The sequence below is a fragment of the Anomaloglossus baeobatrachus genome, chromosome 9, assembly GCF_048569485.1.
Source record: "Anomaloglossus baeobatrachus isolate aAnoBae1 chromosome 9, aAnoBae1.hap1, whole genome shotgun sequence".
NCBI classification, from domain to species: domain Eukaryota; kingdom Metazoa; phylum Chordata; class Amphibia; order Anura; family Aromobatidae; genus Anomaloglossus; species Anomaloglossus baeobatrachus.
The window spans coordinates 16,564,610-16,636,698 of NC_134361.1; the positions used below are offsets into that span (position 1 = coordinate 16,564,610).

General features: G+C 46.3%; 1 protein-coding gene across 2 annotated transcripts; it reads right to left on the reverse strand.

The window, feature by feature from the left end:
• Positions 1-18,978: 18,978 nt before the first annotated feature.
• Positions 18,979-54,335, reverse strand: TBX22 (T-box transcription factor 22). Of its 2 annotated transcripts, none has more exons than XM_075322384.1 (8): positions 54,230-54,335; positions 46,909-47,056; positions 45,588-45,689; positions 45,167-45,341; positions 32,491-32,655; positions 32,208-32,272; positions 28,000-28,082; positions 18,979-19,753 (listed from the first exon to the last, which is right to left on the reverse strand). In XM_075322384.1, exons 1-8 carry the CDS (start codon positions 54,333-54,335, stop codon positions 19,179-19,181), a joined length of 1,419 nt encoding a protein of 472 aa, XP_075178499.1. In that variant the 3' UTR covers positions 18,979-19,178. The 2 variants fall into 2 exon arrangements, with proteins under 2 accessions (XP_075178499.1, XP_075178498.1); XM_075322383.1 differs by having other exon boundaries at positions 54,224-54,335.
• Positions 54,336-72,089: the final 17,754 nt, after the last annotated feature.

A 72,089-nucleotide genomic window follows, 5' to 3' on the forward strand; every position in this document is an offset into this window, starting at 1 on the left:
AATCTGAGGGGTGATCCCAAATATCACCAGCGGAAAGGGTTAACGGCACTGTCTGGGATTCTGGTATCATGTGACCCCGAGTCCCCAAATTTCATACTCTGCCCTGACTCGTCTGTGGCCAAGGAATTAGCTCTTCATCCTGTAGATGGCGATGTATCATCAGTGTAAACACAGCCCCCCAGCGCCCACCACACACAGCCATACAGTGCCCCCCACACACAGCCCACCAGAGCCCCCCACACACAGCCTTACAGCGCCCCCACACACAGCCATACAGCGCCCCCCACACACAGCCCCCCAGCGCCCACCACACACAGCCATACAGCGCCCCCCACACACAACCATACAGTGCCCCCCACACACAACCATACAGTGCCCCCCACACACAGCCCACCAGAGCCCCCCACACACAGCCTTACAGCGCCCCCACACACAGCCATACAGCGCCCCCCACACACAGCCCCCCAGCGCCCACCACACACAACCATACAGTGCCCCCCACACACAACCATACAGTGCCCCCCACACACAACCATACAGTGCCCCCCACACACAGCCCACCAGCGCCCCCCACACACAGCCTTACAGCGCCCCCACACACAGCCATACAGCGCCCCCCACACACAGCCCTACAGCGCCCCCCACACACAGCCCTACAGCGCCCCCCACACACAGCCCCCCAGCGCCCACCACACACAGCCATACAGTGCCCCCCACACACAGCCCACCAGAGCCCCCCACACACAGCCTTACAGCGCCCCCACACACAGCCATACAGCGCCCCCCACACACAGCCCTACAGCGCCCCCCACACACAGCCCTACAGCGCCCCCCACACACAGCCTTACAGCGCCCCCACACATAGCCATACAGTGCCCCCCACACACAACCATACAGTGTCCCCCACACAAAACCATACAGTGCCCCCCACACACAGCCCACCAGCGCCCCCCACACACAGCCTTACAGCGCCCCCCACACACAGCCTTACAGCGCCCCCCACACACAGCCCCCCAGCGCCCACCACACACAGCCATACAGTGCCCCCCACACACAGCCCACCAGAGCCCCCCACACACAGCCTTACAGCGCCCCCCACACACAGCCATACAGCACCCCCCACACACAGCCCTACAGCGCCCCCACACACAGCCCTACAGCGCCCCCCACACACAGCCCTACAGCGCCCCCCACACACAGCCTTACAGCGCCCCCACACATAGCCATACAGCGCCCTCCACACACAACCATACAGTGCCCCCCACACACAGCCTTATAGCGCCCCCACACACAGCCATACAGCTCCCCCCACACACAACCATACAGTGCCCCCCACACACAACCATACAGTGCCCCCCACACACAGCCCACCAGCGCCCCCCACACATAGCCTTACAGCGCCCCCCACACACAGCCTTACAGCGCCCCCCACACATAGCCTTACAGCGCCCCCCACACACAGCCTTACAGCGCCCCCCACACACAGCCATACAGCGCCCCCCGCAGCGTCCCCCCCACACAGCCTTACAGTGCCCCCCACACACAGCCTTACAGCGCCCCCCACACATAGCCTTACAGCGCCCACCACACACAGCCATACAGTGCCCCCCACACACAGCCCACCAGAGCCCCCCACACACAGCCTTACAGCGCCCCCACACACAGCCATACAGCGCCCCCCACACACAGCCCTACAGCGCCCCCCACACACAGCCCACCAGAGCCCCCTACACACAGCCTTACAGCGCCCCCACACACAGCCATACAGTGCCCCCCACACACAGCCTTACAGCGCCCCCACACACAGCCATACAGTGCCCCCCACACACAGCCCACCAGAGCCCCCCACACACAGCCCTACAGCGCCCCCACACACAGCCATACAGCGCCCCCCACACACAGCCCTACAGCGCCCCCCACACACAGCCCTACAGCGCCCCCCACACACAGCCTTACAGCGCCCCCCACACACAGCCCACCAGAGCCCCCCACACACAGCCCTACAGCGCCCCCACACACAGCCATACAGCGCCCCCCACACACAGCCCTACAGCGCCCCCCACACACAGCCCTACAGCGCCCCCCACACACAGCCATACAGCGCCCCCCACACACAGCCCACCAGAGCCCCCCACACACAGCCCTACAGCGCCCCCACACACAGCCATACAGCGCCCCCCACACACAGCCCTACAGCGCCCCCCACACACAGCCCTACAGCGCCCCCCACACACAGCCTTACAGCGCCCCCCACACACAGCCATACAGCACCCCCCACACACAGCCCTACAGCGCCCCCCACACACAGCCCTACAGCGCCCCCCACACACAGCCCTACAGCGCCCCCCACACACAGCCCTACAGCGCCCCCCACACACAGCCCTACAGCGCCCCCCACACACAGCCTTACAGCGCCCCCACACATAGCCATACAGCGCCCCCCACACACAACCATACAGTGCCCCCCACACACAACCATACAGTGCCCCCCACACACAGCCCACCAGCGCCCCCCACACATAGCCTTACAGCGCCCCCCACACACAGCCTTACAGCGCCCCCCACACACAGCCTTACAGCGCCCCCCACACATAGCCTTACAGCGCCCCCCACACACAGCCTTACAGCGCCCCACACACACAGCCTTACAGCGCCCCCACAGTCCACCACACATAGCCATACAGTGCCCCCACACACAGCCCACCAGCACCCCCCACACACAGCCCACCAGCGCCCCCCACACACAGCCTTACAGCGCCCCCCACACACATCCTTACAGCGCCCCCCACACATAGCCTTACAGCGCCCCACACACACAGCCATACAGCGCCCCCCAGCGTCCCCCACACAGAGCCTTACAGCGCCCCCTACACACAGCCTTACAGCGCCCCCCACACATAGCCTTACAGCACCCCCCACACACAGCCATACAGCGCCCCCCAGCGTCCCCCACACAGAGCCTTACAGCGCCCCCTACACACAGCCTTACAGCGCCCCCCACACATAGCCTTACAGCGCCCCCCACACACAGCCTTACAGCGCCCCCACAGTCCACCACACATAGCCTTACAGCGCCCCCCCACAGTCCACCACACATAGCCTTACAGCGCCCCCCACAGTCCACCACACAGCCTTACAGCGCCCCCCCACAGTCCACCACACACAGCCTTACAGCGCCCCCCCACAGTCCACCACACATAGCCTTACAGCGCCCCCCACACACACACACTGCCATACAGCGCCCCTCACAGCCCACCACACAGCCATACACAGCCATTCAGCACTCTCCACAGTCCACCACACAGCCTTACAGTGCCCCCCACAGTCCACCACACTCGTGATGGCTGCAGATGGAATTTTATCATGTATCTCTGTACACAGGGAGCTCCCCCTAGTGATGGCTGCAAACAGGATCTTATCATGTATCTCTGTATACAGGGAGCTCCCCCTAGTGATGGCTGCAAACAGGATCTTATCATGTATCTCTGTATACAGTGAGCTCCCCCTAGTGGTGACTGCAGACAGGATCTGATCATGTATCTCTGTATACAGGGAGCTCCCCCTAGTGGTGACTGCAGACAGGATCTTATCCTGTATCTCTGTATACAGGGAGCTCCCCCTAGTGGTGGCTGCAGACAGGATCTTATCATGTGTCTCTGTATACAGGGAGCTCCCCCTAGTGATGGCTGCAAACAGGATCTTATCATGTATCTCTGTATACAGGGAGCTCCCCCTAGTGGTGGCTGCAGACAGGATCTTATCATGTATCTCTGTATACAGGGAGCTCCCCCTAGTGATGGCTGCAAACAGGATCTTATCATGTATCTCTGTATACAGGGAGCTCCCCCTAGTGATGGCTGCAAACAGGATCTTATCCTGTATCTCTGTATACAGGGAGCTCCCCCTAGTGGTGGCTGCAGACAGGATCTTATCATGTGTCTCTGTATACAGGGAGCTCCCCCTAGTGGTGACTGCAGACAGGATCTTATCCTGTATCTCTGTATACAGGGAGCTCCCCCTAGTGGTGGCTGCAGACAGGATCTTATCATGTGTCTCTGTATACAGGGAGCTCCCCCTAGTGGTGACTGCAGACAGGATCTGATCATGTATCTCTGTATACAGGGAGCTCCCCCTAGTGATGGCTGCAAACAGGATCTTATCATGTATCTCTGTATACAGGGAGCTCCCCCTAGTGATGGCTGCAAACAGGATCTTATCATGTATCTCTGTATACAGTGAGCTCCCCCTAGTGGTGACTGCAGACAGGATCTGATCATGTATCTCTGTATACAGGGAGCTCCCCCTAGTGGTGACTGCAGACAGGATCTTATCATGTATCTCTGTATACAGGGAGCTCCCCCTAGTGGTGACTGCAGACAGGATCTGATCATGTATCTCTGTATACAGGGAGCTCCCCCTAGTGGTGACTGCAGACAGGATCTTATCATGTATCTCTGTATACAGTGAGCTCCCCCTAGTGGTGACTGCAGACAGGATCTGATCATGTATATCTGTATACAGGGAGCTCCCCCTAGTGGTGACTGCAGACAGGATCTTATCATGTATCTCTGTATACAGGGAGCTCCCCCTAGTGGTGACTGCAGACAGGATCTGATCATGTATCTCTGTATACAGGGAGCTCCCCCTAGTGGTGGCTGCAGCTGGAATTTTATCATGTATCTCTGTATACAGGGAGCTCCCCCTAGTGGTGGCTGCAGACAGGATCTTATCATGTATCTCTGTACACAGGGAGCTCCCCCTAGTGATGGCTGCAAACAGGATATTATCATGTATCTCTGTATACAGGGAGCTCCCCCTAGTGATGGCTGCAAACAGGCTCTTATCATGTATCTCTGTATACAGGGAGCTCCCCTTAGTGATGGCTGCAAACAGGATCTTATCATGTATCTCTGTATACAGGGAGCTCCCCCTAGTGGTGACTGCAGACAGGATCTTATCATGTATCTCTGTATACAGTGAGCTCCCCCTAGTGGTGACTGCAGACAGGATCTGATCATGTATCTCTGTATACAGGGAGCTCCCCCTAGTGGTGGCTGCAGACAGGATCTTATCACGTATCTCTGTATACAGGGAGCTCCCCCTAGTGGTGGCTGCAGACAGAATCTTATCATGTATCTCTGTATACAGGGAGCTCCACCTAGTGATGGCTGCAAACAGGATCTTATCATGTATCTCTGTATACAGGGAGCTCCCCCTAGTGGTGGCTGCAGATGGAATTTTATCATGTATCTCTGTACACAGGGAGCTCCCCCTAGTGATGGCTGCAAACAGGCTCTTATCATGTATCTCTGTATACAGGGAGCTCCCCCTAGTGGTGGCTGCAGACAGGATCTTATCATGTATCTCTGTATACAGGGAGCTCCCCTTAGTGATGGCTGCAAACAGGATCTTATCATGTATCTCTGTATACAGGGAGCTCCCCCTAGTGGTGACTGCAGACAGGATCTTATCATGTATCTCTGTATACAGTGAGCTCCCCCTAGTGGTGACTGCAGACAGGATCTGATCATGTATCTCTGTATACAGGGAGCTCCCCCTAGTGGTGGCTGCAGACAGGATCTTATCACGTATCTCTGTATACAGGGAGCTCCCCCTAGTGGAGGCTGCAGACAGAATCTTATCATGTATCTCTGTATACAGGGAGCGCCCCCTAGTGGTGGCTGCAGACAGCATCTTATCATGTATCTCTGTATACAGGGAGCTCCCCCTAGTGGTAGCTGCAGACAGGATCTTATCATGTATCTCTGTATACAGGGAGCTCCCCCTAGTGGTGGCTGCAGACAGTATATTATCATGTATCTCTGTATACAGGGAGCTCCCCCTAGTGGTGGCTGCAGACAGGATCTTATCATGTATCTCTGTATACAGGGAGCTCCCCCTAGTGGTGGCTGCAGACAGGATCTTATCATGTATCTCTGTATGCAGGGAGCTCCCCCTAGTGGTGGCTGTAGACAGGATCTTATCATGTATCTCTGTATACAAGGAGCTCCCCCTAGTGGTGGCTGCAGACAGGATCTTATCATGTATCTCTGTATACAGGGAGATCCCCCTAGTGGTGGCTGCAGACAGGATCTTATCATGTATCTCTGTATACAGGGAGCTCCCCCTAGTGGTGGCTGCAGACAGAATCTTATCATGTATCTCTGTATACAAGGAGCTCCCCCTAGTGGTGGCTGCAGACAGGATCTTATCATGTATCTCTGTATACAGGGAGCTCCCCCTAGTGGTGGCTGCAGACAGAATCTTATCATGTATCTCTGTATACAGGGAGCTCCCCCTAGTGGTGGCTGCAGACAGAATCTTATCATGTATCTCTGTATACAGGGAGCTCCCCCTAGTGGTGGCTGCAGACAGCATCTTATCATGTATCTCTGTATACAGGGAGCTCCCCCTAGTGGTGACTGCAGACAGAATATTATCATGTATCTCTGTATACAGGGAGCTCCCCCTAGTGGTGGCTGCAGACAGGATCTTATCATATATCTCTGTATACAGGGAGCTCCCCCTAGTGGTGGCTGCAGACAGGATCTTATCATGTATCCTATATACAGGGAGCTCCCCCTAGTGGTGGCTGCAGACAGGATCTTATCATGTATCCTATATACAGGGAGCTCCCCCTAGTGGTGCGAAACTTGATAAACTGATTTGTCATATTTCGGTGTCTCCTATCAGTGTATCTATGTATCTAATCCTTTAATGTGTGATACTTTCTATTCCATTTTTTGTGGATTTTCAGTACATCGCAGTTTCTGTAGCACTTTTTGCTCTGTGCGTCTTCTGCGCTCCACATATAAGGGATGCATTATAGTGGGGGGTTTGGTTGGTGTCTGGTCCATGGTGCCCCCTCCTCCCGTCGTCTGCCTCGTCTTGCGCCCGTCTCGCAGGTGAGCTGCGCTGATTAGCTGCTAAGTGTTTGCAGGTATCCGGGAAATTATGAGGAAATTGTTTGCATGAGGATGATGATTGGGGGAGGTCTGTGTCATCACCCGGAGGATGCGACCCCCGACCATCGAGAGCGCAGAAAAACCCTGTCAATCACCAGAACGCAGCACTAATAATGAGCTCCCAGGAGATAAATGGTTAATGCTTGTGAGGTAAATCCGGAGATATGACGATAAATCATGATATTCAAGTCATGTCAGGAAGCCTTCTCCTGGTGTCACCCCCCCCCCTTCCCTTCACACAACTGGTTTAGCAACAAATCCATGGCCATGTCCTGTGATATGGAAATGAGGTGGCTTAGGGACAATGGACACAGGATGACTCCCTGCCGTCACCCTGTAGTGGGGGCTGCTAGCTAGTTAGCAAGGCTATGGAAATAGCCAGACAGAACGACTCCAGTAAAAAATGGTTCATATCTCGCAAGCCATATTTCCGATAAATATGGCAACCATAAAAATGGTGTCTCCGCATGTGGACGATGCCGGCACACCCTTTTTATGGGAGCAGGACATTGGGAAATGCCCCAGGCGTGATATCAGCCAATGGGGAACTGGCAGACAGGTCATGAGTCCCCTCGTTCTGTAGCTAAATTCATAACTGTCACAATGAGAGCATTGGCGTCCGCCTACGACGCTCCCAGGCAAAGTTATGGCCAATATCCCCTTGGCTGGATAATTCTGATCCATGCAGGGGGAGTGGCAGTGCTTCCCTGTGAGGTCACTAAGGTAGGAGGGGACCTGGATCTGCCCAGGTTGATAACCCTACTTCGGCCATTTTCCAGCGTTCTTCTGCTCGGGGGCCTGGTTGGGAAAGACCTGTGAGAGAGTTCCTAGAAACCTGGTCTACAGCGCCCCCCTGTGGCCAGACGCACAAGGTAACTGATTGAACTGTGTGTGCCTGTTTGTAACCCATGCTTTGATTGTAACTGTACTCTGACATATGTATATTCTGTAGATTCCCTATTGTATATATTGTAGTTTCTAGTGTGCTTTAGGCGATTAAATTATATAATTAATCTTGGGCTGTTCTGTTATCTCGATCTTGAATCCCACGTCTGTGTGTTCGGCTAATAGTTACCGTGAAGCGGTTGGTGGCAGCGAGTTGTGCCAAGGATTATTGTGGGGAGGCCAGTGAGATTCGGGAAGATATTATATATTCCGCCCGCGGAGGTCGGGGGAATATATACCCTACTCTCACCGGGGACCCTTCAATAATCGGCATAAGTAGTATAGCGGCCTCCTTGCTTATTGTCGGGCAATTCCATAATTGGCCTGACTATAAGAGGGGCGCTAGAGAGCGCGTCACGTGCTCTGTCTGTCGGTCGGGAGGTATAGAGTAGGGGTGACCCCCACTTGTTACCCCCCGATTGTGACGTACTGGTAGCCAGCGCGGGGGATTTCTGAGTGACCCCCCCGGTGGTTTGTGACATATTGGTGGCATAGCGGTGGGATCGAGATAATAGTGTGTGTGAGTGTGAGACCCATACTCCCAGACACTAAAGACTGCCTGCAGCAGCTGTGGCTGCTGGGGTCTTCAGACCAGCTCAACACTAGAGTGTCAGAGTGCAGATACTGTAAGGTGTGTGGAGGCATCAGGTGTCAGTTCTGTGTCAGTGACCAAAGTCTGCAACAATGGCTGATAGCACCAGGAGCAAAGCCAAAGGAATGGCCGATGCTCAGGCCAGAGACGATGAGGAGGTTGCCCACGAGTCCTCCAGGAGCTCGACGCCAGAAAACCGTTCTGCAGAGGACAGCGCACAAGCTGGCAATTATGGACAAGATGAGGAGGAGCTCGCCCAAGGTTCCTCAACGAGCCAGATGCCAGCCCTCCGCTCTGCAATGGACAGTGAAGCACCAGGCTCCGCAGCGGGCCGCAGATCACCACGTGCCATTCCACCGAGCCTGGGAGGCTCGGATAGCCTTCTTCAAATGGCTATGGCCCTACTCCAGGCTGGAGACCGGGAGGGCTACAAGGAACTCATGGCCGAGCGTGAGCGGCAAGCAGCGCGTGAAGAGCGCCAGGCAGAGCGTAACTACCAGCTGCAGCTAGCTCAGCTCCGGCCCTCATCAGCCGCACGTGACCTTCAAGACACCAAACTTCCAAAGGTCCGTGTTGAGGACTTCCCAGTGCTGGAGAAGGATGGAGACTTGGACTCTTTCTTGACTGCTTTTGAACGGACTTGCTTGCAGCACCATCTGAACAAGGACCAGTGGGCCAAATACCTGACCCCCCGTTTAAGGGGTAAGGCCCTGGATATCCTTGGGGACTTGCCTGCTGAGGCGGATCAGGGCTACGACACCATCAAGCGGGCCCTGATCCAACAGTACAACCTCACCCCGGAGTCCTACCGCAAGAAGTTCCGGACGCTGCAGAAGGGACCAAAGGACTCCTGGGCTGACCACCGGCGGGCACTTGCCCGAGCTGCCGACCACTGGACCCAAGGCCTGCAGCTTTCCACCGGACCGGAGATCCTGGACTTGTTCATCACGGAGCAACTCTTGTGGAACTGCCCTGAGGATCTCCGCCAGTTCATCCGAGACCAGAAGCCAAAGGGGTCCACGGCTACAGCTGCCCTGGCAGATGACTACACCAACAATCGGGCTCCTGAAGCCAGGAGAGCAGCCACCAGCAGCACCTGGAGAGGGGGTAAGATGAACTCTGCGACTGCCCCACCTGCCCCTAGACTGCAGGGGGTGTCCCCCTCATCTCCCCTCTCCAGGCCCGTGGCAGAACCAAGACGGTGCCACCAGTGCAACCTACCTGGACACTTCAAGGCCATGTGCCCTCAGCGTCCCAAGGCCCCGGCTCCGTCCCCGTCCCAAGGGCCGCCCAAGGTGTATTGTGTGGGTGGGGGTGGTGGTAGGTCCCTGGACAGCTTCCAACCTGTCACCGTCGGCCGGTCTGTGACCATAGGACTGCGAGACAGCGCCTCGGAGGTGACTCTGGTGCGGCCTGAGATGGTGTCCCCCCAAGACTTGATCCCTGGAAAAACCCTCGCTGTCTCCGGGATTGGAGGCACTGACCCGGCGCTGCCTGTTGCTGACATTTATGTGGACTGGGGCGCAGGGCGAGGGGTGAGGGAGGTGGGGGTAACTGATCGGATCCCTGCAAACGTGCTACTTGGGACAGATTTGGGGCAAATAACCTCCCAGTTTGGCCCCGCCCCAAAGGCTGAACCTTCAGCCAGTGCTGACGTGCCTCCGGACAATGTTAATGTGTTATCTATGAATGATGTAAGGGAGGAGGGAGTGAACTCTGATATTTCTGCTTGCACAGACACCATAGACACACACACAGCTGCAGCTGTGACAGGGGAGGGGGTCAGAGAAAGGTGTGACAATGCCTCTGCAAGTAACCAGCCTGTGAGCTGGGATCTGCTGCCCTCTGCAGGGATAAGCAGAGAGCAGGGTGCTGCAGGGGGAGGACCAGTGTGTGGGGTGGGGGCTACCACAGCAAATGTGGGGTCCCCAGAGATTTCACAGCGGGGTTCTGTTGCTGCAGGAGGGGAACAGGCAGGTGAGATTGGGGCCGGTCCAGGAGCGGAAGTGCTCCCAGGTAAGATCTCGGTGCATGGTTCCCCCACAACCGGGGTGTCAGGAAGCCAGGTAGGTCTGCCTGAACCGGCGACTTGGTCAGGAACGGAGGAGGAGCAGGCACGACCCACGGTCGCAGCGGCTGTGGCCGCTGTCACCCGCAGTGGGAGTGCTGGAAGCCAAGGGGCCTCCCGGAGGTCCGATAGCTCTTCCCCTTCTGACCAAGTGGCAGCCGAGTCAGGTGGAGGCCAGGACACAGGTCCCGGGGTACTGACGGAAGATGTGACAGTCTCGTCGATTCTGGCCACATCTAGTCAGGGGTTTCAGGCAGCGTTAGAAGCTGACGACAGCCTGAAAGCTCTAAAGGAGCAGGCGGCCCAGCCTCCCTCGGACTCGGACCCGGAGCGAGTGGTCTGGGACCAAGGACGGCTGTACCGGGCCACGGTCCAGCAGGGTTCACCGGAGGCGTGGCCCAGGGACCGACAGTTGGTGGTACCCTATCCGTTCCGGACGGAGTTGTTGCGGATCGCACATGAGATTCCGATGGCCGGACACCTAGGGATCGCTAAGACCAAGGCCAGGTTAAACCAGCATTTCTACTGGCCAAAAATGGGGGCCGATGTGGCTGCCTACTGCCGTTCGTGTGAAACCTGTCAGAGAGTGGGGAAGGCGGGGCCACGCCCCAAAGCCCCACTGGTATCTCTGCCCATCATCGATGAGCCTTTCAGGAGGGTGGCTGTGGATCTGGTCGGCCCGCTGGCCATCCCCAGCGGCTCCGGGAAACGCTTCATACTGACGGTAGTTGACTATGCCACCCGGTACCCAGAAGCAGTGGCCTTGTCGTCCATTCGGGCTGACAAGGTGGCCACCGCATTGCTGGAGATTTTCTCCCGAGTGGGTTTTCCCCAGGAAATGCTCACTGACCGGGGGACCCAATTCATGTCCCAGCTGATGGAGGCCCTCTGTAAGCAAGTCCAGGTGCGACATCTGGTGGCCAGCCCGTACCATCCACAGACTAATGGCCTGTGCGAGCGGTTCAATGGCACCTTAAAGCAGATGCTTAAGATGTTGGTCGACTCCCATGGGCGTGACTGGGAGCGGTATCTCCCACACCTGTTATTTGCTTACCGGGAGGTTCCACAGGCCTCAACAGGATTCTCACCGTTTGAGCTCCTGTACGGGCGACGTGTGCGGGGCCCCCTGGCTCTGGTGAAAGAGGCTTGGGAAGGGGATTTGGCCACCCCTGGAGTGTCGGTTATCGAGTATGTCATGCGCTTCCGGGACAAAATGCAGGCCTTGACGCAACTGGTACACGACAATATGGCTCAAGCCCAGGCCGATCAGAAGCGTTGGTACGACCAGAACGCTTGTGAGAGGACCTACCAAGTGGGTCAAGAGGTGTGGGTACTGGTCCCCGTACCACAGGACAAGCTTCAGGCAGCCTGGGAAGGCCCATACCTCGTGTACCAGCAGCTCAACCCTGTGACGTACCTGGTCACCCTGGACCCTGCCCGTGGAAGGCGGAAGCCCTTCCATGTGAACATGATGAAGGCACATCATGAGCGGGAGGCATGTGCGCTCCCCGTGTGCAACCTGCCCGAGGAGGGAGAAGCGGAAACCCTCTTGGATATGCTAGCCCAGGTTAGGGCAGGCGGATCCATTGAGGATGTGGAGGTAGGCCACCAGCTCTTGGAAGACCAACGGTCCCAGCTGTGGGCCACCCTCCTCCCCTTCCGGGGGTTGTTTACCAACCAGCCCGGAAGGACTGACTTGGCTGTCCATCACGTGGACACTGGGGATCATCCCCCGATCCGGCGTTCAGCATATCGGGTCTCCCTGGAGGTGCAGCAACACATGCGCCAGGAGATTGACGAGATGCTGAAGCTGGGGGTGATCCAGGCATCCAACAGCGCTTGGGCCTCGCCTGTAGTCCTCGTCCCTAAGAAGGACCGAACCACTCGGTTCTGCGTGGACTACCGGGGGCTCAATGCTGTCACGGTCGCCGATGCGTACCCAATGCCACGCATCGATGACCTGCTCGATCAGTTGGCCGGGGCTCAGTACCTGACCATCATGGACCTGAGCCGGGGATATTGGCAGATCCCCCTGACTCCCAAGGCCAGGGAACGCTCTGCCTTTATTACCCCATTTGGACTGTACGAGTCCACGGTGATGCCATTCGGGATGAGGAATGCCCCTGCCACTTTCCAGCGGATGGTCAACACCCTGCTCAAGGGACTTGAAGGGTACGCGGCCGCGTACCTGGATGACATTGCCGTCTTCAGTCCCACCTGGGAGGACCACCTAGAGCATCTAGCACAGGTGCTCAGGCGGATCCACCGGGCAGGTTTGACCATCAAGCCGGGAAAGTGTCAGCTGGCCATGAGCGAGGTCCAGTACCTCGGTCACCGGGTAGGTGGGGGAACGCTGAAGCCCGAGCCTGAGAAAGTGGAGGCCATCGCATCCTGGCCCACCCCCAGGACCAAGAAGCAGGTGATGTCCTTCTTGGGGACCGCTGGGTACTATAGGAGGTTTGTTCCATGCTATAGTAGCCTGGCAAAGCCCTTGACGGACCTCACCAAGAAGAAGCTGCCCTCTGCAGTCGATTGGACAGTGGACTGCGAGACAGCCTTCCGGGCCCTAAAGGACGCCCTGTCCAGCCCGCCCGTGCTACAGGCAGCCGACTTCACGTGGCCGTTTGTAGTACAGACCGACGCCAGTGACTTCGGCCTCGGTGCGGTGCTCAGCCAGGTGGACTCTGGAAGCCAAGAGCACCCAGTCTTGTACCTGAGCAGGAAGCTGTTACCAAGGGAAGTGGCCTATTCTACAATGGAGAAGGAGTGCCTGGCCATAGTGTGGGCCCTGCAGCGTCTGCAACCCTATCTATACGGGCGCCACTTCATCGTGGAGACGGACCACAATCCCCTCAGCTGGTTGCACACCGTCTCTGGGACGAATGGGCGATTGTTGCGATGGAGCCTTGCGCTCCAGCAATACGACTTCACCATTCGCCACAAAAGGGGCCGTGACCACGGTAACGCAGACGGGCTGTCCCGACAAGGAGAGGTCGCGGACGGGCGCACGGGGGAACACCGGAGTGTGCTGCCCCCTAGCGCCCTCAAAAGGGGGGAGGTGTGAGGTAAATCCGGAGATATGACGATAAATCATGATATTCAAGTCATGTCAGGAAGCCTTCTCCTGGTGTCACCCCCCCCCCTTCCCTTCACACAACTGGTTTAGCAACAAATCCATGGCCATGTCCTGTGATATGGAAATGAGGTGGCTTAGGGACAATGGACACAGGATGACTCCCTGCCGTCACCCTGTAGTGGGGGCTGCTAGCTAGTTAGCAAGGCTATGGAAATAGCCAGACAGAACGACTCCAGTAAAAAATGGTTCATATCTCGCAAGCCATATTTCCGATAAATATGGCAACCATAAAAATGGTGTCTCCGCATGTGGACGATGCCGGCACACCCTTTTTATGGGAGCAGGACATTGGGAAATGCCCCAGGCGTGATATCAGCCAATGGGGAACTGGCAGACAGGTCATGAGTCCCCTCGTTCTGTAGCTAAATTCATAACTGTCACAATGAGAGCATTGGCGTCCGCCTACGACGCTCCCAGGCAAAGTTATGGCCAATATCCCCTTGGCTGGATAATTCTGATCCATGCAGGGGGAGTGGCAGTGCTTCCCTGTGAGGTCACTAAGGTAGGAGGGGACCTGGATCTGCCCAGGTTGATAACCCTACTTCGGCCATTTTCCAGCGTTCTTCTGCTCGGGGGCCTGGTTGGGAAAGACCTGTGAGAGAGTTCCTAGAAACCTGGTCTACAGCGCCCCCCTGTGGCCAGACGCACAAGGTAACTGATTGAACTGTGTGTGCCTGTTTGTAACCCATGCTTTGATTGTAACTGTACTCTGACATATGTATATTCTGTAGATTCCCTATTGTATATATTGTAGTTTCTAGTGTGCTTTAGGCGATTAAATTATATAATTAATCTTGGGCTGTTCTGTTATCTCGATCTTGAATCCCACGTCTGTGTGTTCGGCTAATAGTTACCGTGAAGCGGTTGGTGGCAGCGAGTTGTGCCAAGGATTATTGTGGGGAGGCCAGTGAGATTCGGGAAGATATTATATATTCCGCCCGCGGAGGTCGGGGGAATATATACCCTACTCTCACCGGGGACCCTTCAATAATCGGCATAAGTAGTATAGCGGCCTCCTTGCTTATTGTCGGGCAATTCCATAATTGGCCTGACTATAAGAGGGGCGCTAGAGAGCGCGTCACGTGCTCTGTCTGTCGGTCGGGAGGTATAGAGTAGGGGTGACCCCCACTTGTTACCCCCCGATTGTGACGTACTGGTAGCCAGCGCGGGGGATTTCTGAGTGACCCCCCCGGTGGTTTGTGACAATGCTTTCCTCTGTTTTTATGAAAAGGAAAGAATAAGTCAGCGGACCGGAGGAGTATCAGAGCCTCCTGCCCGGAGGAGTATCAGAGCCTCCTGCCCGGAGGAGTATCAGAGCCTCCTGCCCGGAGGAGTATCAGAGCCTCCTGTCCGGAGGAGTATCAGAGCCTCCTGCCCGGAGGAGTATCAGAGCCTCCTGCCCGGAGGAGCAGCCGAGGAGCGATGACATCACTTGCTCTGTCATCCTGTGTTATTGGGGTCATATATTTACTACTCGTGGCCTCCGCACCTAGGAACCAATTCATTGACCCAATATGGAACCAAAAAGTAAATCTTTGTGGACGCGTTTCTGTTTTGGGGCCATTTTTTAAATCTATTGATGAAAGTTGTAGAATTCTCTGTATTAATGTTTCTGACTCTTCATGTCTCACATAGGATGATGGGGGTGCGCATCCTAGAGCTGGAATGCCACGGACCTGACAGGCGGAACATCACAGACCCGAGAACCGGAACATCACAGACCCGAGAACCGGAACATCATGGACCCGAGAACCGGAATGTCACAGACCCGAGAGCTGGACTGTCACAGACCCAAGAACCGGAACATCACAGACCCAAGAACCGGAACATCACAGACCCAAGAACCGGAACATCATGGACCCAAGAACCGGATCGCCACGTACCCAAGAGCCGAAATGTCACAGACCCGAGAACCGGAATATCACAGACCCGAGAACCGGAATATCACAGACCCGAGAGCCAGACCACCACTTACCCAAGAGCCGAAACGTCACCTGAGAACCGGAATGCCACATATCCGAGATCTAAAACGTAGAGTCAGAATGTCACGGATCCAACAGCTGGAACATCATGGATCTGAGAGCTGAAATGCCACAGACCCAAGAGACAAAACATCACAGACCAGAGAGCTAGAAACATCACGTACCTCAGAGCCGAAATTTCAAAGACTTAAGAGTCACAAAGTTACGGACCCAAGATCTGGAACATCACAGACTCGAGAGCCGGAACGTCACAGACTCGAGAGCCAGAATGTCACATACCCAAGAGCTGGAACGTCACAGACTCGAGAGCCAGAATGTCACATACCCAAGAGCTGGAACGTCAAGGACTCGAGAGCCACAATGTCAAGGACCCGAGATCTGGAACATCACAGACCAGAGAGCTGGAAAATTACAGGCCCTGGAGCCAGAATGTCACAGACGAAAGAGCTGTAACGTCACAGACCCGAGAGTCGGAAGGTCACAGACCCGAGAGTCGGAAGGTCACAGACCCGAGAGCCGGAAGGTCACAGACCCGAGAGCCGGAAGGTCACAGACCCGAGAGCCGGAAGGTCACAGACCCGAGAGCCGGATCGTCACAGACCCGAGAGCCGGATCGTCACAGACCCCAGAGCCGGAAGGTCACAGACCCCAGAGCCGGAAGGTCACAGACCCCAGAGCCGGAAGGTCACAGACCCCAGAGCCGGAAGGTCACAGACCCCAGAGCTGGAACGTCACAGACCCCAGAGCTGGAACGTCACAGACCCCAGAGCCGGAACGTCACAGACCCCAGAGCCGGAACGTCACAGACCCCAGAGCCGGAACGTCACAGACCCCAGAGCCGGAACGTCAATTCTGCATATTGTCCTTAAACCGCTCAAAAAGGGGACAAACAGTGCCGGCTCTTTGCCACTGAAAGTATCACCCGGCAGCTGCCATTTGTAAACATTCACGGTGGAAAGTTCAGCAGGAGATCAGACATCGGACGCTTTCCCTCACTGACCTTTATTACAACAACATGTTTCTGTAAGTGACGATGAAAGATTCCGGAACATTCCGCCATAATGTCCTCGGCTAATTAGTGGCTGCAGGAGTTTTTCTGAATTTGAGGTTTGAGAATTTTGTGGTTTCTGAGAAAAAGGAGTTTTCTGCTCCTTGACTGACAGACGCGTGTGATACCGGACACATATTCCCCACCCAAAGGTGTCCAGGCCCAAAACCAGGATAAATAAGCTCCTGGACTGCAAGGAATTGCCCCAAAATGCCAAGAGCCCAACAAAAAATCCCACGTCTACCAATTGCCTTAATTGTTGGTAAAGATTGTACTAACTGTAGTGGGTATATAAGGTGTATCTACCCCAAATATACCCAATACAGGGTGTATCAACCCCAAATATACCCAATACAGGGTGTATCTAGCCCAAATATACCCAATACAAGGTGTATCTACCCCAAATATACCCAATACAGGGTGTATCTACCCCAAATATACCCAATACAGGGTGTATCTAGCCCAAATATACCCAATACAGGGTGTATCTACCCGAAATATACCCAATACAAGGTGTATCTACCCCAAATATACCCAATACAGGGTGTATCTAGCCCAAATATACCCAATACAGGGTGTATCTACCCGAAATATACCCAATACAAGGTGTATCTACCCCAAATATACCCAATACAGGGTGTATCTACCCCAAATATACCCAATACAGGGTGTATCTACCCCAAATATACCCAATATAGGGTGTCTCTACCCCAAATATACCCAATACAGGGTGTATCTACCCCAAATATACCCAATACAGGGTGTATCTACCCCAAATATACCCAATATAGGGTGTATCTACCCCAAATATACCCAATACAGGGTGTATCTACCCCAAATATACCCAATACAGGGTGTACAGCCCATCCTAGGTGATGTTTGGGCAGAGGCGGATACAATGCGGGTTATGACACCCTGTATATAGCGGTACATTATACTCATGGATGCAGCTGATCCTCCCATCATATTCAGCATTATGTGCTGCAGCCACGGGTCCAGTGTATGTGGAGCCCCCGTCAGCTCTTCAGCTCTGTATTATGGAGGGGGATGGGCTCCATGTGCTGCCATATGGTGCTCTGCAGTGTGCCACAAAGGAAGAACATCTCACAATATCGCAGCCAATGAAGCAAGCCTAAATGCAAAACCAGAGTTATAGGAGGTAGAGAGGGAACTCACAGAAGTCTGGAGCTGCTCTAGTACAGCTAAATACACCTTGGAAGTCATACAGGACCATACTACCGCCAAGTATACGAGGCCCTAATACTACCACATTCATAAGGCCATAATATTGCCATGTGCCATATGTATGACGCCATAATACCGCCATGTGCATGAGGCTATAATACCGCCATGTGCATGACGCTATCATACTGCCAATGCATGATGCTATCATATCGCTATGTGCTGGAGGCTACAATACTGTAATTTGTTTGACGCCATAATACCGCCATGTGCATGAGGCCATAGTACTGCCATATGCATGAGGTCATAATACTGCCATATGCATGAGGCCAGCCATTATATCGCCATATGCATGAGACCATTATACCGTCATGTGCATGAGGCCATAATACCGCCATGTGCATGAGGCTATAATACCGCCATGTGCATGAGGCCATAATACCGCCATGTGCATGAGGCTATAATACCGTCATGTGCATGAGGATATAATACCGTCATGTGCATGAGGATATAATACTGCCATGTGCATGAGTCTATAATACCGTCATGTGCATGAGGATATAATACCGCCATGTGCATGAGGATATAATACCGCCATGTGCATGAGGCCATAATACCGCCATGTGCATGAGGATATAATACCGCCATGTGCATGAGGCCATAATACCGCCATGTGCAGTGAAGTTTTCGCTGTGGCAGGATTTCTTTATCTGGTCCATGAATACAGAGCTGTAGCTGTCATACTGTCCTGTGTGTGTGACCCGGGCTCAGAAAACCACAGAATATTCTGGATTGGGGGCAGCACGGGGGTCCGAGGTCACTAATGATACATTACAATCAGATCCAGGCGGCACTGGAGCACTGGGACTGATTATCCCAGTCCGGATGTTGGGCCGGACATGCCGCTGCCGCTGATGTTGCGCACAGGAGGTGGTGGACGGGTTCTTGTATCTGGCGAGTCACCATTTATTACTTTCAGCTGAGAGCGAAAATTCAGAGAATCCAGAATAACGAAACGGACGAAGCAAGAATAATCATATAAACTGCAGAAGTCTGCACGTCTGTCCGGCGGGGCGGTGGAGCGGGGCGGTGGAGCGGGGCGGTGGAGCGGGGCGGCGGAGCGGGGCGGCGGAGCGGGGCGGCACTGAGCAGAACGCCTGACGTCCCCGGACTGCTCCTCGCGAGGGTCCTGGCATCGTCCAGCTCCTTATCTGACATTAAATAATTATCCACATTCTCATCATCCCCCGCGAGCGGCCATTACAGGCAATGATTGACAGATGAGGGCGTCCAGCGCGAGGCTCCGGCCCGGACGTCTCGGAAGGAGCTGGGACAAGTGTCAGTCATCTTTATGTTCCCGGCCGCGGTGATGAGATGTGACGGCACCGAGAAGTTGTAGCCGTAGAGGCCGTAGGGCGGGTGCAAGGAGCAGTTCAGGGCTTCCTGGGCGAGAGGGAAAATGGTCCCAGATGTGGGAATCCCGTACAACATGGGGCTGGAGGCCGCCGCTCCGGGGGCGCTGGGGCCCTTCAACGTTTCCAGTTTATTGTGTCTGGAGATACCAAATGTAGACAAGAAAGGCACGTCCACCATGAGAGGAGAAAGTATGTGCCCCCCCGGAGCCGCCGCAGGCTTATCCAGCAAAGATCGGGGTCTGAGGAAGCCGCTGGGGCAGATTCTGTAGCAGAAGGGGGCGCCCATGTTGTGGAGATAGGTGTCCGAGCAGTGGAGGCTCCCGGCGGGAAGGTGAAACGCAGGAGGAGAACAAGATGGCGACAGGAGAGGGGACGGAGCGCCCCCGCTGGATGTGAGCGGAGAAGAACCGGAGCTTCCTCCTGTACAGAGAGAGGACAAACATCAATCAGCAATCATCAATAATCATCAATAATCAATAATCAACAATAATCAGCAATAATCAGCAATAATCAATAACAGCAATCATCGATAATCAGCAATAATCATCTATAATCAGCAATAATCAATAACAGCAATCATCGATAATCAGCAATAATCATCTATAATCAGCAATAATCAATTACAGGAATAATCAATAATCATTAATAATCAATAACAGGAATGATCAATAACAGGAATTATCAGAAGTCATCAATAATCACCAATAACAGAAATCATCAGATATCCTCAATAATCATCAGTAACTATATCAATCATTACTGATATCTGTAGCAATCATGCTCCTCATCGTCATCATCAATATTCATTATGTGATTACAGCTTAACCCCCCCCCCCAAAAAAAGGCCAAAACGATCCCCCTGTGTTCCGCCGTTTGTGCCGTCCATGTCATCAGACAAATGGAGTCCTGTGATTGGCTGCAGTGGTCCTGTGATTGGCTGCAGTGGTCCTGTGATTGGCTGCAGGGGTCACGAGCGCTTTAATCGTAATGTCACCAATGCAAACCCTTACAAAGTCTGGAGCCGCGGCGGAGTCCGGAGTCGGGGGCAAAGATGACTGTATTAATGCTATGTAGATCAGCTGATGGGGTTAAAAACTGCATTCATGGAAAACCCCTAAGGGCACTGTTCCTGTTTATCTGCGGCAGCACAATCAGTTTTCTTGTTCCTCGTCTGATGTCAATTCGGTTTCTGTTCTCATCGCTGTACGTTGGAGTACGGTGCTGTAATTTTCTGTATGGTGGAGTACGGTGCTGTATGGTGGAGTACGGTGCTGTATGGTGGAGTACGGTGCTGTATGGTGGAGTACGGTGCTGTATGGTGGAGTACGGTGCTGTATGGTGGAGTACGGTGCTGTATGGTGGAGTATGGTGTTGTATGGTGGAGTACGGTGCTGTACGGTGGAATACGGTGCTGTACGGTGCTGTATGGTGGAGTACGGTGCTGTATGGTGGAGTACGGTGCTGTATGGTGGAGTACGGTGCTGTACATTGGAGTACGGTGCTGTACATTGGAGTACCGTGCTGTACATTGGAGTACGGTGCTGTACATTGGAGTACCGTGCTGTACATTGGAGTACGGTGCTGTACATTGGAGTACGGTGCTGTACATTGGAGTACAGTGTTGTACGGTGGAGTACAGTGCTGTATGGTGGCGTACGGTGCTTTATGGTGGAGTACGGTGCTGTGCAGTGCTGTATGATGGAGTACGGTGCTGTATGGTGCTGTATGGTGCTGTATGGTGGAGTACGGTGCTGTACATTGGAGTACGGTGCTGTATGGTGGAGTACGGTGCTGTATGGTGCTGTATGGTGCTGTACGGTGCTGTACATTGGAGTACGGTGCTGTATGGTGGAGTACGGTGCTGTACGGTACTGTATGGTGGAGTATGGTGCTGTATGGTGCTGTATGGTGGAGTACGGTGCTGTATGGTGCTGTATGGTGGAGTACGGTGCTGTATGGTGGAGTATGGTGGAGTATGGTGCTGTATGGTGGAGTACGGTGCTGTATGGTGGAGTACGGTGCTGTATGGTGGAGTACGGTGCTGTACGGTACTGTATGGTGGAGTATGGTGCTGTATGGTGCTGTATGGTGGAGTATGGTGCTGTATGGTGCTGTATGGTGGAGTATGGTGCTGTACGGTACTGTATGGTGGAGTATGGTGCTGTATGGTGGAGTACGGTGCTGTATGGTGGAGTATGGTGCTGTATGATGGAGTACGGTGCTGTATGGTGGAGTACCGTGCTGTATGGTGGAGTACGGTGCTGTATGGTGGAGTATGGTGCTGTATGGTGGAGTACGGTGCTGTATGATGGAGTACGGTGCTGTATGGTGGAGTACGGTGCTGTACGGTGCTGTATGGTGGAGTACGGTGCTGTATGGTGGAGTACGGTGCTGTATGATGGAGTATGGTACTGTATGGTGGAGTACGGTGCTGTATGGTGGAGTACGGTGCTGTATGGTGGAGTATGGTACTGTATGGTGGAGTACGGTGCTGTATGGTGGAGTATGGTGCTGTATGGTGGAGTACGGTGCTGTATGGTGGAGTATGGTGCTGTATGGTGGAGTACGGTGCTGTATGGTGGAGTATGGTGCTGTACGGTGGAGTACGGTTGTTCTCATCCAACGTTTTCTACTGCAAAATGGCGACTGATAGAAAAATGCAACCTGACAAATCCAGATCCGGCTCCATAAAGAGACCGATGTGATGAATGGGATCCACCCCGCAGAAAACAACGGGATCGGGTCTGGATTATCAGTGGCGGAGAAGAGGAAACGACGAGCAGTAACAACTCCTGAATATTTATATAGACATAAGTGCAGAAAATCCACCAAAAGTAACCGGCACACTCCACCGTACAGGACCATACTGCACCGTACTCCACCGTACTCCACCATACTCCACCATACAGCACCATACTCCACCATACAGTACCATACAGCACCATACTCCACCATACAGCACTATACTCCACCATACAGCACTATACTCCACCATACAGCACCATACAGCACCATACAGCACCATACTCCACCATACAGCACCATACTCCACCATACAGCACCATACAGCACCATACTCCACCATACAGCACTATACTCCACCATACAGCACCATACAGCACCATACAGCACCATACTCCACCATACAGCACTATACTCCACCATACAGCACCATACAGCACCATACAGCACCATACTCCACCATACAGCACCATACAGCACCATACAGCACCATACTCCACCATACAGCACTATACTCCACCATACAGCACCATACAGCACCATACAGCACCATACTCCACCATACAGCACCATACAGCACCATACAGCACTATACTCCACCATACAGCACCATACAGCACCATACTCCACCATACAGCACCATACTCCACCATACTCCACCATACAGCACCATACAGCACCATACTCCACCATACAGCACCATACTCCACCATACAGCACCATACTCCACCATACAGCACCATACTCCACCATACAGCACCATACTCCACCATACTCCACCATACAGCACCATACAGCACCATACAGCACCATACTCCACCATACAGCACCATACTCCACCATACAGTACCATACTCCACCATACTCCACCATACAGCACCATACAGCACCATACAGCACCGTACTCCACCATACAGCACCATACTCCACCATACAGCACCATACTGCACCATACTCCACCATACTCCACCATACAGCACCATACTCCACCATACTCCACCATACAGCACCATACTCCACCATACAGCACCATACTCCACCATACAGCACTATACTCCACCATACAGCATCGTACTCCACCATACTCCACCATACAGCACCATACTCCACCATACAGCACCATACTCCACCATACAGCACCATACTCCACCATACTCCACCATACAGCACCATACTCCACCATACAGCACCATACTCCACCATACAGCACCATACTCCACCACACAGCACCGTACTCCACCATACAGCACCATACTCCACCATACAGCACCGTACTCCACCATACAGCACTATACTCCACCATACAGCACCGTACTCCACCATACTCCACCATACAGCACCATACTCCACCACACAGCACCGTACTCCACCATACAGCACCATACTCCACCATACAGCACCATACTCCACCACACAGCACCGTACTCCACCATACAGCACCATACTCCACCATACTCCACCATACAGCACCATACTCCACCACACAGCACCGTACTCCACCATACAGCACCATACTCCACCATACAGCACCATACTCCACCATACAGCACCATACAGCACCATACTCCACCATACAGCACCATACTCCACCATACTCCACCATACAGCACCATACAGCACCATACAGCACCATACTCCACCATACAGCACCATACTCCACCACACAGCACCGTACTCCACCATACAGCACCATACTCCACCATACAGCACCATACAGCACCATACTCCACCATACTCCACCATACAGCACCATACTCCACCATACAGCACCATACAGCACCATACTCCACCATACAGCACCATACTCCACCACACAGCACCGTACTCCACCATACAGCACCATACTCCACCATACAGCACCATACAGCACCATACTCCACCATACTCCACCATACAGCACCATACTCCACCATACAGCACCATACAGCACCATACTCCACCATACAGCACCATACAGCACCATACTCCACCATACAGCACCGTACTCCACCATACAGCACCATACTCCACCATACAGCACCATACTCCACCATACAGCACCATACAGCACCATACTCCACCATACAGCACCGTACTCCACCATACAGCACCATACTCCACCATACTCCACCATACAGCACCATACTCCACCATACAGCACCATACTCCACCATACAGCACCATACAGCACCGTACTCCACCATACAGCACCATACTCCACCATACAGCACCATACAGCACCGTACTCCACCATACAGCACCGTACTCCACCATACAGCACCGTACTCCACCATACTCCACCATACAGCACCATACTCCACCATACAGCACCATACTCCACCATACAGCACTGTACTCCACCATACAGCACCAAACTCCACCATACAGCACCGTACTCCACCATACAGCACCATACAGCACCATACAGCACCATACTCCACCATACAGCACCGTACTCCACCATACAGCACCATACTCCACCATACAGCACCATACTCCACCATACAGCACCGTACTCCACCATACAGCACCATACAGCACCATACTCCACCATACAGCACCGTACTCCACCATACAGCACCATACTCCACCATACAGCACCATACTCCACCATACAGCACCATACAGCACCATACAGCACCATACTCCACCATACAGCACCATACTCCACCATACAGCACCATACTCCACCATACAGCACCATACTCCACCATACTCCACCATACTCCACCATACAGCACCATACTCCACCATACAGCACCATACTCCACCATACAGCACCATACTCCACCATACAGCACCATACTCCACCATACAGCACCATACTCAACCATACTCCACCATACTCCACCATACAGCACCATACTCCACCATACAGCACCATACTCCACCATACAGCACCATACTCCACCATACAGCACCATACTCCACCATACTCCACCATACAGCACCATACTCCACCATACAGCACCATACTCCACCATACAGCACCGTACTCCACCATACTCCACCATACTCCACCATACTCCACCGTACTCCACCATACAGCACCGTACTCCACCATACTCCACCATACAGCACCATACTCCACCATACAGCACCATACTCCACCATACAGCACCATACTCCACCATACTCCACCATACTCCACCATACTCCACCATACTCCACCGTACTCCACCATACAGCACCGTACTCCACCATACAGCACCGTACTCCACCATACAGCACCGTACTCCACCATACTCCACCATACAGCACCATACTCCACCATACAGCATCATACTCCACCATACAGCACCATACTCCACCATACTCCACCATACAGCACCATACTCCACCATACTCCACCATACAGCACCATACAGCACCATACTCCACCATACAGCACCATACTCCACCATACTCCACCATACAGCACCATACTCCACCATACTCCACCATACTCCACCATACAGCACCATACTCCACCATACTCCACCATACTCCACCATACAGCACCATACTCCACCATACAGCACCATACTCCACCATACTCCACCATACAGCACCATACTCCACCATACAGCACCATACTCCACCATACAGCACCATACTCCACCATACTCCACCATACAGCACCATACTCCACCATACTCCACCATACTCCACCATACAGCACCATACTCCACCATACTCCACCATACAGCACCATACTCCACCATACTCCACCATACTCCACCATACAGCACCATACTCCACCATCCTCCACCATACAGCACCATACTCCACCATACTCCACCATACAGCACCATACTCCACCATACTCCACCATACTCCACCATACAGCACCATACTCCACCATACTCCACCATACTCCACCATACAGCACCATACTCCACCATACTCCACCATACAGCACCATACTCCACCATACTCCACCATACTCCACCATACAGCACCATACTCCACCATACAGCACCATACTCCACCATACTCCACCATACTCCACCATACAGCACCATACTCCACCATACTCCACCATACTCCACCATACAGCACCATACTCCACCATACAGCACCATACTCCACCATACTCCACCATACAGCACCATACTCCACCATACTCCACCATACAGCACCATACTCCACCATACTCCACCATACAGCACCATACTCCACCATACTCCACCATACAGCACCATACTCCACCATACTCCACCATACAGCACCATACTCCACCATACTCCACCATACAGCACCATACTCCACCATACTCCACCATACTCCACCGTACAGCACCATACTCCACCATACAGCACCATACTCCACCATACAGCACCATACTCCACCATACTCCACCATATTCCACCATACAGCACCATACTCCACCATACAGCACCATACTCCACCATACTCCACCATATTCCACCATACAGCACCATACTCCACCATACAGCACCATACTCCACCATACTCCACCATACTCCACCATACAGCACCATACTCCACCATACTCCACCATACTCCACCATACAGCACCATACTCCACCATACAGCACCATACTCCACCATACAGCACCATACTCCACCATACTCCACCATACAGCACCATACTCCACCATACTCCACCATACTCTACCGTACAGCACCATACTCCACCATACAGCACCATACTCCACCATACAGCACCATACTCCACCATACTCCACCATATTCCACCATACAGCACCATACTCCACCATACTCCACCATACAGCACCATACTCCACCATACAGCACCATACAGCACCATACTCCACCATACAGCACCATACTCCACCATACAGCACCATACTCCACCATACTCCACCATACAGCACCATACTCCACCATACTCCACCATACAGCACCATACTCCACCATACAGCACCATACAGCACCATACTCCACCATACAGCACCATACTCCACCATACAGCACCATACTCCACCATACTCCACCATACAGCACCATACTCCACCATACAGCACCATACTCCACCATACAGTACCATACTCCACCATACAGCACCATACTCCACCATACAGCACCATACAGCACCATACTCCACCATACAGCACCATACAGCACCATACTCCACCATACAGCACCGTACAGCACCATACAGCACCATACTCCACCATACAGCACCGTACTCCACCATACTCCACCATACTCCACCATACTCCACCATACAGCACCGTACAGCACCATACAGCACCATACTCCACCATACAGCACCATACAGCACCATACTCCACCATATTCCACCATACTCCACCATACTCCACCATACTCCACCATATTCCACCATACAGCACCATACTCCACCATACTCCACCATACTCCACCATACAGCACCATACTCTACCATACTCCACCATATTCCACCATACAGCACCATACTCCACCATACTCCACCATACTCCACCATACTCCACCATACAGCACCATACTCTACCATACTCCACCATACTCCACCATACTCCACCATACAGCACCATACTCCACCATACTCCACCGTACAGCACCATACTCCACCATACTCCACCATACAGCACCATACTGCACCATACTCCACCACGACTGACATTGCGCATATGGTAACATCAGTGCAGGGTAAATGTGTTGTGTCGAGCTCTTAAATGGCTAAATAGCTCTTTTATGATTGCGCCTCTTTAGGCTGATTGTATTAGAGTGTGCACGTGTCGGAATCAGTGGATGTGACCGGCCTCGGTGCCTCGGTGCCTCCCGCGCGTCTGCCATGCTGCAGAGGTAACGCTGTCTCTCCTGTCCGCACTAGAGAGAGCTCAGGACAGAGCCACGATCGTCAGCAACTGATGTCTGACAAATCCCCGAGCAGCGGCCATAATACACAATCCATGTTCCCCAAATCACTGACACCTCATAACGTGACCTCAGCGAGAACCTGCAAAACCTCTCACCAGCTGTGTCCGCACCAAACGCCTTACACTCCAGAGAAAGAGATCTCCAGGGGTAGTTCTCAAGAAGCCCATCCAGAACGCCCCTAAAACACAGAGGTCACATCATCAGCGAAGGCCACGACACGTCTGGGAAGATGAGGGCAGTGTTATAGTAGTTATATTCTTGTACATAGGGGCAGTATTATAGTTGTTATATTCTTGTACATAGGGACGGTATTATAGTAGTTATATTCTTGTACATAGGGGCAATATTATAGTAGTTATATTCTTGTATATAGGGGCAGTATTATAGTAGTTATATTCTTGTACATAGGGGGCAGTATTATAGTAGTTATATTCTTGTACATAGGGGGCAGTATTATAGTAGTTATATTCTTGTACATAGGGGGCAGTATTATAGTAGTTATATTCTTGTACATAGGGGGCAGTATTATAGTAGTTATATTCTTGTACATAGGAGCAGTATTATAGTAGTTATAGTCTTGTACATAGCGGCAGTATTATAGTAGTTATATTCTTGTACATAGGAGCAGTATTATAGTAGTTATATTCTTGTACATAGGGGCAGTATTATAGTAATTATATTCTTGTACATAGGGGGCAGTATTATAGTAATTATATTCTTGTACATAGGGGGCAGTATTATAGTAGTTATATTCTTGTACATGGGGGGCAGTATTATAGTAGTTATATTCTTGTACATAGGAGCAGTATTATAGTAGTTATATTCTTGTACATTGGAGCAGTATTATAGTAGTTATATTCTTGTACATAGGGGCAGTATTATAGTAGTTATATTCTTGTACATAGGAGCAGTATTATAGTAGTTACATTCTTGTACATAGGGGCAGTATTATAGTAGTTATATTCCTGTACATAGGGGGCAGTAATATAGTAGTTATATTCTTGTACATAGGAGCAGTATTATAGTAGTTATATTCTTGTGCATAGGGGCAGTGTTATAGTAGCTGTATTCTTGTACATTGGGGCAGTATTATAGTAGTTATATTCTTCTATATAGGGGCAGTATTATAATAGTTATATTATTGTACATAGGGGCAGTATTATAGTAGTTATATTCTTGTACATATGGGCAGTATTATAGTTGTTATATTCTTGTACATAGGGACAGTATTATAGTAGTTATATTCTTGTACATAGGGGCAATATTATAGTAGTTATATTCTTATACATAGGAGCAGTATTATAGTAGTTATATTCTTGTACATAGGGGGCAGTATTATAGTAGTTATATTCTTGTACATAGGAGCAGTATTATAGTAGTTATATTCTTGTACATAGGAGCAGTATTATAGTAGTTATATTCTTGTACATAGGGTCAGTATTATAGTAGTTATATTCTTGTACATAGGGGCAGTATTATAGTAGTTATATTCTTGTACATAGGGGCAGTATTATAGTAGTTATATTCTTGTACATAGGGTCAGTATTATAGTAGTTATATTCTTGTACATAGGGGCAGTATTATAGTAGTTATATTCTTGTACATAGGGGCAGTATTATAGTAATTATATTCTTGTACATAGGGGGCAGTATTATAGTAGTTATATTCTTGTGCATAGGGGCAGTATTATAGTAATTATATTCTTGTACATAGGGGGCAGTATTATAGTAGTTATATTCTTGTACATAGGGACAGTATTATAGTAGTTATAGTCTTGTACATAGGGGCAGTATTATAGTAGTTATATTCTTGTACATAGGAGCAGTATTATAGTAGTTATAGTCTTGTACATAGGGGCAGTATTATAGTAGTTATATTCTTGTACATAGGGACAGTATTATAGTAGTTATATTCCTGTACATAGGAGCAGTATTATAGTAGTTATATTCTTGTACATAGGAGCAGTATTATAGTAGTTATATTCTTGTACATAGGGTCAGTATTATAGTAGTTATATTCTTGTACATAGGGGCAGTATTATAGTAGTTATATTCTTGTACATAGGGGCAGTATTATAGTAGTTATATTCTTGTACATAGGGTCAGTATTATAGTAGTTATATTCTTGTACATAGGGGCAGTATTATAGTAGTTATATTCTTGTACATAGGGGCAGTATTATAGTAATTATATTCTTGTACATAGGGGGCAGTATTATAGTAGTTATATTCTTGTGCATAGGGGCAGTATTATAGTAATTATATTCTTGTACATAGGGGGCAGTATTATAGTAGTTATATTCTTGTACATAGGAGCAGTATTATAGTAGTTATATTCTTGTACATAGGGTCAGTATTATAGTAGTTATATTCTTGTACATAGGGGCAGTATTATAGTAGTTATATTCTTCTACATAGGGGCAGTATTATAGTAGTTATATTCTTGTACATAGGGGCAGTATTATAGTAGTTATATTCTTGTACATAGGGGCAGTATTATAGTAATTATATTCTTGTACATAGGGGGCAGTATTATAGTAGTTATATTCTTGTACATAGGAGCAGTATTATAGTAGTTATATTCTTGTACATAGGGTCAGTATTATAGTAGTTATATTCTTGTACATAGGGGCAGTATTATAGTAGTTATATTCTTGTACATAGGGGCAGTATTATAGTAGTTATATTCTTGTACATAGGGGCAGTATTATAGTAGTTATATTCTTGTACATAGGGGCAGTATTATAGTAATTATATTCTTGTACATAGGGGGCAGTATTATAGTAGTTATATTCTTGTGCATAGGGGCAGTGTTATAGTAGTTGTATTCTTGTACATAGGGGCAGTATTATAGTAGTTACATTCTTGTACATAGGGGCAGTATTATAGTAGTTATATTCCTGTACATAGGGGGCAGTAATATAGTAGTTATATTCTTGTACATAGGAGCAGTATTATAGTAGTTATATTCTTGTACATAGGAGCAGTATTATAGTAGTTATATTCCTGTACATAGGGGGCAGTAATATAGTAGTTATATTCTTGTACATAGGAGCAGTATTATAGTAGTTATATTCTTGTACATAGGAGCAGTATTATAGTAGTTATATTCTTGTACATAGGTGCAGTATTATAGTAGTTATATTCTTGTATATAGGGGCAGTATTATAGTAGTTATATTCTTGTACATAGGGGCAGTATTATAGTAGTTATATTCTTGTACATAGGTGCAGTATTATAGTAGTTATATTCTTGTATATAGGGGCAGTATTATAGTAGTTATATTCTTGTACATAGGTCCAGTATTATAGTAGTTATATTCTTGTACATAGGGGCAGTATTATAGTAGTTATATTCTTGTACATAGGTGCAGTATTATAGTAGTTATATTCTTGTATATAGGGGCAGTATTATAGTAATTATATTCTTGTACATAGGGGCAGTATTATAGTAGTTATATTCTTGTATATAGGGGGCAGTATTATAGCAGTATTTTCTTGCATATTAGGGGCAGTATTATAGTAGTTATATTCTTGTACATAGGGGCAGTATTATAGTAGTTATATTCTTGTACATAGGTGCAGTATTATAGTAGTTATATTCTTGTACATAGGAGCAGTATTATAGTAGTTAGATTCTTGTACATAGGTGTAGTATTATAGTAGTTATATTCTTGTACATAGGGGCAGTATTATAGTAGTTATATTCTTGTACATAGGTGCAGTATTATAGTAGTTATATTCTTGTACATAGGAGCAGTATTATAGTAGTTAGATTCTTGTACATAGGTGTAGTATTATAATAGTTATATTCTTGTACATAGGAGCAGTATTATAGTAGTTATATTCTTGTACATAGGAGCAGTATTATAGTAGTTATATTCTTGTACATAGGAGCAGTATTATAGTAGTTATATTCTTGTACATAGGAGCAGTATTATAGTAGTTATATTCTTGTACATAGGGGCAGTATTATAGTAGTTATATTCTTGTATATAGGGGCAGTATTATAGTAGTTATACTCCTGTATATAGGAGCAGTATTATAGTAGTTATATTCTTGTATATAGGGGCAGTATTACAGTAGTTATATTCTTGTACATAGGTGCAGTATTATAGTAGTTATATTTTTGTACATAGGGGCAGTATTATAGTAATTATATTCTTGTACATAGGGGGCAGTATTATAGTAGTTATATTCTTGTACATAGGGGGCAGTATTATAGTAGTTATTTTCTTGTATATAGGGGGCAGTATTATAGCAGTATATTCTTGCATATTAGGGGCAGTATTATAGTTGTCATTACCTGTTCCTTCCTGGGTCTCTGAATCCTTTTGCAAATGGATTTCTGTCAATTTTCAGCTTGGTTATCTATGGAGAAAATGATACTTCATAAATCAGTAATATGGACATATGGTTAAGAATATGTGCTACACTGTTTGTTTTCTGATTGATGATTGAGGTATTTTTACTCTTTATGGTGCTGGGTCTTCCTTAGTTTTCTATTTTGCAGGCATTCTGGGAGTTGTTGTCCTCTCTAACCCTGCAGACTGTTCCCCGCTGCCCATATGGCACAATGGCGCCCCCACCTGCTGGTTCTGATACGCTGTCACTGTGGTGAATTCCGTTTCTTTGAATGAAAATGTCTTCACACCGTCTGCCGGTAACGACTGGATCTGAGACAGGTCAAAGCGCGAGTCCTGGACTATGACATGGACCCGGGGCTTATACTTGTGCATCGACTGCAGGATGATCTGCAAACATGAGACAAGAATTACAATAGTCAGTGTCGTCACGACGAGGCCATTATGAGCGGCTGCAGTGTCACTACGAAGCTATTATGAGCGGCTGCAGCGTCACCGCAAGGCCATTACGAGCGTATGCAGCATCAACATGAGGTCATTACGCGCGGCTGCAGCATCACCACGGGGCCATTATGAGCGGCTACGGTGTCACCACGAGGCCATTATGAGCGGCTGCGGCATCACTACAGTGCCATTATGAATGACTGCAGCGTCACCATGAGGTCATTACAAGCGGCTGTGGCATCACCACAAGGCCATTACGAGCGGCTGCAGCATCACCACGGTGCTATTATGAGCGGCTGCGGCCTCACCACGGGGCCATTATGAATGACTGCAGCGTCACCACAAGGCCATTACGAGCGACTGCAGCATCAACATGAGGTCATTAAGCGCAGCTGCAGAATCATCACGGGGCCATTATGAACGGCTGCAGCATCACCATGGGGTTATTATAAATAAATAAATAAATCTTTATTTTTATATAGCACTAACATATTCCGCAGCGCTTTACATACATCACGAACACTGTCCACATTGGGGCTCACAATCTAAATTCCCTATCTGTATGTTTTTGGATTATGAGTGGCTGCAGTGTCACGACGAGGCCATTACGAGCGGCTGCAGCGTCACGACGAGGCCATTACGAGCGGCTGCAGCGTCACGACGAGGCCATTACGAGCGGCTGCAGCGTCACCACGAGGTCATTACAAGCGGTTGTGGGATCTTGTAGATGTCGCTGCTGTTTCTCTTCAAACGTAAGTGATTCTAAAGAGAATCAATAAGACAGCGGCACAGGATCCCACGTTCACCGCCGCCGCACGCGGGCGATATATAACATGAAGAGGTTCAAGACTCTGCACTTTATTATATCAGAGGTGAAGATCTCGAGACTTTATTTTTCTTGAGATTAGGATCTGGAGTTTGGGCTGGGATTGGTTTCCTTTGTCCTCCGAGCAGGAAATAACAAGAGTTTGGAGCTGCGATGTAATGGCGGTTATTAAATTAGCGCAGTTTTGTCTGTTCTTTACGCATACGCTGTGAATAGATCAATGCAAACGGTGCGGGAAATGGAAATTAACTGCAGATTTCTGGAATGGAATTTTCTTATATTATAAAGGGGGGGAGGTAACAGCACCCCAAGGAGAACATGACCTCAGACATAACCCCCCTGCACCCTACAGATCACGTGACCTCAGATATAACTCCCTGCACCCCACAGATCACGTGGCTTTGGAGGGAGTTGGCTGGCTCCTGTGCTGCGTCTGACACCTATGAAGGCTGTGATTTCTGGGTGTTACTCGATGTTGGTGACGTTGATATAGTAGTGTTGTGCGGGTGTGGTGCTGGACGGGGTCACACTGGGCGTCCACTGGCCTCGGTAATGGGCTGTGACCAATGACCCAGCTGCTGCTGCCAAATGGAGGAATTTCAGGACTGTGGAGCAAACGGCAAAGAAGATGACACTGGCCCCGCACCACCCTGGAGAGCGTCTGTAGACACAAATGTATGAAGGGCATATAGGATCATAAAGTGTAAAAAATCCCAAAAACTCTGGCGACTGTAAAATATAATGAGAATGTAAAAATCTGGATATCTCTTACCACACAACACACCGGACAGATCAGAAGATGAGAACACCGGAGAGATCAGAAGATGAGAACACCGGACAGATAAGAAGGCGAGAACACCGGACAGATAAGAAGGCGAGAACACCGGACAGATCAGAAGATGAGAACACCGGACAGATCAGAAGATGAGAACACCGGACAGATCAGAAGATGAGAACACCGGAGAGATCAGAAGGCGAGAACACCGGAGAGATCAGAAGATGAGAACACCGGACAGATCAGAAGATGAGAACACCGGACAGATCAGAAGATGAGAACACCGGACAGATAAGAAGATGAGAACACCGGAGAGATCAGAAGATGAGAACACCGGACAGATCAGAAGATGAGAACACCGGACAGATCAGAAGATGAGAACACCGGACAGATCAGAAGATGAGAACACCAGACAGATCAGAAAGTGAGAACACCGGAGAGATCAGAAGGGAGCACACCGGACAGATCAGAAGGGAGAACTCCGGACAGATAAGAAGGTATGGACACCGGAGAGATCAGAAGGGAGAACACTGGACAGATCAGAAGGTGAGAACACCGGAGAGATCAGAAGGTGAGAACACCGAACAGATCAGAAGATGAGAACACCGAAGAGATCAGAAGGCGAGAACACCGGACAGATCAGAAGATGAGAACACCGGACAGATCAGAAGATGAGAACACCGAAGAGATCAGAAGATGAGAACACCGGACAGATCAGAAGATGAGAACACCAGACAGATCAGAAGGGAGAACACCGGACAGATCAGAAGGTGAGAACACCGGACAGATCAGAAGATGAGAACACCGGACAGATAAGAAGGCAGACACCGGACAGATCAGAAGATGAGAACACCGGACAGATCAGAAGATGAGAACACCGAAGAGATCAGAAGGTGAGAACACCGGAGAGATCAGAAGATGAGAACACCGAAGAAATCAGAAGATGAGAACACCGAAGAGATCAGAAGATGAGAACACCGGACAGATCAGAAGGTGAGAACACCGGAGAGATCAGAAGGGAGAACACCGGACAGATCAGAAGGTGAGAACACCGGAGAGATCAGAAGGTGAGGACACCGGACAGATAAGAAGGTGAGAACACCGGACAGATAAGAAGGTGAGGACACCGGAGAGATCAGAAGATGAGAACACCGGACAGATCAGAAGATGAGAACACCGGAGAGATCAGAAGGTGAGAACACCGAAGAGATCAGAAGGGAGAACACAGAACAGATCAGAAGATGAGAACACCGGACAGATAAGAAGGTGAGAACACCGGACAGATCAGAAGGGAGAACACCGGACAGATCAGAAGATGAGAACACCGGACAGATCAGAAGATGAGAACACCGGACAGATCAGAAGGGAGAACACCGGACAGATCAGAAGGTGAGAACACTGGACAGATCAGAAGATGAGAACACCGGACAGATCAGACAGCGAGAACACCGGACAGATCAGAAGATGAGAACACCGGACAGATCAGAAGATGAGAACACCGAACAGATCAGAAGATGAGAACACCGGACAGATCAGAAGATGAGAACACCGGACAGATCAGAAGGCGAGAACACCGGACAGATCAGAAGGAGAGAACACCGGACAGATCAGAAGGAGAGAACACCGGACAGATCAGAAGGTGAGAACACCGGACAGATCAGAAGGCGAGAACACCGGACAGATCAGAAGGAGAGAACACCGGACAGATCAGAAGGAGAGAACACCAGACAGATCAGAAGGTGAGAACACCGGACAGATCAGAAGGAGAGAACACCGGACAGATCAGAAGGAGAGAACACCGGACAGATCAGAAGGTGAGAACACTGGACAGATCAGAAGGTGAGAACACTGGACAGATCAGAAGGTGAGAACACCGGAGAGATCAGAAGGAGAGAACACCGGACAGATAAAAAGGTGAGAACACCGGACAGATCAGAAGGAGAGAACACCGGACAGATCAGAAGGTGAGAACACCGGAGAGATTAGAAGGTGAGAACACCGGACAGATCAGAAGATGAGAACACCGGAGAGATCAGAAGGTGAGAACACCGGACAGATCAGAAGATGAGAACACCAGACAGATCAGAAGGCGAGAACACCGGACAGATCAGAAGATGAGAACACCGGACAGATCAGAAGATGAGAACACCGGACAGATAAGAAGGCAGACACCGGACAGATCAGAAGGAGAGAACAACGGACAGATCAGAAGGTGAGAACACCGGACAGATCAGAAGGTGAGAACACCGGAGAGATCAGAAGGGAGAACACCGGCCAGATCAGAAGGAGAGAACACCGGACAGATCAGAAGGTGAGAACACCGGAGAGATCAGAAGGCGAGAACACCGGACAGATCAGAAGATGAGAACACCGGACAGATCAGAAGATGAGAACACCGGACAGATCAGAAGGCGAGAACACCGGACAGATCAGAAGATGAGAACACCGGACAGATCAGAAGATGAGAACACCGGAGAGATCAGAAGGTGAGAACACCGGACAGATCAGAAGATGAGAACTCCGGAGAGATCAGAAGGTGAGAACACCGGACAGATCAGAAGATGAGAACACCAGACAGATCAGAAGGCGAGAACACCGGACAGATCAGAAGATGAGAACACCGGACAGATCAGAAGATGAGAACACCGGACAGATAAGAAGGCAGACACCGGACAGATCAGAAGGAGAGAACACCGGACAGATCAGAAGGTGAGAACACTGGACAGATCAGAAGGTGAGAACACCGGACAGATCAGAAGGTGAGAACACCGGAGAGATCAGAAGGCGAGAACACCGGACAGATCAGAAGATGAGAACACCGGACAGATCAGAAGATGAGAACACCGGACAGATCAGAAGGCGAGAACACCGGACAGATCAGAAGATGAGAACACCGGACAGATCAGAAGATGAGAACACCGGAGAGATCAGAAGGTGAGAACACCGGACAGATCAGAAGATGAGAACACCGGAGAGATCAGAAGGTGAGAACACCGGACAGATCAGAAGATGAGAACACCAGACAGATCAGAAGGCGAGAACACCGGACAGATCAGAAGATGAGAACACCGGACAGATCAAAAGATGAGAACACCGGACAGATAAGAAGGCAGACACCGGACAGATCAGAAGGAGAGAACACCGGACAGATCAGAAGGTGAGAACACCGGACAGATCAGAAGGTGAGAACACTGGACAGATCAGAAGGTGAGAACACCGGAGAGATCAGAAGGAGAGAACACCGGACAGATAAGAAGGTGAGAACACCGGACAGATCAGAAGGTGAGAACACCGGAGAGATCAGAAGGGAGAACACCGGACAGATCAGAAGGAGAGAACAACGGACAGATCAGAAGGTGAGAACACCGGACAGATCAGAAGGTGAGAACACCGGAGAGATCAGAAGGGAGAACACCGGCCAGATCAGAAGGAGAGAACACCGGACAGATCAGAAGGTGAGAACACCGGAGAGATCAGAAGATGAGAACACCGGAGAGATCAGAAGGTGAGAACACCGGACAGATCAGAAGGTGAGAACACCGGAGAGATCAGAAGGTGAGAACACCGGACAGATCAGAAGATGAGAACACCGGACAGATCAGAAGGTGAGAACACCGGACAGATCAGAAGGTGAGAACACCGGACAGATCAGAAGATGAGAACACCGGACAGATCAGAAGGCGAGAACACCGGACAGATCAGAAGGCGAGAACACCGGACAGATCAGAAGATGAGAACACCGGACAGATCAGAAGATGAGAACACCGGAGAGATCAGAAGGTGAGAACACCGGACAGATCAGAAGGTGAGAACACCGGAGAGATCAGAAGGCGAGAACACCGGACAGATCAGAAGGCGAGAACACCGGAGAGATCAGAAGATGAGAACACCGAACAGATCAGAAGATGAGAACACCGGACAGATCAGAAGGGAGAACACCGGACAGATCAGAAGATGAGAACACCGGAGAGATCAGAAGGTGAGAACACCGGACAGATCAGAAGATGAGAACACCAGACAGATCAGAAGATGAGAACACCGGACAGATCAGAAGGTGAGAACACCGGACAGATCAGAAGATGAGAACACCGGACAGATCAGAAGATGAGAACACCGGACAGATCAGAAGATGAGAATACCGGACAGATCAGAAGATGAGAACACCGGACAGATCAGAAGATGAGAACATCGGACAGATCAGAAGATGAGAACACCGGACAGATCAGAAGATGAGAACACCGGACAGATCAGAAGATGAGAACACCGGAGAGATCAGAAGGTGAGAACACCGGACAGATCAGAAGGTGAGAACACCGGAGAGATCAGAAGGCGAGAACACCGGACAGATCAGAAGGCGAGAACACCGGAGAGATCAGAAGATGAGAACACCGAACAGATCAGAAGATGAGAACACCGGACAGATCAGAAGGGAGAACACCGGACAGATCAGAAGATGAGAACACCGGAGAGATCAGAAGGTGAGAACACCGGACAGATCAGAAGGTGAGAACACCGGACAGATCAGAAGGCGAGAACACCGGACAGATCAAAAGGGAGAACACCGGACAGATCAGAAGATGAGAACACCGGACAGATCAGAAGGTGAGAACACCGGACAGATCAGAAGGTGAGAACACTGGACAGATCAGAAGGTGAGAACACCGGAGAGATCAGAAGGAGAGAACACCGGACAGATAAGAAGTTGAGAACACCGGACAGATCAGAAGGTGAGAACACCGGAGAGATCAGAAGGGAGAACACCGGACAGATCAGAAGGAGAGAACAACGGACAGATCAGAAGGTGAGAACACCGGACAGATCAGAAGGTGAGAACACCGGAGAGATCAGAAGGGAGAACACCGGCCAGATCAGAAGGAGAGAACACCGGACAGATCAGAAGGTGAGAACACCGGAGAGATCAGAAGATGAGAACACCGGAGAGATCAGAAGGTGAGAACACCGGACAGATCAGAAGGTGAGAACACCGGAGAGATCAGAAGATGAGAACACCGGACAGATCAGAAGATGAGAACACCGGACAGATCAGAAGATGAGAACACCGGACAGATCAGAAGATGAGAACACCGGACAGATCAGAAGGTGAGAACACCGGACAGATCAGAAGATGAGAACACCGGACAGATCAGAAGGCGAGAACACCGGACAGATCAGAAGGCGAGAACACCGGACAGATCAGAAGATGAGAACACCGGACAGATCAGAAGATGAGAACACCGGAGAGATCAGAAGGTGAGAACACCGGACAGATCAGAAGGTGAGAACACAGGAGAGATCAGAAGGCGAGAACACCGGACAGATCAGAAGGCGAGAACACCGGAGAGATCAGAAGATGAGAACACCGAACAGATCAGAAGATGAGAACACCGGACAGATCAGAAGGGAGAACACCGGACAGATCAGAAGATGAGAACACCGGAGAGATCAGAAGATGAGAACACCGGACAGATCAGAAGATGAGAACACCAGACAGATCAGAAGATGAGAACACCGGACAGATCAGAAGGTGAGAACACCGGACAGATCAGAAGATGAGAACACCGGACAGATCAGAAGGCGAGAACACCGGACAGATCAGAAGATGAGAACACCGGACAGATCAGAAGATGAGAACACCGGACAGATCAGAAGATGAGAACACCGGAGAGATCAGAAGATGAGAACACCGAACAGATCAGAAGATGAGAACACCGGACAGATCAGAAGGGAGAACACCGGACAGATCAGAAGATGAGAACACCGGAGAGATCAGAAGGGAGAACACCGGCCAGATCAGAAGGAGAGAACACCGGACAGATCAGAAGGTGAGAACACCGGAGAGATCAGAAGATGAGAACACCGGAGAGATCAGAAGGTGAGAACACCGGACAGATCAGAAGGTGAGAACACCGGAGAGATCAGAAGATGAGAACACCGGAGAGATCAGAAGGTGAGAACACCGGACAGATCAGAAGGTGAGAACACCGGAGAGATCAGAAGATGAGAACACCGGACAGATCAGAAGATGAGAACACCGGACAGATCAGAAGGTGAGAACACCGGACAGATCAGAAGATGAGAACACCGGACAGATCAGAAGGCGAGAACACCGGACAGATCAGAAGGCGAGAACACCGGACAGATCAGAAGATGAGAACACCGGACAGATCAGAAGATGAGAACACCGGAGAGATCAGAAGGTGAGAACACCGGACAGATCAGAAGGTGAGAACACAGGAGAGATCAGAAGGCGAGAACACCGGACAGATCAGAAGGCGAGAACACCGGAGAGATCAGAAGATGAGAACACCGAACAGATCAGAAGATGAGAACACCGGACAGATCAGAAGGGAGAACACCGGACAGATCAGAAGATGAGAACACCGGAGAGATCAGAAGATGAGAACACCGGACAGATCAGAAGATGAGAACACCAGACAGATCAGAAGATGAGAACACCGGACAGATCAGAAGGTGAGAACACCGGACAGATCAGAAGATGAGAACACCGGACAGATCAGAAGATGAGAACACCGGACAGATCAGAAGATGAGAACACCGGACAGATCAGAAGGTGAGAACACCGGAGAGATCAGAAGGTGAGAACACCGGACAGATCAGAAGGTGAGAACACCGGAGAGATCAGAAGGCGAGAACACCGGACAGATCAGAAGGCGAGAACACCGGAGAGATCAGAAGATGAGAACACCGAACAGATCAGAAGATGAGAACACCGGACAGATCAGAAGGGAGAACACCGGACAGATCAGAAGATGAGAACACCGGAGAGATCAGAAGGTGAGAACACCGGACAGATCAGAAGGTGAGAACACCGGACAGATCAGAAGGCGAGAACACCGGACAGATCAAAAGGGAGAACACCGGACAGATCAGAAGATGAGAACACCGGAGAGATCAGAAGGTGAGAACACCGGACAGATCAGAAGGTGAGAACACCGGAGAGATCAGAAGGTGAGAACACCGGACAGATCAGAAGATGAGAACACCGGACAGATCAGAAGGTGAGAACACCGGACAGATCAGAAGGCGAGAACACCGGACAGATCAAAAGGGAGAACACCGGACAGATCAGAAGATGAGAACACCGGACAGATCAGAAGATGAGAACACCGGACAGATCAGAAGATGAGAACACCGGACAGATAAGAAGGCAGACACCGGACATTTCTCCAATCTGAAAATATTCACTTATTGAGAAATTTATGGCAGCGACACATCTCAAAAAATATGGACAGGAATAACAGAAGACGGAAAACGTAAGCAATCCTCAAGAAAAACAGCCGGAGAGTCAATGTCCAACTAAGTCCCATGACTGTATATAAAGAGCACATTTCTCAGAAGCAAAGACAACGATGGCCACCGACCTGGGAACAACTGCATCTAAAAGCTGGGGAAAGATTTCAGTAAAATGTTCCTATAAGGACGTTCTGTCAGTGGTCGCCTGACAACTCTAAAATGGCTACCATGGACAAGCGTAGCGCAAGCCACTCCGCTTACCAAATGCCATGGGTTGCCCTAGTAGTCACCCTTTAACCCCTGTATAGAGATATGGACGTAATCAGGGGCCCCCTAAGCTGCCGCATGGTGGTGCAGGCTGGCAGGAGTGGTTAGGGCCCCAGGGCTGGGGCCACGGAATAACTGCCGCATGGTGGTGCCAGCCGACAGGAGGGGTCAGGTAGCTGGGTCAGAACTAAGAGGGCAAGTAAAGTACAAAATCAGAATCTGAAAGAATAGGCAGAAACAAACGCCAAGGTCAAATCAAGTAACAATGATAACAACAAGGAACTAATCAGCCAGAACTCAACTAGAGAAGCCCAAGACTAGATCTGACGGGTTCTAGCAGTAAACTGGAAGCTTCAATAGGGTGTGGTGCTTTCCAATTGTGTGGTGCAGGGAGCTGGTAAATCCAGCTGCACCGCTCACACTCCCATACTGTGTGGCTGGTCAGAGCCTGCACCATCCAAATCTTTAGTTTCCGACATTTCCTCTAACACCAGCACCGCCCACAGAGTCAATATGGGGGCGGCTGAGGACAGAAGCAGATGTCGCGGGTCCTGGTGGAGATGTGACAATTTATCAACGTAAAGTATCAAAACTTCAAATATCCACCATCTACAGCACATAATATCATCATCAAAAGACTCTGGAGAAATCCATGTGCACAAGGGACAAGACCGATGGTCATTATTGGAGTCTTGTGATCTCTGGACCCTCAGGCGGCTCTACATCAATTACAGCCAAGATTTGGTGACGTGGATCACTGCTTGGGTTCCGGAATAATCCAGAAATGATTGTCTGTGATCACAACTGGGTGCACAATCCACAAATGAAAGTGAATGTTCCATCACGTAAAGAAGACGACATGTATCAGCACAATCCAGAAATGCTGACGTTCTATCTGGGCCAAAGCTCATTTATCATGGACGGCAAAAGGCAAAAGGGAAAATTATATGGGGTCAGATGAATTAAAATGTGAAATTCTTTATGGAAACCCCAAACGCTGTGTCCTGCAGACTCAGGAGAAGAGCGACCATCCAGCTTGCAATTGAATAGAGGGACCATCCAGCTTGTTATTAAGGAGAGGGACCATCCAACCTGTTATCGAGGAGAGGGACCGTTCAGCTTGCTATTGAGTAGAGGGACCATCCAGCTTGCTATTGAGTAGAGGGACCATCCAGCTTGCTATTGAGTAGAGGGACCATCCAGCTTGCTATTGAGTAGAGGGACCATCCAGCTTGCTATTGAGTAGAGGGACTGTCCAGCTTGCTATTGAGTAGAGTGACCATCCAGCTTGCTATTGAGTAGAGGGACCATCCAGCTTGCTATTGAGTAGAGGGACCATCCAGCTTGCTATTGAGTAGAGTGACCATCCAGCTTGCTATTGAGTAGAGGGACTGTCCAGCTTGCTATTGAGTAGAGGGACCATCCAGCTTGCTATTGAGTAGAGTGACTATCCAGCTTGCTATTGAGTAGAGGGACCATCCAGCTTGCTATTGAGTAGAGTGACTATCCAGCTTGCTATTGAGTAGAGGGACCATCCAGCTTGCTATTGAGTAGAGTGACTATCCAGCTTGCTATTGAGTAGAGGGACCATCCAGCTTGCTATTGAGTAGAGGGACCATCCAGCTTGCTATTGAGTAGAGGGACCATCCAGCTTGCTATTGAGTAGAGTGACCATCCAGCTTGCTATTGAGTAGAGGGACCATCCAGCTTGCTATTGAGTAGAGGGACTGTCCAGCTTGCTATTGAGTAGAGTGACCATCCAGCTTGCTATTGAGTAGAGGGACCATCCAGCTTGCTATTGAGTAGAGGGACCATCCAGCTTGCTATTGAGTAGAGTGACCATCCAGCTTGCTATTGAGTAGAGGGACTGTCCAGCTTGCTATTGAGTAGAGGGACCATCCAGCTTGCTATTGAGTAGAGTGACTATCCAGCTTGCTATTGAGTAGAGGGACCATCCAGCTTGCTATTGAGTAGAGTGACTATCCAGCTTGCTATTGAGTAGAGGGACCATCCAGCTTGCTATTGAGTAGAGTGACTATCCAGCTTGCTATTGAGTAGAGGGACCATCCAGCTTGCTATTGAGTAGAGGGACCATCCAGCTTGCTATTGAGTAGAGGGACCATCCAGCTTGCTATTGAGTAGAGTGACCATCCAGCTTGCTATTGAGTAGAGGGACTGTCCAGCTTGCTATTGAGTAGAGTGACCATCCAGCTTGCTATTGAGTAGAGTGACCATCCAGCTTGCTATTGAGTAGAGGGACCATCCAGCTTGCTATTGAGTAGAGGGACCATCCAGCTTGCTATTGAGTAGAGTGACCATCCAGCTTGCTATTGAGTAGAGGGACCATCCAGCTTGCTATTGAGTAGAGGGACCATCCAGCTTGCTATTGAGTAGAGGGACCATCCAGCTTGCTATTGAGTAGAGTGACCATCCAGCTTGCTATTGAGTAGAGGGACTGTCCAGCTTGTTATTAAGGAGAGGGACCATCTAACCTGTTATCGAGGAGAGGGACCGTTCAGCTTGTTATTGAAGAGAGAGACCATCAAGTTTGTTATCGAGGAGAGAGACCATCAAGTTTGTTATCGAGGAGTCAATCAATCCAGTTTGTTAATGAGAAAAGGGATCATCCAGCTTGTTATTGAGAGGGACTCTCCAGCCTGATACGGAGGAGAGGAACCTCCAGCTTTTTATCAAGGAAAGGGACCATTGAGCTTGTTATTGAGGTTGAAGGACAATCCAGCTTGTTATTGAGGAGAGGGTCCATCCAGCTTGTTCTCAAGGAGAGGGACCATCCAACTTATCAGTGCACGGTTTTGCATCTCTGACGGTATGGGGGGCAATAGTGCCTATGGCAGGGGCAGCTTATACAGAAAGGGGCCATCAGTGCTAAGCATTATATAGAAGTCTATCTTAGGGAAAATCCTATATATAACAGGATATTAGTAAAACCACATACTGCATGCATCACAGCAGCATGGCTCCCCTCCCACCGCAGTCCAGACCGTTCACCAATAGAAAACATTTGGTGCAATGGTGGACAAGGCTCGGGCATAATGGAGGACACAACCTAGGAACAATAATGGTCACTGCCATTTAAAAAGTTGCAAACAAATTGCAAAATCACTTGAGTACAGGGGTAAAAACTAGAGTAACAGTTCTAGACTGAAGTGGTTTGTTTAAACATGTGACAAATTTATATTTTGGAAAGTCCAGGAAGAGACAGACAGACAGACAGACAGACGGACGGACGGATAGATAGATAGAGGGATAGATAGATAGACATGAGACACACATGCAGAGATCTGGAGAGGTAAGTCCCGCGGCTCCACACCTACATGTCCTTTGTCGTCCATCTCGTTGTTGGTGAGTTTGACACGGTCGAAGCTGATGATCTGTCTCATCCAGGTCTCTCCGGAGCAGGGGGAGTCGGGGTGCACGTAGAGTCGGGGGGAAATGCAGGAATGATCCGTGTTTCCAGCCACCATCCACTGTGAGCTGTGATAAACGTACCTATAAAGACAGGGAGACATGGCTGATCCGCGGGGGCGGTGCTAACATAAAAGCTGAGCTCTGATTGGATGTTCTGGGCAACAAAGTTTTTTTTTTACTATCAGACAGTTCTAATGAATGAGGCCCAACAATTGCTAACCTGTACAGATCACAAAAGGGGACGAGGGGCCTGTTTTCATGGCCCACGATACACACAGAGCAGCTACACACGATCCCAAAACTGCTCATATAATATAACACTGATACCTGTATCGCTTGGAGTCGACGGGAACCACGTCCAGAGCGATGTAATACTGCTTAGTGGGGTCCAGGCCCTTCACTTTGATTCGCACAGAGGGGAACATTCGCCTACAACGGGTGAAATACATAGAAGAGATTATAGACATAAAGCAGGAGCAAAATACCACCTATACATAAATATACATTATATGGAGAAAAGTATGTTCCCCCCACCCACATCCATCTACAGGGGCTTCCCTGTCCTCCATCTACATCCATACAAATTAATATGATGTTGCCCCTCTGCAGATACAATGGGTGAAATAAGTATTGAACACGTCACCAAGTTTCTAAGTAAATGTATTTCACATGGTGCTAGTGACATGAATTTCTCACCAGATGTCGGTAACAACCCATCCCATCCACAGAGGCAAAAAAATCAAACCATAAATATCCATAAATGACACAGGGAAAAAGTATTTAACACATGAAGAAAGAGAGGTACAAAAAGTCCTGGAGAGTCCTGACACCCGCTGGAATCTATCAGCAATTAGACAACAATGCTGCTACTTAGGGAAAAATAAAATCAACTGGTTCAACTGATGGCCGAGAAATAGATGTCTCATTGCCAAGGTGCCACACAAGAAACATCTCATGATGGGTAAAACCAGTGAGCTGACACTACACCTAAAAAGTTAAGTGCACGAGTGTAGTTGGCCACAGCTCTGTGCACACCTAAAAAGATGATCACCACAGGACCAGACGGATCCCCTTCCCAACATTTGCTGTACATGTACAATGCATGTTTAGAGCGGGTGCATAGAGTTGGCTCACAGGCTGAGCCTGCACGAGATCCGGCAGATAACTCACTCTATGTGCGGTATAGTGCGGGCTCAGTCCAGTTGTTGGGGTCATGTAGTCTTTCGCTGTAATCTGCAGTCACTCTCTATGCCTGCAGACTTCTTACTCCTCACAGTGTGAACCAAATGCTGTGAGAGTGGGCGGTCATGTGACCACAAGTATGACATTCCTATACTTCAGGCCACATTCCAACTAGACGTGTATTGTCCATCAGAATGACATCAGCAATAACGTCCATCAACAGAGTAGAGGAGCAGAGGAAGAGCTGCCCTGTCGGTGAGACGTCAGTGAAAGCCGCAGAATCACCGGCAGGTCTGTGATCGTTCTGCACCAGGTAAAACAGGCAGGTGGTCAGCAAATACCTGCCTGTTAGTCCTTAGGCAGTGTAAAAAATATGAAATATTTCTGGACAACCCCTTTAAGACATGGGGAACAATACTTTTCTCCATATAGTGTATGACCATTGCCGTCCTCATGGCTTCCTCACCTCCCGGCTTTTGTGATGATCATCTCGGTCCCGATCTGGTGGAATCTCCTCCATAGATCTCCTCCCTGCAGCTCCACCTGGACGCCGCTGTCTTTGCTCGTCGCTGGCTCTGGAGATGGAGACGCTGCGGATTTGGGTCTTTTCTCTGCTGGGATGAGAGTAATATTGATGCATTACTGGCAGAAAGGATCGGAGGGGCGAGTGTGAGGGGGACTAGATGAGAAGCTGCAATACGGTGCTGTAATATTGAGGGGTCACTCACACCGGCGTGGAAATACGGTGCCTGCAACGCGAGAAAGAAGGGATCGCACTCGCAACAATGTTATCCCCGAGGCCGAGCTCATCTGAGAGGTTTACACTCGCAGCGTTCTTTATTCCGGAAAGTTCCACGTGGTCGATTTTCCGCCGCATAAAAACTGCACAGAAATCTGCAGCGACAAATCCTGCTGGGGATTTCACTACAGAAAAAGAGCAGATTCTCCACACGTCTCGCCCTATGGTGAAAAACGCTCTCACGTCTGCGGTATAAACTGACACTGTCACTTTCAGGGTTTTTTCTGCAGCAAAGGAATGAGACTTAGTTACATCTCATTCATAACACGGAGGAATTTATAGCAATATATAAGCTAATAAAATAAATAAATAAATAATAAATAATGAAATAAATCAAAAAATAAATAATGAAATAAATAAATAATGAAATAAATAATAAAATAAATAAATAATGAAATAAACAATTAAATAATGAAATAAATAATGAAATAATTAAACACGCAGCAAATTTTCCCAGAGTAAATCTGCAGCATTAACAATTAGCAGGAACTTAGTATTATGTGATATTATAATGGGACAATATAATGCACCAATGTCATTATATAGTGTAAATATTATTATACACTGAGATCAATATATAAAATGCATTAATGTCATTATATAATATCTAGTAATAAAGACATCACCAAATACTGGAATCATTATAGAAGGACAATATAATCCTCCAGTGCCGTTGTATAGAGCTGTAGAGTAATAAAGGGATTATATATGGGTTCATTGTATCTGATTATGGCACAATATGATCCTTCATAGCTATAAACAGTTGAAATATAATATACTATTAATAGTATTACAAGGTAATATCATACATGGGGCTTATTGTCTAGTATTTGTGACATTGTAACATCCCGATTGTCTTTAGTATTCAATCTATCAGATATCATATAATATTATAGCTATTATTACATTATAATGCTCTCGTTACCTTTCTGCAGTATTACTATATTATCTTACATTACGTTATTATATACTGCACTCATTATATAGTATATATATATATATATATATATATATATATATATATACTGTATATATTTTATATTTAGCATAACATCACTTGATTCTATTTATTGCTTCACCTTCATTCCTATAGTATTTGTATCCGGTGTAAATATATTGTTGTGGTCATAGACTGAAGACGTTATAATCACCAAGATGTCGTTATTATAAAGTATTATCAATTATTAGGACGACAGGACAGTATAATCCGCCGGCTGCCATCATGTAGGATTAGGAGCTCTAGACTTATGACTATATAATATATTGGGGTCATTATATGGTATTATGAAGTCACAGAATTGCACGATGTTATAATACTTTCAGGCCATTATACATTATTATGAGGCATTACAGCTGTCGTGACGCCATCATTCACATGATTAGAGGATGTTATTATACAGAATTATCCTATTATACTTCAGATTGTATTATATACAAATATACGTTTGCAGAAAGTAGAAGCCGACACGGGACCTGAGCAATTTTTCTTTCTTTCATTTTATCCTATACTATATAGATTAAATGGAAATGTCTGCTAGAAAGGTGTAAAGTGATAAGTGGGGTTTATAGGAGTATAATACTCCAGGAGCCATTATACAGTATAATCTGCAGGAACTTAGTGTCAGAATCAGATCAGTGATATTCTCATGTTGTTCTAGACCTGGTGTATTATACAGTATATAACATAATATACAGCATTATTTACTATCAACTATATAATAGTATAATACATTATAGGATGGTAGAAAACACCAGGAATATAAAGTAAAGTTCATTGTATTAGAAAACAAGTCAGCATAATGTATTGTTATTTAAAGTTATAAAGCAAGTTATGTCAATATATAGAAATAATATAGACTGTAATAAATAATATTATAGATCGTCATAATACACCGGGTATCATAACACAGTGTTATAGAATAAAACAATACACTGAAAACCGTGAGAGAGCGTTATATAAGAGGCTTAGATTATTATCTAATATTATAATATTAAACAATTCAATAAAGTGTTATCTAAAGCGCTGTGGAATTAATAGCGCTATATAAATGAATAAAATTATTATTATTATCTAGTTGTGTAATAAAATGACAATCACTGAAATGTACAATAAATGGATAGAATTCAATAGATAAACATTAAATACACCAAGAGTATACAGAATTATTTGATTTTTGCTGATATATATGGTGGGTTTTATACACCAGAAATACGTGGCGTTATCTTGTATCATTATGGGATGGTTTATAGTACTAAGTAATTGTATTAATATATATTATTATTATTATTATTATTCACCACAAATACAGTATTACCTTGTATCTTTACAGGATGGTTTATAATATAAAGTAATTATAATATATGTTATTAAACACCATAAATATATAGTGTTACATTGTATCATTATGGAATGTTATAGCACACCTGGAGTTTATAGGATTAAGTAATTCTATTAATATATGTTGTTATTATTATAAACCACCTATACGTAGCGTTATCTTGTATCATTATGGGATGGTTTATAGTACTAAGTAGTTCTAATAATATATGTTATTATACGGCAGAAATACGTAGTGTTAACTTGTATCATTATGGCGTGTTACAATACACCTGAAGCTTATTGTACGAATTAATTGTATTAATAATTATTATTAATATACACCAGATATACATAGCATTATCTTGTATCATTATGGGATGTTATAGCACATCTGGAGTTTATAGTATTACGTAATTCTATTAATATATTATTATTATTATTATTATTACTATTATTATTATTATTCACCACAAATACATAGTGATATATTATCTTGTATCATCATTGGAAAGTTTATAATACTAAGTACTTCTAATAAATTTTATTATACACCAGAAATATATAGTGTTATCTTGTATCATTATGGGATGTTATATTACACCTGGAGTTTATGGTACTAATTAATTTTATTAATATATATTATTATTATCCACCAGAAATAAATTGTGTTATTCTGTATCATTATGGGATGGTTTATAGTACTAAGTAGTTCTAATAATATACATTATTATATATTGTATATACACCAAAAATATATAGTGTTATTTTGTATCATTACATGATGGTTTATAGTAATAAGTAATTATATTAATATATATTATTAAACACTGGAAATACATAGTGTTAACTTGTATCATTATGGAGCTTTACAATACACCTGGAATTTATTGTACTAAGTAATTCTATTAATAAATATTATTATTATTATTATTATTATTATTATACAAATTCAGTGTTATCTTGTATCATTACAGGATTGATTACAGGACTAAGTAGTTCTAATAAATTTTATTAAACACCAGAAATATACAGTGTTATCTTGTATCATTATGGGATGTTATAATACACCTGGAGTTTGTAGCCATATTTAGTTGTACTAATATAAGATGTTATAATAAATCAGGATAAGATATAGGGTCGTATTCTTATAATATACAATAACTGTGAGATATTGCGGAATCTATCAGGAAAAGTAGAAAAGTAACAGCTGCTACATGTAGGTTCTGGTGTCAGGATCCAGAAATGACCAGAACTGTTATCACTGCCTCCATCCACTTCCAATAATTTGTCATCCAACAAAATGCGCAAAAAAGAAAATGTATCGTCAGTGACGGCGCAGTCCGGGCGGATCTACCGGATCATCTGTGTCCGCATCCATTACCAACTGATGCGCCATCATCAGACGCTTCTATTTACACATGAAAAGATTATTTTAAGAAATTCCACATCTTTTGCAATATTTTGTGCTACGTTTTAGTTCCAATGCTAAATATAAGTCAATAGAAATATGAGACATGATATAAACAGCGCATTTTTGTGGCCAGATGTTGTTAGAGGTATTTGTTTTAGGATAGGGCCCCACTTTGCGTTCTCCTACTTGCATTTCTAAATGCACCTTTTTGGCTTAATTGATTTGACCAAAGTTGCCTTTTTCAGAAATTTAGCGCTGAAAACGCATGCGTATTTACTGCGTTTTAGATGCGTTTTCAGCGCTTTTTACATGCTTTTCCACCTGCGTTTTGATAGATGCGTTTTGAACATCAAGACACCGCTAAATAAAGTTTACACAGTCAAACTCAATGAAAAAATTGGAAAAAAATAAACAAATCTATATTTTTGTGAAAAATAATGAAAATAGATTAATTTAATGAAATTATAGCGGTAATATGATATTAAATGGAAAAATAGCAATAATTTATTAAAATTCTTATTTTTAATTGTCGGACTGTGTGTGTGTGTAAAGGGACATATGAAATCATTATTTTGAAGTCCAAAACGCATGCTTTCTGCACTGGAAAAGCAGGTAAAACGCAGGAATTTGCTGGAATCTTGGTTTTTGCCATTTCTCATAGACTTCAATGTTAGCAAAACGCACCCAAAATGGCAAAAACAATTGACATGCTGCTTCTTTGAAGACATGGTTTTTGCCACAAATTATGCCACAAATTATGCAAATTAAACGCAGCGTTTTGAAACGCAAAGTGTGGTCAGAAATTTCACAATTTCCATAGGATATCATGGAAAAATAAAATGCAAGCCATTTGGCCATAAAACGCTGCAGCTCAAAACGCTGCAGAAACGCAGGTTAAAAACGCAAAGTGGGGCCTAGCCTTACACTTTTGGTGTATTTTATCCCAAATACAGCAGCTTCTGAGTGTGATTTGTATGTGCATCATAGATTTCTCTAATGGAAAAAAAAAAATGAAAAAAAAACCCACAAATATTTATGAAAAAGCAACAATATTTTTGAAAATATTTATGAAAAAGTATATTTTTTGCTTGTGCTTGAATAAATAAAGGCCTGATTTCCGCGGTGAGAATGAGAACCTCCGCAGCGTCTGCTCGGGGCGGACAATTTTCACTATCAGTGATTTTATCGCATGCAAATAAAACATCTGACTAGTCTCCTGTTCATTAGGGCTCAGTCAGATATTTATTTATTGTTACCATTTGCAAAAAAATCCCTGTTTTTTCTCAGCGTTTTTGATCAGATTTTTATCCGTTTTTTCTATGCAAAAAAAATAAAACTGATGGAGTTTTCGCCAGCTTCTATTGAGCAGAGTGATAAACGGACGACACACGGAGGCATCAGAGCGCAGCGCGATTTGTTCACGGTCCAAAAAAAATTGCATTCAGATCAAAATCAGGCAAATCTCAGATTTGTTTTTTTTTTGCAAACCACTCATCCATTAACATGTGAACAGCCCCATAGACTATAATAGGTAAGAATGATATGCATGGAACTGAGGTGTGAACGCGCCCCTAGACTAACGCGCCCCTAGAATATGACAGGAGCCGATCACCCCAGACCTGGGCAGATTCCAACTGTGGATTTTGGTGCAAATGTGAAGCACAATTTTACATTACAAAAGGTGAAATCTGCAACAGAAATTGTCATATTGGGTATTTCCTAAATCTGCTGGCTTTTGTCTCATGGATTTGTTCCCTATAAAAATAAATGCAAAAACAAAACTTTGTGCAATTGGAGAAAACGGAGCAGAGAATGGAAGCTGCCCTATAATATCACTCTATATGGTGCTACAAGCATAATGATCGCATGATGATGATTGTATCCCAATCCATGACCGATTGGATTTAGTCTGGTATCAGGAGGTAGTCGGGACGGACAATGGGCTCCGGTATCAAACAGAGAACCGCACGTGTTTCCGATGCGGCATATAGATCTGTATACACCGGGCAGAGCGCAGTCCTCTGCACTTCCCACATCCCGGAGTTTCCCTTCTTTGTGAGCCCGCATTGTGCGCCTATAATCCGTGTGCTGTCCCCCATCATTCCTTCCCAGGGTCTGGGGTCCCCTCTTCCTCCTCTGCCCCCCACACTCCCCCTTCTCCCGGTGCCGACCGCCGCTCTCTTCTTCCTGTGCCTCCCTCTTTGCGCCCGCATTTAGCGCCGGTAATCCGGGTGTTACCATCATTCCTCTCCTTATAGGGTGCTCCGGTCTCTGGGGTCCCCTCTTCTGAGCCCCTTGTAAGGGGGGGGCCCTTACACACACACACACACACACACACACACACACACACACACACACACACACACACACACACTCTCACCCTTCTCCTGATGCCGGCCGCCGCTCTCTTCTTCCTCCTCTTTGCGCCCATTAGCGCCTGTAATCCAGGAGTACCCCATCATTCCTCTCTCTGCAGGGTGCTCCAGGGTCTGAGGTCATCTCTTTGGCCCCTTTGCCTCCTCTGTGCCCCCACACTCCCCCTTCTCCTGGTGCCGGCCGCCGCTCTCTTTTTCCTCCTGCGCCATCCTTTTTGCGCCCGTATTTTGCGCCGGTAATCCGGGTGTTCCCATCATTCCTCGCCCTGCAGGGTGCTCCAGGGTCCGGTTGTCCCCATCATTCCTCGCCCTGCAGGGTGCTCCGGTCTCTGGGGTCTCCTCCTCTGCACCCCTCCACCCACTTGCTCTTCTCCTGGTGCCGGCCGCGGCGGTCTTCTTCCTCCTGCGTTTTCCTCTTTGCGCCCATTAGCTCCTATAATCCGGGTGTCCCCCATTATTCCTCCCTCTGCAGGGTGCTCCGGGGTCTGGGGTCCCCATTATTCCTCCCTCTGCAGGGTGCTCCGGGGTCTGGGGTCCCCATTATTCCTCCCTCTGCAGGGTGCTCCGGGGTCCCCATTATTCCTCCCTCTGCAGGGTGCTCCGGGGTCTGGGGTCCCCATTATTCCTCCCTCTGCAGGGTGCTCCGGGGTCTGGGGTCCCCATTATTCCTCCCTCTGCAGGGTGCTCCGGGGTCCCCATTATTCCTCCCTCTGCAGGGTGCTCCGGGGTCTGGGGTCCCCATTATTCCTCCCTCTGCAGGGTGCTCCGGGGTCCCCATTATTCCTCCCTCTGCAGGGTGCTCCGGGGTCTGGGGTCCCCATTATTCCTCCCCCTGCAGGGTGCTCCGGGGTCCCCTCTTCCTCCTCTGCCCCCCACACTCACCCTTGTCCTGGTGCCGGCCGCCGCGCTCCTCTTCCTCCTGCGTTTTCCTCTTTGCGCCCATTAGCGCCTCCACGGAGAAGGCGTGCGCCCGGGAGCTGAGCGCCATGGTGACTGCTGCCCCCCTCCTGTCAGCGCCGACCCCAGGGGGAGGCCCGCGCCCCCCTCACCCGAAAAGTGCAGCCACCAATCAGCGGGCGCAGCCCGGGAGGGGGAGGACATCGATCAATTATCGGACGCGGATCCTTCTGTCTTCATCACTTGTCTCAGTCATATTTGGTGACACCAGAGAGCAGTAGCTGCCACATAACCTGTTATCAACTTATCACCGCTATTATCACTGTGGAAATGTAATTGTAAAGAATATGTCTGTGACCATATAATATCACTAAAGATATACTATATATATATATATATATATATATATATATATATATATATATATATATATATATATATATATATATATCTCCACTATATGCTATATATACACACACTATATGTTATACTGTATATACACACTATGTGCTATATATACTGTATATCCACTATATGCTATATATAAATACTCTGTACTACATACACACTATATATACACACAATATATACTATATATACTCACTCTATATACACTATAAATACACATGATATACTATAATACACTATATATATATACATACTATATACTATATGTATACACTATGTACTATAACACACTATATACACTATACACACAATATGTATACTATATATACTCACTATGTACTATATACGCACTATATATATATATACACACAATATATACTATATGTACACACTATATATACACACTATATATATACTATATGTACACACTATGTGCTATATATATATATATATATATATATATATATACACACACACACACACACTATATGCTATATATATACACTATGTAGTATATATATATACACACAATATATAATATATACTCACTATATACACTATATATACACACACACACTATATACTATATATACACACTATGCACTATATACACACCATATATACTACATATATAGTATATACACAATATATACTATATATACACACTGTATACTATATATACTCACTATATATACTATATATACACACACCGTATACTATATACTCACTATATATACTATATATACACACTATATACTAAATCATATCACTATATATATACTATATATACACACCATATACTATATACTCACTATATACTCACTATATATACACACTATATACTAAATCATATCACTATATATGCTATATACATACACACACAATATACTATATGTACACACTGTAATATATATACACCCTGTATAAATTATTATTTTTTCATTTTTATTGATGCAGCATTATGTATATATTATTGGGATGTTTCAGGTTCTATACCAAGACTCCATCTCCCCTGTATATTATTGCTGGGAAGTGGTTATATATTATATTGTGTTATATACTGTCTCACATTTTTTTCTGTGTATATAGCATACATTATAGCACTGTATTATATATTAGGCTCTTATTCTATTATTATGATGCATTATATAATATAAAACTATTGTGTCTCCGACTGTATAATGTTGCTAAGGACATATATATTATTGTTATATATTTTATATTATGTATTATGGTTCTCCCTATAATTCTGTAGTGTATATAAACTATGGTAGTGTTACACTATATATAATAATTCAGCAAGACAATGATCCCAAACACACAGCCGAGAAAATGCTCAACTAGTTTCAGAGAAAGAAAATAAATCTGCTAGAATGGCCGAGCGGATCACATCACCGGAGCAGGATCCAATAGAAAATGTCTGGAAGGAACTAAAGCTCAGAGTTCAGAGAAGGAGCCGGGACCTGCAGGATGTGAGGAGTGTGTGCGGAAGAATGGGCCAAAATCCACCTGAGCAATGCAGGTGACTAGTGTCTCCATACAGGATGTGAGGAGTGTGTGCGAAAGAATGGGCCAAAATCCACCTGAGCAATGCAGGCGACTAGTGTCTCCATACAGGATGTGAGGAGTGTGTGCGGAAGAATGGGCCAAAATCCACCTGAGCAATGCAGGCGACTAGTGTCTCCATACAGGAGGAGTCTGAAAGCTTCATCACCAACAAAGGAGAATGCACCAAGTATTATGTACATTTAAGTCATGTGTTCAATACTTTTTCTCTTTGTCCTTTCTAATTATTACACAATTTATAGATATCTATGGTGATTTCTTTGCCTGTGTGGATTGGATGGGTTGTTACCGACATCTGGTGAGAAGTTCATGTCAATAGCCGCTTTAGAAATGCAGTATAGTTACTTAGGAAACTGGTGACGTGTTCAATACTTATTTCACCCGCTGTATATGATAATGGTGTCTTCGATCAGATATTTTGGTTCTCACTGAATAATATCACTCAAGGAGACATTGTATCTTACAGAGGTTTATTATGTTACATATTGTTATATATTACGTCTCTGGCTGCACAGTATCAGCAGACATTGTGATATTAGGAAATATATTACATTGTGATATTAGGAAATATATTACATTGTGATATTAGGAAATATATTACATTGTGATATTAGGAAATATATTACATTGTGATATTAGGAAATATATTGACTGCAGACACATTATATATTCTAGTGCATTATAATATAATGTATTGTGTCTCTCGTGTGAGATTTTAGGCTTTGGTTGTGATTGTTCTGTTCTTTTTTTTTTGCTTTTTTTGGTCACGTGAATATTTGTGATGGTTTTTAGGAGAATATCTCTGCAGTATTCCCTCTTACAGATGTCACACATCCCGGTGTCAGTATACACCGCTGCCGATATCATTGCATTTATGACACATTTTTAGTTGCATTTTTTTCCCATATATGAATGGATAAAAATACACTGGAAGAAGGAAGTGACGCTGTAGATCTGAAAAAATAAATAAATAAATAAATAAGCAGCGTGTGCAGAAGACCCCAGAAATGTCATTAACTTCAGTGGGACCTTAAACTGTAGAGTTTTTCACTTTTGAAAAATGTGCAGAAAAAAATGTAGCATGTGAACAAGGCTTTAGTTGCAGACTCTGTTTCCATGAACTGAAATCTACCAAAATCTGTGCAACCGCTGCACTTGGCACCTGCAGATTTTGTTGCAGATGGAACAATGTACAGATTTCCCTGCAGCCTGATATCCAGGGCTCGGAGACAATATGATTTATATCGGACTGCAAGGGACGGACCATCGGACTGTAACATAGGGCGAGCGCACACCATCAGGTGCATTTTATCTGTATTTTACACTATATCTGTGCTGGAATCCAAAGTTGGTCCCATCCAGCTGCAAAAAATAGGAAAACCTGCAACATTTCAAGACAAGATCTGAGCAAAAATTAGAACCTGTCTGTGTATATAGTATCGAAATACGGTACCTGTATATTGTTTGATAATGTACAGATATGATACCACTGTATATAGATATATAGACATATATAGATATAAGAAACATGATAGCAGATTCCTATAATTTCTCCACCATAGTTTTTAGAGATACTTTAACTCAAATAATTAGATAAGGACAAAGAGACAGAAATCAGAAAATATTGTATCAAAAAAATTTTTTTTAATAATATTCTTCAAAATATTTTTATAAAAACACTTTTTTATTTCAAATTGCTAAAATCATCACACGGTCAAGAAAAAACATCACCAGAAAAAACATATAAACACATAAACAGAGGGGATCTCTGATCCAAAGGATTATTGGTGAAAAAGGCAGAGGATCATTTCATATCAAAAAATCTATATCATAAAAATATCACCCCTGTCCCTGATGAAAAGGTTTCCCTTGAAACGTACGTCGAGCTCTTGAGGGTGTCTCTGACATTATATTAGGCAAGTATGGCAAATTGATGTCTGTTACACTTATTATTGGCCCCTTTTGTTAAGGGATTAATTCATTCTATTTGGGAGGAGTGGGCATTTATAAACAGCTTGAGTGGGCAAGCTATTAAATAAACTATAACTCATTGCCCCTTATTAAACCTATGGACATAGGAATATCATTCTTAAAGGAGAAGTTATATTTATATAGAGGAGATTCCTCGTTTATTCCGCTCTTGTCTATAGGAGTAAAAACCTTCCTTTTGAACATTGGCTATTTACACTGGAGCTATTATATGTATATTTATTGATATATCGATATAATATTTATATATCTGTATATTTATTATTTATCAATTAATATATGTATTAGTGCTGTACTATGGATGTTGGTGAAGGGACAGGGGTGATATTTTTACGATATAGATTTTTTGATATGAAATGATCCTCTGCCTTTTTCACCAATAATCCTTTGGATCAGAGATCCCCTCTGTTTATGTGTTTATATGTTTTTTCTGGTGATGTTTTTTCTTGACCTTGTGATGATTTTAGCAATTTGAAATAAAAAAGTGTTTTTATAAAAATATTTTGAAGAATATTATTAAAACATTTTTTTTTATACAATATACTCTGATTTCTGTCTCTTTGTCCTTATATATAGATATAACACACATATATACTACCATATATTGATATAAAATGCATCTAATATACCGCCATATATAGATATAATATACATATATGTATAATATATCTTATCTAATAAACCACCATATATAGCTATAATATGCATATAATATACCACCATATATAGATATAATTCACATATAATATACTGCCATATATAGATATAATACATATCTAATTTACCTCCATATATAGCTATAATGCACATATAATATACCGCCATATATAGATATAATACAAATCTAATATGCAACTATATATAGATATAATGCACATATAATATATTGCCATATATAGATATAATATAAATACTAATACTAATATTATTGCTATTTGTAGACTGATATTATCTGCTGTGTATTGCTATATATATTTGTATATTATATTTGTGCATTATATCTATATATGGCAGTATATCTCTTTATTATCATTGTATATGGGAGAATATTATTGCTATATATAGTAGTATATCTGTATATTATTGCTGTATATGGTGGTATATTATTGCTGTATATGGCCGTATCTTATCTGTATATTATTGCTGTATATGGTGGTATATTATCTGTATATTATTGCTATATATGGTGGTATATTATCTGTATATTATTTCTGTATATGGTGGTATATTATCTGTACATTATTGCTGTATATGACTGTATATTATTGTTGTATATGGTGGTATATTATCTGTATATTATTGCTGTATATGGTGGTATATTATCTGTATATTATTGCTATATATAGTGGTATATTATCTGTATATTATTGCTGTATATGGTGGTATATTATCTGTATATTATTGTTGTATATGGTGGTATATTATCTGTACATTATTGCTGTATATGACTGTATATTATTGTTGTATATGGTGGTATATTATCTGTATATTATTGCTGTATATGGTGGTATATTATCTGTATATTATTGCTGTATATAGTGGTATATTATCTGTATATTATTGCTATATATAGTGGTATATTATCTGTATATTATTGCTGTATATGGTGGTATATTATCTGTATATTATTGCTGTATATAGTGGTATATTATCTGTATATGGTGGTATAATAATAGGAGTCTAGTGGGGGGGATTATACTGTATTGATGACCCGATCACTAATCTTTTGGGCTGAAAACCTATTATACCATTAACCCCGGACTTTTGAACGATATTATTAATGATCATATATCCATTTGGACTAATAATTAGAATATATGAACTATCTTTGTGAGATTCTGTTGTGCGGCTCCACACACGAATTCGAGAAGCTTATGGTTTATGGGTTATTGATATACACACATTGTGAGCTGATGAGTAAAGTATCTATTCTTTTCTCCCTTATTCCACATGTTAATTATCACAGGTATATTTGTCAACGAGCATTTTACATAATTTTATGTATTTTAATTATCATATGTCATTTAAAGTCTGAACAAATATATGAAACGTCTATTATATGAAAAATAATCACAGAAAGAAAACAAACAATAAAAAGATGAAAAACAAAAAGGAAAAATAACAAATAAAGATAAATGAATAATGGAATTTGTTTGAATAATACATAGAAAACCAGAAAAAGTGAGAAATAGATCTTGAATACTTTGTTGCAGGCAAAAAAGAAGCATCGTGCGCAGCCTTTCTGATTTCTCCTAGACTTTGCTGGGGAAGGTCATACATGCAGTATAGGACCACAAACTGCACCCAAAACTGCAACAAAAAAGCAGCAAAAATGCAGCAAAAACGCAGAAAAAAAAGCAGCGTGCGCAAGGCTGCCGAGTACACCTGGACCCCGCTGATTGCGCTGCTCCTCCGTCCGCTGTTTGCTGTATTTGTATAATGCACTTTATCTGAACAAAATAAAGGAGAAATTCATGTGTTTGTGCCAGACGTCTATTCTATTTAGATATTATCTGTATATTCACTAAATAATGCTGAACGCGTCCTACTGTCCAAAGTCGGGATTGAACTGTTTGATTGGCCAAAGCCAGGATCGAACTGTTTGATTGGCCAAAGCCAGGATCAAACCATTTTATTGGCCAAAGCCAGATCAAACTGTGTGATTGGCCAAAGCCAGGATCAAATCATTTGAGCGGCCAAAGCCAGGATCAAACCGTTTGATTGGTCAAAGCCAGATTGGTACCGTGTGATTGGCCAAAGCTGGTATCAAACCATTTGATTGGGCAAAGCTGGAATTGAACCATTAGAATTGGCCAAAGCCAGATTGGTACCATGTGATTGGTCAAAGCCGGGATTGAACCGTTTGATTGGCCAAAACCAGATTGAACCATGTTATTGCTCAAATCCGGGATCAACCATGTGATTGACCAAAGACGGGATCGAATTGTTTGATTGGCCAAAGCAGGGATCGAACTGTTTGAGTTGCCAAAGCTGAGATTAGATTGTTTGATTGGCTAAAGCCAGATCGAACTGTGTGATTGGCCAAAACCGAGATCAAACCGTTTGATTGGCCAAAGCCAGGATCAAACTATTTAATTGTCCAAACCCAGGATCGAACCGTTTGATTGGCCAAAGCCAAATCGGTAACATGTGATTGGCCAAAGCCGGGATCGAACCGTTTCATTGGCCAAAGCTGGGATCGAACTGTTTCATTGGCCAAAGCCAGGATCAAACCGTTTGATTGGCCAAAGCTGGGATCGAACCATCTGATTGGCCAAAGCCAATCAGTATCATGTGATTGGCCAAAGCCGGGATCGAACCGTTTCATTGGCCAAGGCCAGGATCGAACTGTTTGATTGGTCGAAGCCGGTATCTAACCATTTGATTGGCCAAAGCCAAATCTGTACAATGTGATTGGCCAAAGCCGGGATCGAACTGTTTCATTGGCCAAGGCCAGGATCGAACTGTTTGATTGGTCGAAGCCGGTATCTAACCATTTGATTGGCCAAAGCCAAATCTGTACAATGTGATTGGCCAAAGCCGGGATTGAACCGTTTCATTGGCCAAAGCCGGGATCGAACTGTTTGATTGGCCAAAGCTGGGATCGAACCATTTGATTGGCCAAAGCCGGGATCGAACCGTTTGATTGGCCAAAGCCGGGATCAAACCGTTTTATTGGTTAAAAAAACTGTGGAAATAGAAAGCGCAATAGGGTCTTACCCGGTATATACCGAGAGAAGTGAAAGATTTACACTCACCTCAAAGAGTTGTGCCAGTCACAACTCCTGTATAAGCATGTGGTATTAAGGTGAATTCTGCTGCAGCCCCCGTGGTAGATAACAGAGAGTAATAATGGAGAAGGGGTTTTATGCCGCGCTATTCACCAGGCACAAGGACGAGAAGATATTCAATGTTCCTTTATTGTAGCTTGAGTCTACGCGTTTCAGGAGCTCTGCTCCCTTCATCAGGACATGAGGCACAAAATTAACATATCAGAGATAAAAAAACACAGGTTAGCAACTGCAGTAGTAACTGGGGCCTCATTTATGAAAAGGGCCTCTAGGTAAAGTCATTCTGTTGCCTATAGCAACCAGAGTGCAACTTTCAGCATTGAGGCTGCTGAGGTAAAGTGAAAGCTGAGCTGTGATTGGTTGCTATGGACAATTAGACCCTCATCAAGTTTAACCAATAATCTATTTATTCACTCTATAATGCTGAACGCGTCCTTCTGTTTGAAGTCGAGTCGGCGTGTGCGCAGTGCTATATTCACATCCACATAGCACGTGCCGTCACCTCCGCCCACCCACGCTAGCGTCATGGTGAGGGAGGGGAGAGGTGAAGAACCACCCCCACATCACACGCGTCATGGTGAGGGAGGTCAGCAGCGTGCGGACATCACGTGACCTGAAGATGGCTGCACCTGTACAGCGGCTGCTGACTGGCACGCTGTGGTGCAGGGCACGGGCTGCACGGGCCTAAGATGCGGGGTGCAGAGGTTTGGATTCTGCACCAGGGAGCGCGGAGTCTCTGTGGAGGCTGCGCGGGGTCTCTGTGGAGGCTGCACGGGGTCTCTGTGGAGGCTGCACGGGGTCTCTGTGGAGGCTGCACGGTGCTGTGTGTAAAGAGGCCGGCTGTGGTGTCTCCGAGCAGGACGCATCCCTGTATATGGCGGTATATTATCTCTATTTATGGCAGTATATTATCCATATATTATTTCTGTATATAGCAGTATATTATCTGTATATTATCTGTGTATATAGCAGTATATTATCTGTATATTATCTCTATATATAGCAGTATGTTATCTGTCTATTATCTCTGTATAAATAGCGGTATATTATCTGTATATTATCTCTGTATAAATAGCGGTATATTATCTGTATATTATCTCTGTATAAATAGCGGTATATTATCTGTATATTATCTCTGTATAAATAGCGGTATATTATCTGTATATTATCTCTGTATATATAGCGGTATATTATCTGTATGTTATCTCTGTATATACTCATATATTATCTGTATCTCTGTATATATAGCGGTATATTATCTGTATATTATCTCTATATATATAGCGGTATATTATCTGTATATTATCTGTGTATATAACGGTATGTTATCTGTATATTATCTGTGTATATAGCAGTATATTATCTGTATATTATCTCTGTATATAGCGGTATATTATCTGTATATTATCTGTGTATATAGCAGTATATTATCTGTATATTATCTCTATATATAGCAGTATGTTATCTGTCTATTATCTCTGTATATAGCGGTATGTTATCTGTATATTATCTCTGTATATATAGCGGTATATTATCTGTATGTTATCTCTGTATATACCCATATATTATCTGTATCTCTGTATATATAGCGGTATATTATCTGTATATTATCTCTCTATATATAGCGGTATATTATCTGTATATTATCTGTGTATATAACGGTATGTTATCTGTATATTATCTCTGTATATAGCGGTATGTTATCTGCATATCTGTGTATATAGCAATATATTATCTGTATATTATCTCTGTATATATAGCGGTATATTATCTGTATATTAAGTGTGTATATAGCAATATATTATCTGTATATTATCTCTGTGTATATAGCGGTATATTATCTGTATGTTATCTCTGTATATACCCATATATTATCTGTATCTCTGTATATATAGCGGTATATTATCTGTATATTATCTCTCTATATATAGCGGTATATTATCTGTATATTATCTGTGTATATAACGGTATGTTATCTGTATATTATCTCTGTATATAGCGGTATGTTATCTGCATATCTGTGTATATAGCAATATATTATCTGTATATTATCTCTGTATATATAGCGGTATATTATCTGTATATTAAGTGTGTATATAGCAATATATTATCTGTATATTATCTCTGTGTATATAGCGGTATGTTAACTGTATATTATCTCTGTATATAGCAGTATGTTATCTGTATGTTATCTCTGTATATAGCGGTATGTTAGCTGTATATTATCTTTTTATATTTGGTGGTATATTATCTGTTTATTATCTATGTATATAGCAGTATGTTATCTGTATATTATCTCTGCATATATAGCGGTATATTATCTGTATATTATCTCCGTATATAGCGGTATGTTATCTGTAAATTATCTGTGTATATAGCAGTATGTTATCTGTATATTATCTCAGTATATATAGCGGTATATTATCTGTATATTATCTCTATATATAGCAGTATGTTATCTGTAAATTATCTCTTTATATTTGGCGGTATATTATCTGTTTATTATCTATGTATATAGCAGTATGTTATCTGTATATTATCTCTGTATATATAGCGGTATATTATCTGTATATTATCTGTGTATATAGCGGTATGTTATCTGTAAATTATCTGTGTATATAGCAGTATGTTATCTGTATATTATCTCTTTATATTTGGCGGTATATTATCTGTATGTTATGTTATCTTTGTATATGGCACTATATTATATCTGTATATTATCTCTATATAGCGGTATATTATCTGTAAATCTTCTCTGCATATGGCGGTATATTATCTGTGTTATCTCTATGTATGATAATATATTGCATTTATATACAGTAAATGTCCCCGAGGCTGGATGATAATTGATCTTTCTTCCTCGCCCTCCGCCCCGGGTGACGCTGATGGACTCTGCACACAGTGGCGGTCCTAAACTAGATTAATAGACATTTAGTTTTAGTTTTTCTTCTGCTGTGATGTAGATTCATTTTTTTACCTCCGGTCATTTATACAGGTGAACACAATCTATTACTCTCTGTTATCACCTGTTCTAGGCTGGTAAGAAGCTGACTCTAGAGCAGATGAATACAAGCTATTCCTCTCTGTTATCACCCCTTTTCATGCTCTGCCTCTGAACTCTCCAGCACAGTGACGCTGCCCTCTGCTGGCGGCCGCTGGCAACACTGATATTGTTTCTCTGACATTAGGGGCCTTACAGTGGTCCGCAGCTCCTGCCAGCTGTAGGGATGGGGAGGGGGACAGCTCCTGAACTACGGGGTCGTCCCTGTACAGGCAGCAGTTCGGGGAATTGTACTTGAGCAATCACCACTGACCGCTGAGATCAGGGGAATCGTGAGACCTGGATGCAAAGAACCATCAACTGCTGGGACCCCGACATTGGGGAGTGTCGGGGGGGGCTCAGATGGGTAAAACTGGAGATGAGGATGATGATGATGATATATAGATGATGGTGGTGATGCTATTGATAGTACAGATGATGATGGAGGTGACGCTGATGAGAATGATGAATTATTAGATTTGAGCTGAAATTTTTGTTTTTATGTCCAAAACCTCCGCAGCGACCTACAGAGCAATAAATTCTCATTCCTGGGAACAAGAAATCTTCACCTCCATCCAGAGTCTAATGAGCCGCTGAGGAGGCGCGTCCGACAAATCTGCACCGATCCTAATCTCCACGAGTCACCCATTGGCCAGAGTGCAGAAGGCGTGTCCGACAGATCTCCACCGATCCTAATCCCCGCGAGTCGTCCATCAGCCAGAGTGCAGGAGGCGCGTCCGACAGATCTCCACTGAACCTAATCCCCACTAGTCACCCATCGGCCGGAGTGCAGGAGGTGCATCTGACAGATCTCCACCAAACCTAATCCCCTTGAGTCGCCCATCGGCCGGAGTGTAGGAGGCACGTCCGACAGATTTACACCGAACCTAATCCCCACGAGTCGCCCATCGGTTGGAGTGCAGGAGGTGCGTCCAACAGATCTCCACCGATCCTAATCCCCGCGAGTCGCCCATCAGCCAGACTGCAGGAGGCGCGTCCGACAGATCTCCACCTATCCTAATCCCCGAGAGTCGCCGATCGACCGGAGTGCAGGAGGCGCTTCTGACAGATCTCCACCAAACCTTAATCCCCACAAGTCGCCCATCAGCCAGAGTGTAGGAGGCACATCCGACAGATTTGCACCGAACCTAATCCCCACGAGTCGCCCATCGGTTGGTGTGCAGGAGGTGCTTCCAACAGATCTCCAACAATCCTAATCCCCGTGAGTCACCCATCGGCCGGAGTGCAGGAAACGCAGCCAATAGATCTCCACCGAACCTAATCCCCACGAGTCGCCCATCAGTTAGAGTGCAGGACACGCAGCCAACAGATCACCAATCCTAATCCCCGCGAGTCGATCATCGGCCGGAGTGCAGGAGGCGGGTCCAACAGATCTCGACCAATCCTAATCCCCGTGAGTCGCCCATTGGCTGGAGTGCAGGAGGTGTGTCCAACAGATCTCCTCTGATCCTAATCCCCACGAGTCCCTGATCTGCTGGAGACCAGAATCACAGGAGGCGCGTCCAACATATCACCACCGATCCTAATCCCTGTGAGTCCCTGATCGTCCAGAGACCAGGAGTGCAAGAGGCACGTCCAACAGATCTGCACCGATCCTAATCCCCGCAAGTCCCTGAGCGGTCGGAGTCCAGGAGCACAGGAGGTGCGTCCGACAGATCTGCATCTATCATAATTCCCGGCTATCACACACCCTCTGGCCATCGTATAGCTCCTTGGTGACATGGACCCTTCACCCTCCACCATGGAGGCTTCAGGTCTTCACAGTCATTTCCTCAGGGATGGAGGTGGCTTCAGACTTGTTCACCATTTGTAGGTCAGGAGCGTTGCGTGCAGTCGGATTTGACGTCATCGCTTTTTTATCCTCTCACCAGATCCGGTCTCACTGGCCGTTCCCCAAAAGCCGGGACTGCAGCTCATTAGAACGTAATAACATGGCACCTGGATACAGCGAGTATCTCTCCCTCGGGGCGAGGTCTGTGTTTTATTTCCCTGCCGACATTCAATCTTGAGGATGAGCGCACATGTCTGCAGGCGTAGAGTTATACGCCATCACTTTGCAGCGGTGTAGAATAACTTGGCCTTATAAAATTCAAAAAAGTTGAACATTGGACATTTCTCTATCTCATTTCAAAGATTAACTCATTTATAAATTAATGGCAGCAACAAATCTCAGAACAGTTGTGACAAGGTTAATAGAAGGCTGGAAAAATCAGTGGCACTGAAGAAAAACAGTCTGAGGGTCAATATTCCACTAAGTTACATGACTGTATAAAAAGAGCATTAGAGAGGCAGAGTCTCCCAGAAGCAAAGAAGGTCGGAGGTGACTGATCAGTGAACAACTGCGTTTACAAATTGTGAACAGAAAAATGTTCCTCAACATAAAATTACTAAGACTTTGAATATTTCACCATCTGCAGCTCATAATATCATCATAAGTCTCAGATTCTGGAGATATCCATGTGCACAAGGGACATGACCGATGTATTTGACGCTCATGAGCTCCAGTGCCTCAGGCCTCACTGCATTAAATATAGACATGATTCGGTCATGCAAATCACTGCATGGACCTAGTAATAATCTGAAATCATTGTCTGTGATTACAGGTCACTGCACAATCGACAAATACAAGTTACAGTTCTAACATGCAAAGAAGAACTGAATATCAGCACAACTGGAAATGCTGCCGTCTTCTCTGAGCCAAAACTCATTTATAATAGACAGAGGCAAAAGGAAAAACTGTTCTGTAGTTGGATTAATCAAAATGTGAAATCCTTTATGGAAGCCACAGATGTCATGTCCACAGACTCAGGTGGAGAGGGACCATCCAGCTTGTTATTGAGGAGTGGGACCATCCAGCTTGTTATCAAGGAGAGGGATCATCCAGCTTGTTATCGAGGAGAGGGACCATGTAGCTTGTTATTGGGGAGTGGGACCATCCAGCTTGTTATCTGTCACGATTCACCTTTGGCTCTACTCCTTGCAGATCCATTTTTTTTTTGTATATTGCCTGGTTGTTTGTATTCCCCGATTCCTTGCCGGTGGGCGGGGCGTGTTTGGTGCCTCATTCCGGTAATCTCCTTGCTTTATCTTTGGGCTGTTTCCAAAGGAACTTCGCCAGTGATAGTTCCTGCTTTGCAGTGTGCACTTCTGGTTCTCGTGAGTTTGTTCTGATCCTCGTCCCGCTACCCCACCTCCTCTCCCTGTGCACCACTCCGTCCATCTTGTCTGTGCTCCCTTACTTCCTGACCCTTCACTTGTTCCCTCAGTCCCGCTTCCCCCCTTTTGTACTGACATTCTCCTTTGGCATCTGACCTCGGCTTGCTCTCTGACTACAGTTCTGCTCCCCATCTGTATCTGATGTTACTTCCCGGCTACCGACCTTAGGCTTCCACGTGGCTTTCACTCCTCTTCCTCCTTTGCACTGACGTGAACTCCCGGCTCTGACTCTCGGTGTGTACGACCATTCTGTTGTCTCCCCGTCTAGATACTAGTGACATCTAGTGGATGGACGCAGCATTACACCTAGGAGCTCTACATCTCTCCTGTGTACCTGCACCCCCTGGTGGTAGCATTTCATTATCAAGGAGAGGAACCATTCTTCTTGTTATCGAGGAGAGGGACCATCAAGCTTGTTATCAAGGAGAGGGACCATCAATCTTGTTTTCAAAGAGAAGGATCATCCAGCTTATTATCAAGGAGAGGGACCATCCAGCTGGGTATTCAGGAGAGGGACCATCCAGCTTGTTATCGAGGAGAAGAACCATCCGGCTTGTAGTTGAGGAGATGGATCATCCATTTAGTTATCGAAAAGAGGCACCATCCAGTTTATTATCAGGGAGAGGGAACATCCAGCTTGTTATTGAGGAGAGGGACCATCCAGCTTGTTATTGAGAAGTGGGCCTAAATAGCTTGTTATCGAGGAGAGAGATCATCTGGGCACAATGATGAACATGGCCAGGGAACAATGGTGGACAAAAGATCATTTATAATAGACGGAGGTAACAGAGAAAACTGTTTTGTGGTTAGATTATTCAAAATGTGAAATCCTTTATGGAAGCCACAGATGTTGTGTCCACGGACTCAGGAGGAGAGGGACCATCCAGCTTGTTATTGAGGAGAGGGACCATCCAGCTTGTTATCGAGGTGAGGGACCATCTGGGTACAATGATGAACGTGGCCAGGGCACAATGGTGGACACAACTAAGGCACAATGAGGGACACAGTCCAGGCACAATGAGGGACACAGTCCAGGCACATTGATGAACACAACCAGGACACAATGGTGGATGCAGCTGAGGCACAATGATGGATGCGCCCAGACACAATGGTGAACACGATTCAGGCACAAAGGGGAACATGGCCCAGGCACATTTGTGGAGTGCACATTTGGTGCTGGCTTTTTGTTTTTTCTTCATTGAATTGGTCGGTGGCTGACCCCCACCATGCTATGCACCCCAATTTGGGATGTATTCCATCTGTCTAGATTTTGGCGGTTGGTGACTGTTCACATTCAGTCATCAGGCCTTGTCCACAGGCTTTTTACTTCATGCAGCATTTGCTTGGACCTGTCCCGCCCACAGCCATGACTCAGTCATGGGTACGGGATTGAAATAGACCAGGTGAGTGCTGCTAAGAGCAGTTCTACTATTCATATGTGAGGCCGTATGGCACATTTTATAAAAATATTTTAGTGTAGGACTGCCCCAAATGGGATTTGCCGTGACATGGCGAGGCAGCTCAAGAAATTGCAATTTTTTGCCAAAAATCTCAAAAATTTTTATAATAAGTACAGTTTGAAATTTTTAGTGCTGGAGTACACATTTGGTGCTGGCTTTTTGTTTTTTCTACATTTGTGGACGCAGCCTGGACACAATGGTAGACGTGGTTTGGGCACAATGGTGGACATGGCTTAGGCTATGTGCGCACGTTGCGTAAATACATGCAGTTACACTGCGCTTTGTAGCGCAGCGTAACTGCATGCGTCCTGCGTCCCCTGCACAGTCTATGGAGATTGTGCAGGAGCCGTGCGCACGTGGCGTTTTAGAGCGCAGCGCTTCGGCTACTGCCGAAGCGCTGCGTTCTAAGAAGTGACATGTCACTTCTTCCGTGCGCTTTGCCGGCAGCCCCTGCTCTGTCTATGGCAGGAGCTGCAGGCAGAGCGCATGGAATCGGCTTTTTTTTTTTTCTCTACGGACATTTTCTGCAGCGATTTGAAGCGCACGTGTGCTCTTCAGATCGCTGCAGAAATTTCTGCAGGGCTAGTACGCAACGTGCGCACATAGCCTTAGGCACAAAAGAGGACACAGCCAGGCACAATGGAGGACATGGCCTGGGCACAATGGAGGACTTGGCCTGGCCATAATGGTGGACGCGGCCCAGGCACAATGGTGGACGCGGCCCAGGCACAATGGTGGATGCGGCCCAGGCACAATGGTGGATAATCACATTCTTGTTCTCTTTATATTTTACAACGGCCCAACTTTGTTGGAATTGGGATTGGACATCTGCTTTGAGATATTATGCGGGACTAAGATCAGTGACCCCTCATCTGTGCAATGTCCCATCAGACCACAACATCCATATGATCTCCACCCTCTGCCCCTTCGAGGGTTCTTCCTGTTCTTCAGGTGTCATGGCATTAGTAAGAGGTCATGTCACCACTACTGACCCCAGAATATGAGGACATGAGTAACCGGGGTGGGATTTCTTGGTGTTTCGCACCTCCTCCCATCAATCATCCATGAGGTGGTGAAATGTTCTGGAAAACATCAGATCTTCGTTGTGATGATGAATCTGAGCTTCTAATCCCCGGACTCTATCATAGAGGTCACACTGCCTAATCCCCTGAACCATCAGACACGTCCATCTCTCTGTGGCCCCCAGGGGCCTAATCCTCCAACCTCTCACGCATCTGCAAGGAAATCATAACATCCTCCGGCTCATGTTCTCCGCCTGCCGAACCTGCACATCCTAGTCCCAAAGCTGCGGCTCAATCAATGTAAAAGTGCAGATTCGCCTCATTTCACGCAGTAATCCTCTGTATAACGATGAACGCTGAAAATACAATCTCTGCCTTATTCTGTAATGACCCTAAATTACTGACTCCAGTCACCTCCAGAGCTGCACTCACTTCGCTGGTCTTATATTGTATCTTATTCTTCAGTCACCTCCAGAGCTGCACTCACTATTCTGCTGTTACATCATGTCTTATACTCCACTCACCTCCAGAGCTGCAGTCACTATTCTGGTGTTATATTGTTTCTTATTTTTCAGTAATCTCCAGAGCTGCACTCACTATTCTGCTGTTACATCATGTCTTATACTCCACTCACTTCCAGAGCTGCAGTCACTATTCTGCTGTTACATCATGTCTTATACTCCACTCACCTCCAGAGCTGCAGTCAATATTCTGCTGTTACATCATATCTTATACTCCACTCACCTCCAGAGCTGCAGTCACTATTCTGCTGTTACATCATGTCTTTTACTCCACTCACCTCTAGAGCTACAGTCACTTTTCTGCTTTTACATAAGGTCTTATCCCCCAGTCACCTCCAGAGCTGCAGTTACCAATCAGGTTTTATAATATTCCTTATGATCCAGCCCTACTCAGAGCTGCAGTCTGTGCTTACATTATATGTTATTCACTAGTCACCTGCAGAGCTGCACTCAGAATTCTACACCATATAATGATTCTTGTTTACAACAATCACCGACTGGTAAAACCACAGCTGATGGTTTGTTACAATGTATCACTACAGGCGATTGCAGCCATTTCTCTCCTGTCTTGTGCTCCTGGATGATCACTCTTCCCTGCACTGATGTTTGGCACCAAACCCTCAGCTGTGAGAAGCATTGGAATAAAAAAAATTGTGCAGCTACTTTTTTGCAGAAAATGTTTGATAAATTGTCTCTGAAAGTTCTTGATGTTGTGATTACACTTTGCAAATGAGCCCTCCTGATTGTCAGGATCTCCACTTGCTGTCAGTGAATAGTTGGTCTTTAGCGCAGTGATCTCGTTCAGCGCTTG

Excerpts from the sequence above, each read along its gene's own strand:
- TBX22 (XM_075322383.1), bottom strand. The coding sequence starts at position 54,335 with ATGGCGCTCAGCTCCCGGGCGCACGCCTTCTCCGTGGAGGCGCTAATG. Across the intron at positions 45,342-45,587 it reads GTCGACTCCAAGCGATACAG|GTACGTTTATCACAGCTCAC; the intron begins GTATCAGTGTTA and ends CTGTCTTTATAG. Across the intron at positions 32,273-32,490 it reads CAGCGTATCAGAACCAGCAG|ATAACCAAGCTGAAAATTGA; the intron begins GTGGGGGCGCCA and ends TTTTCTCCATAG.